The 55935-nt window shown below is 32.2% G+C and overlaps 4 protein-coding genes and 1 long non-coding RNA gene across 6 annotated transcripts; 3 read left to right on the top strand and 2 right to left on the bottom strand.

Moving 5' to 3' along the window:
• The first annotated feature begins 1872 nt into the window (after positions 1–1872).
• Positions 1873–2529, top strand: LOC136981201 (general transcription factor II-I repeat domain-containing protein 2B-like). Its single transcript, XM_067277482.1, has one exon. It carries the CDS (start codon positions 1873–1875, stop codon positions 2527–2529), a length of 657 nt encoding a protein of 218 aa, XP_067133583.1.
• Positions 2530–7583: 5054 nt separating this feature from the next.
• Positions 7584–12779, bottom strand: LOC136981175 (pancreatic lipase-related protein 2-like). Of its 2 annotated transcripts, XM_067277458.1 has the most exons (8): positions 12571–12779; positions 12430–12497; positions 10834–11117; positions 10615–10764; positions 10441–10549; positions 10258–10374; positions 8465–8578; positions 7584–7901 (listed from the first exon to the last, which is right to left on the bottom strand). In XM_067277458.1, coding segments are annotated over exons 1-8 (1152 nt in total). In that variant the 5' UTR covers positions 12573–12779; the 3' UTR covers positions 7584–7593. The 2 variants fall into 2 exon arrangements, with proteins under 2 accessions (XP_067133559.1, XP_067133558.1); XM_067277457.1 differs by having other exon boundaries at positions 12430–12778.
• Positions 12780–19718: 6939 nt separating this feature from the next.
• On the top strand, positions 19719–21500 carry LOC136981200 (uncharacterized). The gene has a single exon (XM_067277481.1). The coding sequence runs from the start codon at positions 19719–19721 to the stop codon at positions 21498–21500; it is 1782 nt and encodes a 593-aa protein (XP_067133582.1).
• Positions 21501–25432: 3932 nt separating this feature from the next.
• LOC136981151 (uncharacterized) lies at positions 25433–31242 on the bottom strand. Its single transcript, XR_010881656.1, has 4 exons — positions 31105–31242; positions 29706–29794; positions 25788–25868; positions 25433–25716 (listed from the first exon to the last, which is right to left on the bottom strand). It is a non-coding gene; the product is annotated as an uncharacterized lncRNA (long non-coding RNA).
• Positions 31243–32504: 1262 nt separating this feature from the next.
• On the top strand, positions 32505–51424 carry LOC136981177 (uncharacterized). Its single transcript, XM_067277460.1, has 5 exons — positions 32505–32794; positions 33806–34186; positions 34680–34982; positions 48408–48611; positions 49971–51424. Exons 1-5 carry the CDS (start codon positions 32728–32730, stop codon positions 50045–50047), a joined length of 1032 nt encoding a protein of 343 aa, XP_067133561.1. The 5' UTR covers positions 32505–32727; the 3' UTR covers positions 50048–51424.
• Positions 51425–55935: the final 4511 nt, after the last annotated feature.

Below are 55935 nucleotides of genomic sequence, written 5' to 3'. Positions count from 1 at the left end.
GTCAAAATGTCGAAATTTTTTGTTGACATATTTATATTTAATTCAGGCATTGGTCTTTCTCTTTTAATAATGTTTTCTTTTTCATTATATGGTCTCGAGCCGAAACTTTTTTAAAATTAATTTTTGAATCACTAGCCACGATATAAGGGCTAAAATTAAAATTATCAAAAAAAACTTACTTGGTAAAACAAAATGTGTGACGAATATACATACCTAGTACAAAAAATTCTTCAATTGTACGAATATACTTTTAAAGAAACTTATAATTAAATATAACTTTGTGAAGAAACGTACATAAAAATAACAAAATATTCTTTACTTTTTAAATCTTAAAACAATTTACTTAGTCGAATAGCTCCCTACCAGTAGCTAATGAATGGAATCAGAGACGTCCTGGTAGGTGTGCGGCGCGTGCATGCACGCAGGCTGCCAAATCCCGAGGGTGCCGATACCGGTCAATGTCAAATGCCTCTTTTGTCGCATCACTAGTATATCTCAAAGGACGCCACAGAGCTGTTGTAAATTTTAAACGTTTCTCACCATAGATGTAAATATTTTAAACTTAATAGTCATTTGTTTTCTAACTACTGTAATTCGCTTTAGTACCAGGTGTACACGGAAATCAGTTCCTCACTGTACCGAGCTAGTAATTGGTTCGGTTAAGCTTTTGTTTAAGTAAAATTCTGGCTCTTTCAGCGGGGTTTTATTTATGTCCCCATTCCCTAATCTCTTAATTATTTAACTACTTCTTAGTAGAAATAAGTCAAAATCAGTTACTTTGTACCTGAATATCTGTAGTCTTGGGTACCGATCAATGTCAAATGCCATTGGAATGACAAATTTTTATGACAACGGATATATAAATCGTAAATTTAAGGAAAATAAATTCTAGAGCTTTTTTTTCGTACCATTGTACGTCTCATTCATTAAATTTGGTTGTAAATGATGCTGCCAAAGTAACAGTTAATTTTTTAACACTACTAGAATTGTACACGTTTTTTCTCCATCCCCTTACAGATGGGACATACTAAATCGTAATATCACCGATTTAACATTGAAATCCGTAAGTAATATAAGATGGGAGAGCGGAATAAACGCAGAATAAATATATCAAAATACAGTAGAGAGTCGAAAATCGGAATCAATTGGGGACTGGGGTTGTTCCGATTAGTTTTGGTTTCATTTCGCCATGAGTGATGCGTCGTGGATTTGTTTGTAAAGCGAAGATATAAATCGTAAAAGAAGACGATAAGCTTTAGATTTAATACAAAAAATAGATATATTTCGTTAGATTTAAGATGGAGAATATCAAGATTAAGTCGGTAAAGAAATGTCTCCGAATAAATAGACAACTTCAGACATTTCGATAGCGAGAGAAAAATAACAGACCTTTCTTAAATATGACAGTTCTACTAAAACTATAAAGTCTTTTACTTTGTCTGATATAATTTAGGCTGCGTAATAGGGTAAAATTTTAAATTAAGAAAAGTACAGCAGTAGTAGCCGTTTTTACTCTTCGTTTTTCGCTTTAATCTAACAATATTTTTTTTATGTAGACAATTTTGATACAGGTGGTAATTAGTCTAAAGTTGAAAATCAATTTAATCAAGATCCCGTTCTAACGTGATTCTACTATATAATAATATACTGTTTGATATAACGGACGAGTCCGTAGTAATGAGTTATCGCGATAAAATGGACTTTCATTGTGACGAACCAATATCCTGCGATTTGTTTTGTGTGATTTTTGCGTGCGGTATATGAATTTCAATCAAATTGGTATACTGCACAAAACACATTGAACATATAAAAAAATCGCACAAAAACAGGTTTGAGTGTAGATGTCAACAAGAAAGAAAAGAAAAATTGAAGATGAAAATCGAATTTATAATGAGTCGTGGAAATATGAAAAAAAATCTTGTTTGTTTAATTTGTTCGGAAAGTATTGCAGTTTTTAAGGAATATAACGTTAAAAGGCATTACACCACTAAACATTCCAATAAATACGACCAGTTTACTGGAGACTTAAGAAAACAGAAAGTGGAAAAACTGATGAAAGCCGTGACCTCCCAGCAAGCATTCTTAATGAAAACAAATGATGAATCTGAATCCGTTACAAAAGCCAGTTATGAAATTTGTAATCTATTGGCAAAAACTCTTCATTGTTATTCCGATGGAATGTTTATAAAGCAATGTATTGAAAAAGCAGTTGAAATTATATGTCCCGGTCAGAAGAAGATTTTTGCTAATATTAGTTTATCTCGACGAACAGTTGCGAGAAGAATCGATGAAATAGCAGATAATGTTGACGAATCATTAAAAAAACGAGTAAAAGCCTTTGAATATTTTTTCATTTGTTCGGATGAATCCACCGACATAACAGATACGGTTCAACTTGCAATTTTCATTCGAGGCGTTGATTCAGAATTAAACATTACTGAAGACTTTTTACATTTAGTTGGGCTAAAAGGAAATACTACGGGAGAAATTATGTACGGGGCTTTTGAAAAAAATCTTAGAAAAAAATGAACTCTCACTATTAAAACTGATTTGAATTACAACTGATGGCGCCCAGTCTTTCAGAGGAGAGCGACCCTGTTTAATTGGTATTCTCTCGAATAAATTAGCACAAAATCCAAATGATTTATTTATTTGCCATTGTGTTTTGCACGTGGAGAATTTATGCGCTAAGAAAATTAATATGGAACATGTTATGGATATAGTAGTATCCACAGTGAACTTTCTGAGAGGTCGTGCATTGAACCATCGTCAGTTTAAAGAATTTTTGTCTGATATTGATGCTGAAAATAATGACGTTGTTTATTTTACTGACGTCGGATGGTTAAGCAAATCTTCAGTTTTACAAAGATTTTACAATCTCTTACCAGAAATAAAATTATTTATGGAAATGAAAGGAAATTCTGTCCTTATTTTGTACAACTTACGTATGCAAACAGTTTTTTTTCCGCAATGAATTTAGTAAAAAGTAAAACAAGAAATCGGCTAACAGACTCTCATCTAAAAAATAATTTAAAATTAGCGATGACAAACATTCAGCCAAACATATCTGATAAGTTACATTCGCATCAATTCCAGCAGTCACATTAAGTACATTATACCTATGTTAATTTATGAATAAATATTTGTAATTTACCCGTACTTTTTCTTTTTTTCTTATGTGCGGCCCGCGTCAATTCGGAAGTTTCAAATGTGGCCCTTACATAGAAAAAGGTTGCCCATCCCTGCTGTAAAGGATCGGTTTTAACAGAGTAGGGACAAAAGTGGACCGGCCTTGTAAATTGGTCCCACCTGGTGTTGTATTTGTAAACAGTCGGGGAAAGAAAGGGAGTATCGTCTTTGTTTATGGGACTTATGTGTGGGCGGGCAATGTGTTTGTCACATGTTAGCTTACTAGAAAAAATGTAAACAAGTGACGGACGTTACGGTAAGCTGTTTTAGAAATCTTCCAAGGAAAGGAAGAATCCTGATTGGTCGGAAGTTGTCGTCCAAAAACTCTTTAAATAGTAAGAGTGGCGAGAGAAACGGGGAGAAGGGCAAGAGACTGATAATACGCTAGTCTCAGGCACTTGGGCAGTCCGCTGAGCGTAGAGAAAGTGTTCTCCTCTGACAACGATCTCAGGGACCGGTAGTGCGGAGACTGGACGGACCGTATAGTTGAGCCAACCCCACAAACTGACTGAAGCTTCCCCAGAGTCTAATAGTTCCCGAAGGCCAAGCTGATACGTCAGACACCACACTTTGTTGTCAAACTTGTACATTCTACGTATTTTGTTTTGTAAATAAACTGTAAATATTCTCTGAGGTGTGCTTTCATCGAACCTGAATTAACTATTGGATCGTGATACACACGGAACCCAACTCAACAAGACGGAGTTTGGAAAACAGCATTACTAGATCTTCCCGAGATCTTCACTGACTCATTAACCTGAAGAAGCAAACCACTTCTCTTGCTCATATTCCATGTTCATGTCACTGTGCCTTATATATTGTAGATGTTAAACTCTAATTTTAATAATAACATATTTAAATGCGTTTTTATTCTTCCTCCGGTAAATTTCTTATTATTTAGAGGTAGGACATTCAAATTTAAATTCATTATTGTTTCTATCAGTTCGCTCGCCAGTTACTCTCTTTACTTCACCTCTTAATTGCGTGCACATATAATAAAATAGCCTTAAGTTTACTTAATAATTTTAAATATTTAACTAATGTGACACACGTTACTATTTGTAAACTAATATTAAATAAATTAGTAAAATAAACAACTAATTACGAGCTTCTCTTGAGAATAACCGTTGAACATACGAGTACACACAACAATAAAATCCCCACTCTAAATTAAGCATCTTAATTATATACCTTTATAATCACATTATATTTTAATTACTTTAGTACGTATAGAATTAAAATAGAGAAATAAGGTGCCAAGTATTATTATTTGTAACTGTAAAACCTCAATTATAGAACAATAAAAAATACAATAGAATAATCTAAAAATTTTATAGTTATTTAAACTATTTTAACTTATATTTAAACATTTTAAATGTTTTTTTAAAAAGTAAGTGATAAATAATAAACTTACTGGTAACTTGAAATCCTAGTGTTCCTCCGGAGTAAGACCATTTAACAATAAGCACACAGAATAAAATCCTAGCGAAGATTTTCATCTTACATTAATCACTTTTACGATTATTCTACGAATTTAACGTCTAGAATGACACACATTTTTCGCTTATTTTTATTCCATGATTGATTTATTAGTATTTATTTTATTTTATGTTTTTTCACGGAAAGAAACACTTGATCTTTTCCTCTTTCAAACATGACGATGACGATTCGAAACTTCGTGTATAATGATCCAAATAATTTCACGTTTATATCTAAAAACTTATTGGTTTTATATTCATTGAAGCTTGATAAAAGTATATCGTACTTGGCTACATCGTAAAATATTTATTAATTCTGTTATTAATTAATATAAAATGCTATTGTCTAAATTTTATAATTATTGTTTGCTAACTTTCGATCAAATGAGGATCTTCAGATCGTGTCGATATAACAGACTTTAAATGCCAATGTCCAGTTATATGTATAATTATCCATCATTAAACTTAATTTATACAGTTTATTATACACTGTTATCATGTAGTTTCAACAGTCTAATCCAAAAAAGTAACTATTGCTTTTGTTATTAATACCGATATTCTAGAAACACCAACTCCAATTTGAACCTGATCGATCAGGATCAATTTGCTCCTGACACAAAATATCGTATTTAATAATCCAATCTTCTAATCTTTTATTTAATAAAGACGTAAATAGTTTACCAATTACAGGAACCAAAGAATTGCCCAATGAACTTTTACCTTTAAAACTATTAATTATTTGCCGAAATGTTTTAGAGACATTGCACGTCACCAACCTACTATTTTAACTTTTAATTGTAAGACTGTTTTTTCTTTTGACATAATAATAACATTTTTTTGACATAAACATAACATTCATTTGTATTTAATTTTTTCACATTCTTTAATTTCCATAGATATTTTCTCATGGAATAACACCGTGTATTTGTTCTATGCCTTTTAGAAGTTACAGGTTTAACGTCATAGATTAAATCTAGAAAGTTTGCCACGTTAGCCACCTCGCATTCCAGATAGTTTAATGCCAGGTTTCCTCCATATTCATCTAACAAAACTTTATCCAATTTAACAGCAATTGAAGATTTAAATTCATCCTTCCATATTGCACGTTTACCTACATATCGTCTATCAGGAACTACTAGTCTATCACTAGAAGAAATGATCAGGGCTTATCTCTGATAAAACACAGATCATTTACAATATATGAATATATTTCTTGTGACACTATGAACAAAATCAATTACACTGCCTCCCTTAGTTGCATGGTAAGTAAAATCACTTTCTTTACCTCTTGGCAGTAAACCATTTAGACAAACAAGAGTAGAATTCCTTCTTCAAGATTAATCTCCGTTAATCCTTATATAAGTCAAGATCAAGGCTCACCTGAGACATTTTCCTCGTTTTCGAGGCCCACCTGTAGAGAAAACCGTTGAACCTCACCATCCAGCTTGCCACGTGGAGTTTCTGTGTTTTCTTTACTCGTGTAACACCTAAATAACTGCCGCTTTCCTCATAGAAATTCCTTCAGAATGACAGCCTTGGCAGATCACCCATATGAAGCGTTGCTGTATACAAAGGTAGAAGTGACCTTTTAACTCGGGCCTAGACACAAAGGGTCTCAAAATATATCCTTTTATTGAATTAAAAAATATAATTATGATTCTAAAACATAAAACATATACCATTTTCTCATCTGTGGTTATCATGCAAATTTCAGCTAGCTTTGGACCAACAACTGATCCCATTGGTATACCATTTTTCTGTTAGATCTAGATTTAGAGGTGGGTAGTTCCGACAGCAAGTTGCATCTTGTCTGCATTTGTAACTGCGAATTTACGCTAACGTTCGTTTAATTATAGTTTCAAAAACTATACCGCATTCATAATTTCGATGAACACTTGTAACAAGTTCTTGGAACACTAATGTTTCGAGGAACACGGGTTAAGAACCATTCAGGTCTTGACGTTGGTGATCTTCTAGTATATCTCGTATCAACTCTTGTCTTATATTGTAGAAATGACTACAGTCGTCTGATCTGTGGGTGACACTGTCGAGTTTTTGTGGGAAGACTTCACATTTACCCGTCATTATTAATCGGCGGAAATATAAAAACTGATTGCTTAGTAGGCTGTTAGTCCGGACTCTATTTCACTGTTTGAATTTTTATGTCAACGCCACCTGTCGGTGATTTTTGGAACCATTTTTTCGGCTAACAGAAATCCCCCCCCCAGATTTTCGATTAAAGTCACCAGTAAAAAGAATTTTATTCTCATTTAGCGTTCAAATCATAAGTTTTGCTCTTCTTTGGCACACTTACTTTGCCTATAACTGAAATTCTTTAGAGTGATTTCTAAAATAACAGCATACATAAGACGTTTAACACATACAGCATAGCGCTATCAACCCATAGCGACAGTTAAAAGATGCGAAATTTATATTTCTATGCAAATTATAAGTGTTTATAGCATTAAAACCTATATTATCCGCCATCGACTTGTTCGCCTTGCATGAGGACTAGAAGACTTCCAGTATGGATCAGACACGCGTACGATGTGGCATTATGGGGCTGTCCTCGTATTTCACGATAACAAAGTAACTCATACTAATATACTTGATTATTTATGTACAGCATGACATTTAATGTATTTATTAAATTGATTTGGGATACAATTTAAGATAAATTTACAACAGGAGGCAAGAGTAAATTTTACATAAATATATTTATCGATAATTTACAATACATTTTCTCATTCTGTATTTACCTTTAAAACAGAAATTCTTCCATTATACAGTTATGTATGAAAATATCTGATATTTTTAAATTAATATTTTATCAATAATATACCCTTAAAACAGGGTTAATTAAACATAATTAATATAGAGACGAGATAATTTCATACCATCTTTCTGTGATAGTGAAATTCCAGTATTAATAGTTTCTTAGTAATCGATTTTCCGTTCTATAATTGAAAACAGGTCTATTTTTAGCACAGTAAGGATAATCACTGCTAGTACTTAAATAAAATATCCCAGACGTATTCCTTATGAGATGTTCGAATTGATCGGCATGAAAACCCATGAAAGCACAAGGTGTTTCGTCGGAGCAACTGCATTTTCCTGCTGAAAAATCCAAATAACTGCGGCACGAAACTGCAATAAAGCATTCCGGATATCTAATGGACGCAATGAAGAACTCTATGGCACGTCTATGATCGCATTCTTTTTGAGGTCTAATGACTGAAAATATAACAAAAATAAAATTCTGATAATTAATATACTTAAAAGAAATATATTACAAAATGATAAATGGCACAGCGAAGTACTTGGAATATCGAATTGCAACATGATCGGTTTCATTGGATAAGGCAATGAAATACCGTGATCCTTCGGGTTCCGGATTTAGGAACTTCACTATAATACGCAAAGATGCCTACGTAATACGAAATATTTTGGTTTATAATTAAGATTAAAATGTATATTCTCTGAACGACAGTACAATGTTCTTCTATTATAACAAAGAATCAAAGTTCGATTCTTATTTGAATGTCCACGATCAAATTATTCTTCGTTATATAATGATTTGAATCACTGTTTGTTTGTACACATTACATTCATAAAAGATTAATTTTAGTCCTGATTACAGATGGACATGATACAAACTCCATTCAGATGTACTTGTAATCCACATTCTGATAAATAGTACGTGGATCGAGTAACCTATTTGAGATAAAATTCTAGCCCTGTAGCCACTTGTACTCAGTAGATACAATGAAAACCCCATCAAGAACCTTTCAACTTACATTCTAAGAAGGTCTTAGATTTTTTCTTTTCGCGCAGAGTTCTACATCCGGGATTATTGTGACCTCCATTAGGAAAGAAGTCGACATCACCAATCATTTCATTCGTTCCAAGACCTGAAAAACATTTCAAATAGCCATAAAATATCGAAGTTACGTCGTGCATCACTCATAATACTAGTTATTTATAAAGATAAATTATCCTTAAGATATGATTTAACGATAAATCATAGCATAACTACGTAGCATCACTCTACTGTGCTGATCAGGATGAAGGAAATCAATAACAACTATTAATACTAGTAGCAATTTCACCAGTTTTCACATTCTTGAACATGGAAGCTGATTACGCTGTTACCAATATAGTTTTCTTTTTTACTCTTTTCGCTCTGTGGACACTAAGAAGACCGTATTTAGCAAGTCCATTATGGGTTCGGCCAGGCCCACAATGGGACGGCTGGGAGGTGAGGGACGGAGGCCGACATATCTGATCAGACCACCCCCGGAAAATATCCTGGGGTTTATTCGACTTGTTCAGATTCGATTCCGGGTCCGTCAGAGCAGTAGGCTGCCACCTTGACTGCTCGGCCATCCGGCAGTCTAATTCAATGGGTAGTACAGTATTCTTGTGAGAAATTTCGGGGACTAATTTTTATATTTATAGTGTCGTGTTCCAAAATTGTTCTGGTTCAGTCGTATGTCGGGCCCTCTAGCAATGGGGTAGAGGAAAAAAATATGTCTGAGACATCAGGAACTGTTTGTTCTTTTCTTAAGTTTGAATATGTGAGAGAACCATTTTACAGTCCAGTAACAATAAGAGCGTCGACCATTTTTCAGCAACGTAAGATGACAAACTTAATAATCATTAATATAGATATCATGCCATCTTTAGTGGAAAACTGTTCAAACGTAGTGGAAACTGGAGTGTAGGGAAGCTTGTCAAGAAGTGAATAACTCGTAATACCCGAGAGACGACCAGTGTCGAATTACTGGACATGCCGAACTATCGAACGGTCGGATTATCGAAATTGTACTACATACGAAAAGCTTTCACACACATACAAATTAGTATATGTCTACAAAAAGTTCATTAAATATCCAGAACTTGTCTACGAAATAAGGTTTGTGACGAATTAATAGAACACTTACTGTACTGTAGGCCTACCTATAGTCTTCTCTCGCACAGGCGTTATATCAAATAGGCCAGACCAAAGTGTTCTTAGGATTTAATAACCTGACGTACTGTACCTCAAATACAGAAAATAGCTATCCTAAAAACATATCGACGAGGCAGATAAAGCACCAGCCTACTTCTTCAGAAGATTCGGGATTCAATCCGAATAGATCGACACTTCCCAAGAATTTTTTCGAAAGTAGTGTGCCCAGCATATGCATCCTACATCCCACAGAAGTAGGCTGGCCTGTGTACTGTATATCAGCAATTACATCTATGATTAAGAAAGCATGTCATGTGAAGTTGTATCATCTTCTCGTGATATGCTTCTGTGATCACACGTTATCAAGTAACCGGAAAAAAAAACAGTTAATTATAATCGTTCTGTACTTCATGCTTGATCTACGAAGTTGCAAATATCCCTTCAGTTATTGAGCCACATAAACGTCATTGCCAACATCTTTTGTAGTGTGAAATCCAGATTTTTTGAATAAATATGTCACATTTATTCTAAAATAATGTGCACGACACGAACTTTACTCGGCAAGATTCTAAAATATGCCCATATTTTAAATTTTCCTTAAAAATGTATGCAGGAAATACTTCTATGTAAAACACTTACCTCTAAATATTGATTCTGCTGAATCCGTATGAATAATATCGACAAAAGTTGCATCCTCAGCATCCAATCGAACCTTGCTTGAAACATTACGAAAATAAAGACCTACAGGATCCAAACCTAAAAATATAAAACCAATTGTTAATATTTTATGGAAAATTTGGCTAAGATTAACCCTCAAATTACCCGTTATCCTTCCGAGATTGCTCAGTCGTTTCCCCGCATATCCACAAACGTGTGCTCCTAAACTGTGACAGATCAGATGAAAATCCTTTAATTTAGCCCCCTTCACGAGCTGCAAGACAAAAAACATTCTTAATAAAGCAAATTTTCTTTATAACGGGTGTTTCAAGATATTACCTGAAGACGTTCCATGAGAAATGCAATTTCTGCTCCTACTACTCTTGCATTAGCCACTGCTTGGATGTACGATGAGAAAGTGCTTCCTATAAACCAATCCACAATAATCACGTTATAATCTCCGACAGAAAATAGTACGCGTGTCAACCTCTAAAAGAACGTCGCCTGTTAAATTCAACGGAAAAATCGCATATTCAATATTACTAGAAACTAATTTACCTTCATCCAAGTGGTTAGAAGGGTGCCATCCAAATACCCATGAACTATAACTTTAGTTGGCAATTCGGAATTAAATTTCGAACCCTCCATGGTTTCCATTTGATCGGGAATCAAAATCTCGTTAAACCAAGGATCTCGATGAGTATAGAGAAGGAATTTTGTTCCGATAAACTCTCTGCTGTTGGGTAAGTAGCTGATCGGACGTCCTCTAGGTTGGGCGAAAGGAGGACCCATTCCAAAGCATCCCAAGTTCTTCAGACAGTGAACTCTCTTCCCAATGGAAACTATAAAAATATTTCAATTTTTGTTTATTTTTAAAAATCATTCCTTTTTTACACCGTTATTCTTTATATATTGAGTGAAAAATCATAATGTGTGTGAATGATTTTAATACATTTTTTTTAAAATGCTTTGATTGGTTACGTTTAACGAGAATTAGTGTAGGCTACATCCCCATCGCATAGGCTACATCACTACAGTGCATTACATTTTAAAGTGGGGATGTAAAACATTATTAAAATTAACTGTGATCGTCCTCAAAATTTTAGAGACTTTTAGCTTGATTAGGACTGGATGAAATTTGAGAACGATGAAAAGTAAATTAAATAAAGCGTTTTAAAAAAATCAATTTTTCTCTTTGAAAGTCGCATCAGGCCAATAAAAGACACAATTATTTAATAGTAAATTAATATGAGTTCTCGTTTTCTATTAACAACAGCCAGTAGCAGGCTAATCTGCCAATTAATTGTTACCCGACAATCAATACATTCTTACCTCAATACTGAGAGTCTTTACAAGGGTTTCATACAATTTAACAATTTAATTCTTTCTACAGATCTACTTTTGAATTGATTCTACGCTTCAAATTGAAACATTGATCCAAATATGTTATAAATAATCAATAATTCATGCTTCGACTCATTAACCTTAAGAAGCAAACCGCTTCCCTTGCTCATATTCCGTGTTCAACTTTATGTCACTGTGCCTTATATATTGTAGATGTTAAACTCCATTTTTAATAATAACACATTTAGATATGCTTTTATTCTTCCTCCGATAAATTTCTTATTATTTTGAGGTAGGACATTCAAATTTAAATTCACTATTGTTTCTACCAGTTCGCTCGTCAGTTACTCTCTTTACTTCACCTCTTAATTGCGTGCACATATAATAAAATAGCCTCAAGTTTACTTAATAATTTTAAATATTTAACTAACGTGACACACGTTAGTATTTGTAAACTAATATTAAATAAAATAGTAAAATGAACAACTAATTACGAGCTTCTCTTGAGAATAACCATTGGACATACGAGTATACACAACCCAATAAAATCCCCACTCTAAATTAAGCATTTTAATTATTTACCTTTATAATCACATTATATTTTAATTACTTTAGTACGTATAGAATTAAAACAGAGAAATAAGGTGCCAAGTATTATTATTTGTAACTGTAAAACCTGAATTATAGAACAATAAAAAATACAATAGAATAATCCAAATATTTTATAGTTATTTAAACTATTTTAACTTATATTTAACTAAACATTTTAAATGTTTTTTTTAAAAAGTAAGTGATAAATAATAAACTTACTGGTAACTTGAAATCCTAGTGTTCCTCCGGAGTAAGACCATTTAACAATAAGCACACAGAATAAAATCCTAGCGAAGATTTTCATCTTACATTAATCACTTTTACGATTATTCTACGACTTTAACGTCTAGAATGACACACATTCTTCGCTTATTTTTTTCATGATTGATCCTTTCTAATCCGTCAAATCAAAATACAACTTGTAGATGATATTTTCCTCTTTCAAACATACTAAAATTGATGACGATGATGATTCGAAACTTCGTGTATAATGATCCAAATAATTTCAAGAAAATTGACGTTTATATCTAAAAACTTAATGGTTGTATATTCGTTGAAGCGTGATAAAAGTACACCGAACTTGGCCGCATGGTAGAACACTTTATCTCTTATTTATTAATTTAAAATAACCTCGACTAAATTCATCATCTATAGGATGATTAAAGGGTAATTAAAGAAAGATAAAAGATAATTCACTAACTATCTGTGATGAAAGAAAGAGTTAACAAATAAAAAATATAACGTCGAGGTAGAACAATCTTATCTTTGTTTATTTTCCTCCAATTAGAAAATAAATACATAAATTTAAGGTTATTCTACAAATCAAATTGGTCGAGGAAAAGGTAAAATAATAAATAAAATAGAATTTAAAGATATATTAATCTGCTTTATTGTATGCATGTCAATAAACTATGTACTAAAATTCTAAAATTCAAGAATTTTTAGATGTAACCTTTAAAACAAGAATTTCTATAAGGAATCTCTATGGAGAAATTACCACTTTCCCCATAGAAATTCCTCCGAGGTGACATTCTCCCCTTGGCAAATCGTCCTCTTGACGTGTTGTCGCATACAAATATCTAGGTTGGAGGACCTAGATACAGAGATGTCCCCAAAAACATATTCTTTTACGTAATAACACGACTCGAAATGTTCATTTGAAACAGCCTCGTCAATTTATATGGAAAATCAATTTTACAATTGCGTTGTTAAATGAGTACCGTTAAAAGTGTCCATCATGTGTCCATGAATAATGTCATTTTAACAAAGCAGTACTTTTAACTCCATTAAACAGACCTACATTTATAAATTTCCTGAATGGTTCTTCAGATAATTATGTGGTTTAAATCTAAAAAGTAGGAAAAATCATTGTAATATATTAGAAAGAATCATTTATTCTTCACAAGATCAATTAAGTTTTTAATGTGTTTCGGCATTTGTGTCATTTCGGATCCATTGACAATTGTAGTGTAAAAAAAAAATTGTTTTATTTACTTAAGAGCATGAAATTTTCAAGCAATCAGCTGAAATTTCACTACGTCTATTGAATTTTTGATAAAAATTGGTTCGGTTTGCAAGGTACCAGAGCCCTAAGCTATATACCCACAACCTCTACTATTACAAAAGGGCATGACCCAAAATGGAGTCAACTAATACCTGTAAAAGATGGGAAACGAACCCTTTACTGATGGTATCAAAACACATTTAATTGCTCATTTAAAATTCATTGCAAGAGCCATTCATTGCTTGAAGGCTCGTTGCAATGAATGGCTCTTGAAGTCTCTGATGAACATTTCTTAAAATGGTGGACAGCACTGTTGAATTATTTTATAAAGTCAAATTAACCACATGGCAGAGTTTATTTTTAGATTATTCAATGCTGTAATTTGCTTCGAATCGTATTTATTTAACTAGGAAAACCCAGTTTTTAGATAAGATTTACCTATTCTAGATCATTTGAGGATGACAGAAATTGTAGACAATATCAAGTTTCTCTTTCATATTCAAGAAAAAAAACACATGATCTATTTTATAATTCACTTATTTTTTCTTTCATTGAAACTTAAGTAGATCAAGCAGATTGTATCGTGAAATTCAAAGGTATTTGGCCAAATTCAATGGAATGAAAATATCCATGAAGCATAAAATATAGAAAGAAAAAAAAAACTTCAAACAAACACTCTTTCATACATTATATATAAAAAATTTATAAATTTCTTCAACCGCATCCAGTAATAAATTTGCATAAATTGGTGTTAAATGTGAAAAGTCCAGCTTCCTCTTCAGGATCTATTGACTGCATGAAAGAGCAATAAGGAATTGTATGGCAAGTGAATTCGGTGAAAAAGGCCAATAGTGGATCCAAAAGTCTTTACAGAAAATGGCAAAAAGAAGACAAATTGCCTTACAAATGTTTTTATTACCTGAGGTACCCAGTTTTACTCGGGAAAAACCTCCAAAATTGGATCGCAATACCCCTAGCAACTGATTAGTTTCGGATGATCACCATTTTGGGTTCTAAGACCGAATGTAGGCTGTGACTATTAGATTTCAACGTGTGCTGAGATCTCAGGACTTCAAATGTGGATGCTGCAACTACCACCACTGAATTCTGTCGCTGATGCAGTTGGAGAAACTCAGATTGATCTTGTGGATTTTCGGATGGGAGGGATGCAAGTTAAATAGCGTTGCTTCATCACAACAAGTCTTTAGTATCTTCATTAGGACTTCAGATTATTAAGATTTATTTAAGAGATTCAAATAAATCTGAAGCTCAAAGCAGATCCCATTAAGACAACGATGCTTAATGGATTATTTGCCTTGACTTTAATAAGTAGAACAATGGGTTAACACATCGATGAAGTCCCATTGTCGAGCAGTTTAAAAAGATTATTTCTAGCCGTATATAATAATAATTCACCAAGTAAATTCCGAGTAACGAAAGAATGGAGACGGGGTCATCGATACAGATTTAAATAGATCTTCGTCATGTACACCGTTACGCTGTAGTAAAAACTATGCGACAGTAGTCTAACATTGACATTTAAAAAAATGTTGAACATTATACGGTTGAAGTGCGTAATCCATTTTCGGTTTATTGGAACTGTGCATCGAACAATAAAATTGTTTCATTTCCCCTTCCTGAGCACCATTTTTGACTGGAAGATAAAATATTTTCACGCTATTAATTTATCAAAATGGCAGCTTAATAATGATTGTATTTGCTATGTTACAACATTAATTAAATAAAAGGATCCAACACTTTCACAGTTGTTTACCTTCTACTAGTTGCTTGGCCTTTGACCTATTAATTTTCAGTTTAACAATCTAATATGTCATCATCATCTTTAAAGCCTTGTTTAAAATGATGATGATGATGATGATTTCACACCAGCAAAATTTATGATGATAACACATGATTCTATAGTATAAAATACAAGGTGATTCTAAACATCTTAAAGAAACTTTAAGATGTTGATACCATATACAAAGAAATATATACTTTTAAACATCCTGTATGTTAGATAATGATAAATAATTCATTATAGTTAGGTTTAAAATCAAAATTGCTATGTTGAGAGCAGTGCCGTAACTAGGGCGGTGCTCTCAACCTGGCGTAGACCCTGGGAGGGGGCACAGAAATGACCTGGACCAAGTTTTGGGGCATAGTTACAGATGCTTGCACTGGGCACATAAAAGGCTAGTTACGGTGCTGGTTGAGAGAATGAATGAGAAGGAATTACTGGAGAGTATACTTAGAAAGAATGGAAGGAAAGTAAAATGGGGCAACCAAGAAAATCTTAGTCCAGTGTAAATGGATGAGCATTTGAAAGAATAAAAGATTATCCAGATCAGAGATGTGAGAAAGTGTGTAGGAGAGATGAAGATGGCCGAGAAAAAACAGGAATGTCTTGAGGAATCTGACAAATGGACAACTGTATATGTTAATCCCTCTTGCCTTCTGCCTCTTCTGAGAAATGGGAGTGAATTATATGCAAGTACTGTACAAAACAAAGCATATAGAAATTGCAAAACAATTTCTATATGCTTAAAACTTTGTATTTATGTACTGTACAGTACAGTACATAAATACAAAGTTTTAAGCATATAGAAAGCAGTAGAATTGTTTATTATTTAGTTTTGCTTTTATTTTTCAAAAAATATAGTAGTATAGTTTTTTCTTCTTATTTTGTACACATTTTTCCTGTAGTTCTGATTGTTACATAATGAACAATAACCTCATGGAGTTCAAAATTGTTTCCAATAATGGAAAAGTTTCAACTGGGCTAACAACATGAAATGAAATTGTAGCATATTAAGTAACCTAAAATGAATTTTTGACTAGCCGATTCTCATTTAATTAATTGTTAAATAACTGTTAGATATTAAATCATTCATCTATTAGAAAATATTAAAACAGTAATGATATTTCTAAATACTTTTAGTCAAAAGCTCTTCCACTTATGGCCCATTCTCAAACAGATAAAAGCGGAAAATTTCACTTGTATCTACGCCTGATGACGACCCATTAATCGGGTGAAAAACATTAGTTTCTCCAACCTTACCCATTATTAAAGATGCATTACTTACTACTTACTCCATTATAATGGCTTGTTCAATTCTACAATGCTAAATGATGTAGAAATACAGGCAAACCTATAAAAATGAATGTGAAATGTAGTCCATATTTTATACGCACAACAATAAACGGCACTCTTTCCGCTCTCATCTTTATATATATTTTTTTAATTCTAAGAAAAATAATGAGACTGTACATGCTGTTTTCATACAGATTATTAAAAGAATTATTTGAAGTTAAAAAATGTTCGAAAAGGTTTAAATCATCTTCATATTATGCATTTGAAATAATAAAGAATGTTTCTAGATGAGTAATTTTCAATTGATAGTATAGTCAAAAAGAAAAATTGTTTTTACTGAAGTTTTTTTCTAGAAATCAAGGCCATAATGTTTCTTTTTATGAAGCATGTCTTCTGTTGTAGCCTATTCATGTGGAAATTACTCGTATATAAAAAAATAACCTCTACTTATCAGTAACTTGGGTGATTCTTCTTATGTGGGTATTTTTATCCTCTCATTTAATTAACTGTTAAATAAACTGCAACTATTAGAAATATATTAAAGTAATAATTATATTTTAAAATATTTTTAGTTAGAAGTCTTCTTTTCTAACTTGCTTAATTTGTTATAATATAAAAACATTAATACTAACAATAACGTGATTAAAAAGTATTTTCTAAACTTCAGATTGCGATAATTTGCCCCAACAATCAGTTTAGTAACCCCAAAGGGGGCCATTAAACTGAATGTCGATAACAATAAAATTTTGAACTACGTATTTTGTACTGTTTTTGACATTGACAATTATAAAATCAAAATGTCTGTTGACTATAAAAAATATTGTAGACACCCTGCATCCCGCAGTATCAAATATTCAGCTAAGATTTAATCCTTTATATAAAAAATAAACAAGCACATCCATCTCATTAGTTTGCAAATTTGTTTTTGTCTTTACTAAATGGAAATAAATGGTAAAATAATATGTACGGTATATACGAACAAAATCAAGTAATCTGCTATAATCCGACGTCCACCGATCCAATTTATGTCAAATTACAAATATTCTACTGTATATGATTTATTTTCAAACTGTCAGTTAAGTTGCACATGTGATATAATCAAAAATTACGCAGAAGAAACCTCTTGTTTGTTTGTTAAGTTATGGCAACGCAACATCGATGATGCCTTCCGGGAGGTCTTTTAAGTGAAACTGGCCCCATTTAGGCGTTACAGATGTGGAGAAAACCTGAAAAACTCCACGTCCGAGCGAGGCGCAAACCCATGACCGAACTCCCAGTGTTCGGGGAACGAAGACTGCTTGGCCACTGGTGGGCCAAGAAACCTTTAGAAATTTAGAAAAATGATTCAAAGGAACATAAAGCAGCTAGTAGATTAAAATTAAAAACTTAGCCGGCAGTATTATAAGACTTTTACTTAATTGTATTATATTAAGAGTTTGGTGAAATGACCAGAGGAAGATGTTTCCCTATTTTATTGCAGAATTGGAACCTTCAAATTCTGCAATAAAATGCAAAAACTGTCTCTTGGCATTACTGATAACTGTAATGCCACTAGATAGTTTCTTAGACTTATCTTTTATTATGTACTTTTATAACTTTTGCAAATTTTCCTACCGCTAATAAATATCTGTCTACTGAATTGTTTTATATCACCCTTATAATAGGTCTTTCCCTTTATGAAAACAATTTTAAATATTTAAATAATACTATTATAATTAATGCAATAAACAAAAATAGCTACTGGAAAATAACTATTAAAAACAAAAAACCTTGATAATTCCAGCAAAAAATATTTAATAAAAACGTTTTCGACTGTTTTAAACAGCCTTCATCAGTTAAAACGAACTTAAAAACAAAAGAATGCAGAAAAAGAACTCAAGCAAATATTTAAAATTCAAATTAATTCTGAAGTAAAAATGCCGTTCTGAATAAGAAATTAACAAATTGCGCATGCGCAATATATCGCAGTGAGAATAAAAATAAAAAATAAAACAAATAACAAAATATTGCCGCAAAAATTTGTCTATTACAAGAAAAAACGTTATGTACTGCGGTAAAACGATCTCCAAGCCGTGGACAAAGCATCAGCGTCTCTATGGTTAATACAACCGGTGTTAACGTGGGCTTTGTAGATTTCTAGTTTTTCTAAATATTTCAGCATTTGTTTGTTGGTCGTGGCCTTAATGATAGACGCTTTATCCCAATAAATGTCAACATCTTGATGTTTAGCGAAAGCTGCTAGCACAGTAGTATCCAAGCTTTTATTAATGGAGTATCTATGCTCCTTAAGCCTCTGTTTTAAATGCCTCATGGTTGCGCCAACGTATACCAGATCCGAATTAAACCGACGATCCTTTAAAGGTATAGAATATACCCCTGTTTTATAACTGTGGTTTTCTTTTTTCTTGTCATTTCTTAATAATCGATATATTGTAGGATTACGTCGATACAACAATCTTAAGTTGTTATTTTTGGCCACTTTCTTAATCATCGTGTGTAAGAAAGGAAAATAATTGAGAATCACTTTTCTCCCTTGATTCATAGGAGGAAGCTGCCATCAGGTCTTCTAGAAGACGGTATTATGCCTTATTGCGTGAGCTTATTCAGTTGGAGGATCGCATTTACGAGCAAGACCCGTTGCTTCTAAAGGATGTCAACAGCAGGGTGGTCAACTTAACGTATTCCGTCGAAAGAAACTTAAAATGTGGCTATGTCAAAAAACTTAAATGGTTATTACGTGGGCAGAACATCAAACCTCGCTTGATAAAAAACACATTTATAACGCCTTGGGATAATATTACTCCTCCGAAGTGTCTTTTTGAAGCTCTGAAGTATGGCCCACTGTTTGCTCCTGCTACTGTACCGAGACCAGAGAAAGTTATTCCAAATATTGAATTAATTATTAAGGACATGAATCCTACCAGACAAGATTACATCAGATGGAAAACAAGGTTTAGATCCGCAAATGAAAGAAATTCTAACTTGGAAGCAAGACGATTCCACAACTGCATTGAAAGGTCAAGGCAATGGCTACAAATGAATGATGTAGTACTTATTAAAGCGGATAAGTCTAAAGGTGTGGTCCTTATTAAGCGTGATTCCTACAACCATAAATTACTTGATTACATCAGAACCACCGAATGTCAACATGCTCCCGACAAATACATGGAATCGCTGCAACAAAGAGTCAAGAAATTCTCGTTAACCCCATTGGCTCGTATTTTGCGGTTGCATAACTCAGTGTTACAGGCTCCAAAAACGCCTAGAATTTTCGCTTTTGGTAAGACGCACAAGCCTAATTGCCAAATACGCCCGGTAATAGAGAAATGCGGGTCCCCTACATTTGCCCTTGAGAAGCAGCTTGTCAAGTTTATCCAGCCGAAGATTCAAGAATACCCCTTTGCTATACAAAACGCAGTACAACTAGTTGAAAAGCTCAACAGCATTACACTCAAGAATAACGAATATATGACAGTGATGGATTTTAAGTCCTTGTTTCCATCTATAAGACTACCACCGTGTTTTTGTGAACTGAGGGACTTTCTTTTTGCTAATATAGATAATGCAGCGAAATACCATACCAGCATTTTGGAACTTGCAGATTTAATATGTTACACGTCGTTTTTCGAATTTGAAGATGATACATATTTGCAAGAAAGAGGGGTGCCTATGGGGAGCCCTATGTCCTCTATTTTATGTGAACTTGTATTACGGCGTTTGGAAAGCAAGGTCATACCCATCTTTCAACATCAGATTGTTTTATATACAAGATATGTAGATGATGTTTTCATCCTTTGGAAAAATGATTGTAGCGCTCCGCATTTCCTGCACGAAATCAACAAAAACCCATATGGTTTGACCTTAGCGCTAGACCAAGAGAGTGCTTTTAACGTAAATTTCCTTGATCTTTCAATCACATGCAAGGAGGGTCAAATATGGACTGACATTTATAGAAAACCCACCTATCAGCCCATTATTATACCAAAAAATTCTGTCGATCCGATGAATTTTAAATACGCAGCGTTCCATGCCTGGATCAAGCGTGCTTACACGCATTGCACCAGTGTTATTGACACCTATAAGGAACTAAGTTACATTCGTGCTACAGCATTACAACATGGGTATCGGAGTAAGGAGATTGATGGACTTATCGACAGGTTTCAGAGGACAAAAAATCGGCAGCTTCCTCCTATGAATCAAGGGAGAAAAGTGATTCTCAATTATTTTCCTTTCTTACACACGATGATTAAGAAAGTGGCCAAAAATAACAACTTAAGATTGTTGTATCGACGTAATCCTACAATATATCGATTATTAAGAAATGACAAGAAAAAAGAAAACCACAGTTATAAAACAGGGGTATATTCTATACCTTTAAAGGATCGTCGGTTTAATTCGGATCTGGTATACGTTGGCGCAACCATGAGGCATTTAAAACAGAGGCTTAAGGAGCATAGATACTCCATTAATAAAAGCTTGGATACTACTGTGCTAGCAGCTTTCGCTAAACATCAAGATGTTGACATTTATTGGGATAAAGCGTCTATCATTAAGGCCACGACCAACAAACAAATGCTGAAATATTTAGAAAAACTAGAAATCTACAAAGCCCACGTTAACACCGGTTGTATTAACCATAGAGACGCTGATGCTTTGTCCACGGCTTGGAGATCGTTTTACCGCAGTACATAACGTTTTTTCTTGTAATAGACAAGTTTTTGCGGCAATATTTTGTTATTTGTTTTATTTTTTATTTTTATTCTCACTGCGATATATTGCGCATGCGCAATTTGTTAATTTCTTATTCAGAACGGCATTTTTACTTTAGAATTAATTTGAATTTTAAATATTTGCTTGAGTTCTTTTTCTGCATTCTTTTGTTTTTAAGTTCGTTTTAACTGATGAAGGCTGTTTAAAACAGTCGAAAACGTTTTTATTAAATATTTTTTGCTGGAATTATCAAGGTTTTTTGTTTTTAATTATAATTAATATATGTATGTTTCAATTGTAACTACAATTGTAATTGTTGTTGGTTACTTTGTAATAGTAATGATTTGTATGAATAAAAAAACAACCATTATAAATGCTATTTCTTTAAAAATCTTGAAAAAATAAGTCTGTGAATATAAACTCTCTCTCTCTCTCTCTGTGTGCCATATCAGAAATCCTGACATCAGTGAGTACCTGGCACAGGTTAATAAGTGGTTAGTTAAGGCACCAAGGTATATCCTGGGGAAGTTACAACCAGAGTGGTTCCCCATTGCCTTCTCTGGTGCGCGATGTTACATGAGGGGAAATGCCTTCCGAGAGGTCTTGTAAGGGAAACTGGCCCCTATTCAGGTGTTACAAACGTGGAGAAAACCCAGAAAACTCCACGTGGCCAGCCCATCCAAGTGCGGCGCAAACCCGTGACCGAACTCCCAGTGTTTAACGACAGAACCGCTCGGCCACTGGTGGGCGCGAATATAAACTGTATGAATATATTTACATATCTGAAAATAAAAATTAAATAACTGTAATGATATTACTAAATTAATATAATGCATCAGTTCTCATCATATCAGAAGTTAAGTAGTGATAAGCTTAAACAGTACTCTGGTCATAGTCGACACAGAATTGTCAGATGATGTATTATTTTATCCACAGACAATAGCTGTGAATATACCAGTAATTTGCTTGTAAAAGTTTGTTTGATTTTAATTTGTCTGATTTGTTCTGCATTATGTATACCTAAATATGTCTGTTATAAACAGATGAATACATTAGGTAAAAATGTGGTAATCTGAGGTATTCTGATACCAGGTGTACTGGTATCAGAATACCTCATAATAATGTGAATTTTTTTAATCAAAGAAAACATGATAATTTCAAAAGAAACATCAAAAATGCTTTATTCAAAGTAATGTCCATTGCTAGCTACACATTTCTGCCATCTTTCAAATAATTTGTGGATACCGTCCCAATAGAACTGTTTTGTTTTGAGGCAAACCATTCAGAGAGACATTTTTCCACTTCTCGTATGTTTTGAACTGCTGCTCAGAAAGTGCATGTGCCATCAATTGGAACAAGTGGATATCAGAAGGAGCAATGTGAGTACAGCAGGTGGGTTAATATTACCAGGCAAGATCTTTTAATGTGTCTTTAACTGGTTTTGAAGTGTGTGATGGTGCATTATCGTGAAGCAAAATTACTTTTCCGTATTTTCTGGCCCATTCTGGTCATTTTATGATCAAAGCACGGTTCAAATTAATTATTTTTTGTCGGTAGCAATCGGTATTAATGGTTTTACCTGGTTTTAGAAGCTCATAATACACCACACCTTTCCGATCCCACCAAATGCAAAGCATTGTCTTCTTTTTGAGGCAATTTGGCCTTGCAGTTGACGATGATGGTTGACCTGGATCAACCCACGATTTTGTGCATTTGGGATTCTCAAAATAAATCTACTTCTCGTCCAGTCACAATTCAATGCAAAAAAGACTTTCTTTTGTGCCATTGAAGCAACATTTTACTGACGACTTTTAGGTCTTCCATTTGTCTTTCGTTCAGTCGACGTGGCACCCATTTTTCTTCTTTTAAATCTGTTTCATCGTTTGTAAGCAATCGGAAATTGCTGAGCAACGTTTAATCTTTCTGCAAGTCGTTTTTGAACTTGACACATATCTTCATCCAATAATGCTTGTAACTGTTGGTCTTCAAACTTTTTCAGTTGACCTGGACATTCTTTGTCCTTCACATTGAAATAATTATGTTTAAAACGTTTAAACCAATGTTCTTGAGATTGGGCATGCTTACCATAAGCTTCCCAAAGTGTACGATAACTTTTAGCAGCACTTTTCTTCAAAATAAAGTAATGAATTAAAAATTTCCACAAATGCTCTTTTCTCGGGATGAAATTTGACATAGTTAAGCATAAAAATAGCATCTATGATGTTAACACCTTCAGAAAATTTGACATACAAAGTTTTAAAGTTGTCAATTCAACAAAATGGCATACATATCAAATTAGATATATATCAACATATGTGTAATGCCATCTATTGAACAAAATCTGCATTATTAACCAGTACACCTGGTATAGGTGTTTTTGTTTGTGTTTAAATTACATATAATATAATTCATGTACAACAAATTTCAATTTATGACTGATCTCTTTCAAATTCCCTGCTTTCATGAATGGTATATGTTAGTACGACTGTAATGAAATTCCATATTTGATACTATATTTTGATTTTTGCTGGCCTTTTTGAAATGGTATTATACAGATCAGAATTCATTCTCAGGAACACGACTTAAGTTTATACATTGAATCTGTAGAAAATTCAACTTCAAATTATGATGATTTGCTTAAAGTTAGATTCACATTAGCTTACAAACTGCTAAAAGTAAATATAAGCTTTCAGTTTGTCCTCTTTTGGTGACTGTTTGATCAGTTAGGAGTCGAAAATATCTCAACGCTTTATCAAGCTTCAATTTATTTGACCAATCAACTTTTCACAATTAGCATTCAAAATTTAGAGCATATATAAATAAAAAAACACTCAAAAGAAAATTTAGTTAATATTTTAGAAGGTATTTTAATTGATTCTCAATGGTATAAATTAGTAGAAGGCACCTCCACGCATTGAATCTTGTAATAAAAAATGCAGTCTAAGATTGTTGTATGAGATTGTTTATATTAAACACTTATACAGTACTCTGTTTGGATAAACTAATACCCACCCACTTTAAATGTAAAAAATGAAATTAAAACATAATTACTGGATATATGTAAAGAATATCTTAAATGAGTGTGTTTTATACTCTTAAAATATATAAAGTTATTAAGAAACTAGCAGGTAGGCCCGGCGTTGCTCCGGCAAAAGTAACAATAGCGAAGATTAAGATTATTACGTTATAGTCAAACTTACCCGTTTTCACAGAATGCAAGAATTGGGTCCTCCCTGTTTCCAGACTAATTAGGGAATTTTTAAATGGGTCTAAAAATATGTTCGATTTGCCACAAAAACGAAAAAAAAACTGCATCTGCGTCTTGCACGTTGCTTTCTCTTAACAATTCCACTGTTACGTGACACTTCCATTGTTACTTAACGATTCCATTGTTGATGGAAGTGTTACGCCTTAATCCTGTTCCTCTCCCCCGTGGGGATGAATTTCAAAAAATCCCTTCTTAGTGTGAGTTCTCGTGACGTACCCTAACTGTGTACCAAATTTCAACTTTCGACTCCTGACGTTTGGGCTCTGTGATGATTATTATTATTATCAACTCGTCTTGATTATATATACAGATGCTTTAAACAATAATAATTTATATTTTTATAATATAGTGGATTGTTATATATACCTATGGAAGATAAAGATAAAAATATGTGCCCTTATATAATATGTAATTGTTTGTATTGTAGAAATCTTTTCACGTGATATTTAAATAATGTTGTGTCCTTAATTATAATTTGTATATAAATTTTTTTGAACAGCACTGAAGAGCGGTTGAAAACTTAAACTAATCGAAAATGCATTTGTAGTTCAATTTTTTAAATAAAGCCATAGTTTTCTGACAGGAAAGCTGTGAGATTGTCTACAAAGAAAAATTTTTGGATTAAAAGGATGTCATACATAGGAAAAAAAATAAGTAAACCATTTTAATATTTTTACGTTAACTGTAAATAGTTGCATACGTGTCTACACAATCATGAGATTACTTGGCATGTTTTACAAATTTGCATAGATTTTTATTTTACGCAGTATACATGATGACAAACAGCCAGCTTCCAAGTAAAGCATGACCATACTATATTTATTTATTTACAGTTCTGCCTATTGTATTTTTATCTTTATACATCCCATTATCATGAAGTTTAGATTTCATTTTAAAGATCCTTAATTTGGTACTGAAGTAGCCTTTATTCTGTTATACCAAAAAAATCATATTAATCAGTCTACCGAAATTTAAACAGCTCTTTGATATGTTAAACTTACTTGATAAAATTATCCATAAATATCCTTCTTTATAATAATTTCTTGTCTCATATTTATAATGAATTCTCAATTGTCATAAACCTAGAAGAATGAAATGAATTTCAGTGAATTAATAATTCTGAATCTATTTAAAATTCATTTAGAAGCAAGCTGTATAAATGATGAGAATAATTAAATAATATTCTATAAAACTATATATTAGTTTAAAGGTAGAGGAGCTATCGGCCAGTGCCGACTTTGCCACATTAGAAAGTGAGGAGAGGAAAAGTAAAGAAAAGTAAAAGAGGTGAAGGGTTTGGGAAGTAGGGGGATAGGAAAGATGAAGAGTAGTGAGGACCTTAGGGCACCTTATCGGCACTATTAGAGCCAATCTATTACAATACAATTACATAGTACAATCAGTAGATATTTACATATTGACCATTACAATGATTGGTCCAAGATGTATAACATATAACAGTACATGAAGGTATACAATATACAACAACAACAACGACCACTAAGGGTACCAACAATATTACATTATAAAGGAGCAGTTAACACAGATTACTATTTATGATCGTAGAAAATGGTTGACAAAAGGTTTGATACAGTTAAGTAATTTCCGCATGTTGAGTTAACCTATAATTAAAGAGTACACTAGCTATATACAATACAAAACAGATCTTCAGTTTACAACAATTGTGAACCGAGGGTTATTAATACTTTACATTTAAATTTGTAAATATTGTAATGAATTAGTACAATTCACAAATGGTATATGCTTGTGCAAACAAAATTGACAACCATAACCAGACAACTAAACAGTTATTTCTGCAAGTTGGTCCAAACAGAGTTATTCTTCCATGTGCTAGCCAATAAGTAAGTAAACCAATGGGTGACACCAGAGAAAAGTTATATATAGATAACACAGTTAAGAACTCTGATATACAATACTTAACCTGGGATGACAGACAAGTTTAATCACTGGCACTATCTTCTATCATTGTATCACTGATTTCATCATTTTCATGTATGATGCTGTCTCTTGGTGTTATGTTAGTCTTATAACTGTCCGGGAGAAGAGCTTTGGTGCTAGCAATAAAAGTCTCAAAGCTATTCCAAAGATCCCTCTTGATAAAAATGTCTTCTAGATTCGGTGGCCAGCTCAGTCCTTCCTGGATGCAATCACGGTAGAAAGGGTAACAATGTTCATCATGCAAGAACAGTGAAAAATGAAGTGGAGAGCGTCTCCCTCACTAGCACATCACAGTGACATTTGCTGGTGTTCCTTTTTCCAAAGCAGAAGAGGTAGGCCATGAAGTTGCCCTGGCCTGTCATGCATTGAGTGGTATCAGATCTAGGCTTATAGTGCTTATTCATATTCCTGTTCTTTATAGAAGGGACGAAGCAGTAGCAGAATCTGCTTTTAGTAGTCATTCCAGTAATTCTACCATTGATCCAATGCCCAGTCATAAAGGAGTTTATTTAGAGCTGACTTTGGCAACCTTGTATAAGTTGGACTTGTGTTTAGAGTGTAGGCATTCTTAGCCAGATGGTCAGCTAACTCATTTTCTTCATAATCCAACTAAATTGGATCTTATGTAATTTTCCAAGGTGTTGTGCATTTGCAATGACTTGTCTACCTAGAAATGTGATGATGTCCCATTTTATCAAAGTATGAAGGACTACTTTACTATCAATTAAAAACTGTATGTTGCCTCTATACTAGTTGATGTTCTTTTTTATTTTAGTGATGGCTTTGTATGTGGCCCAGAGCTCTGCCTGAGTTATGCTACAGTGTTCCACAAACTTCAGATGAGCTTGCCTTTTCGGAACCGTCCATATATACTTTCCATTGGAAGTAGTTAGTAGTATCAGTATTGTGATCAACAGTCACTTCATAATTGTGGCTGTCAGCAGGGTGGAGTTCTAGGCTTGTACTGTTTAATGTTTTATCGATTTCATAATTTTTAATTCTATCAGGCATATTAGGAAAGTCATGAGGGATCATTTTGTTTTTAATGCTTTTGCTGATGTTGTTCTCGGTGTAGTTTGGCAAACCATTGTTGGTGAAGAACCAACTCCAGGCTGTTTTCTTTGTGAACCCCTTGGTGTTCACAAAGAAAGAAGTTGGTGTTGCACTGTACCCCTTTCCAATTTTCAGTCTGAAAATTGGAAAGGGGTACAGTACAACACTAACTGATGCATTACTTGTGCTCACCAGGCTTATCCCCCATAGCAAGTATACAGAAATATCCTGTATTTTCCTGCTAAGTTTCCTGAAGTTAGGATATGTAAGAGTGAATCAATAAGTAACTGGCAAAAACAACAGCCCAGCTTGTTATTTATTGATCCACTCTTATATTAATATATGGAAATGTGAATCCCAATACATAAGTGGACTAGATTTTATATCTATCACAGCCTGATTCAAGTAATGTTTGATCTCAATAATGAGAGTATCATTATTGGATTGAATTTTTAGAGATTCTGCTACCAGCTTAGAATGGAAACTCCAAATTAAAACTGCATCATCACTACCTTTCTCGAAATGTCAAAATGATTTTGTTTTACAATTTTCTGAAACAGTCTTATTCACAGTCTTATTAATACATTAATTGCACAGGCACATGCAGCCAGAACAGAGAAGTGTAGTCATATAAAGCTAGTTGTAGGAATGGCAAGCAAATGGCAGTATTCAATATTTTGACTGAGCTAACAACTAATGGCTTTATGTAATTCACCTTTGAGTTTTTCTCCATTTCCTGTTTCATTTATTTTTGATCTAAACCCAACCTCATGCAGCTGATCATTGGGATCACTGAACTGCTTGTTACGTGCTTCTGATTGGAAATTTCAGTTGTTATTTGATAAAAGAAAGTAGATATTTTATTTATTTTACAATAGGTTAACGAAATTTCTCCCTTTAACACAGAAAAAAACTAAAATCCACTTGGTAACAATGCTTCATTGATATCAATTTTAGCAAAACTTGGACTAAATATTGATGTTTTACGATATGACAGTGATATATTTGTTTAGAATATATCAATACCTTATCCCATCACTAATCTATGTTTCCTGCCATTCCAGATTCTGCATAAATTTTCCAAGTTGGCAATTAAGGCATTAAAGCAGTCCCTGAGAGCTGTTTAATTTACATGAATGGCTGAAAGATGAAACTGAGAAATTTTTTATTTCACAATCTCTCAAAGCTAATTATCACATACTGCTGAATCTCAATTTCAATTATTAAATTAATATTTCAATAATTAATTTAGAAGGTTCTGGAAGAAAAGAATTGGCCTGAAGCAGGACTCAAACCGACAACTTCAGCTTATCGTACGGTCGCATTGCCAATAATGCTATTAAGATCTTTACTTTCAGAACTTATTAATTTGGATATAACCATAATCAGTTATTTACAACACCAGCTGGAGACAACTCACCTACTATTGTCTATAACTCCACTATCACTCCATTTTTCAGGGGTAAATCTGTCTGGATACATTAGGGTCTGTCCATCACCCTGGTGCCCTATTGTGGACATGACCAAGCTTGCCGTAAAGGTCCTCTCAGTGCTCACAGGGTGAAAAAAGTTAAAACAAACTCAGTAAACATGATAAATTATAGCAGACAGCTGAACCTTAACCTTAGTCATTTGGCTTAGCAGTTAAGATTCAGCAGGTATGACATACAGGGAGAAATTTCTGAGGTTTTTCATCATGAGGCTACCCACATTCCACTAGTATCAAATTAAATATGATTAATATAAAATAAATAATGTCATTATTACTCATGCTACAGACTATTTAGAACCATTCAAGTTTGTAATGAATACAATGGAAGAAAAATTTTATCTGAAATAATAATAATGATAATCAATCATATATTGTTAAAATACTCATTTACAAGGATAATTATCATTAAACTGACCTAATTCAGAACCCTCCAGAGCCCATTTTGCTTATCAGATTCTGATGAAACTAGGTATATACATTACATAGACCAAAAGGGAGAGATTTCTGCAATAAAAAAATAATTCAAAATTCAATTACCAGGTGAAAATGTGATGACTAAAGAAGGACAAAAACAAGTTAGAAGCATTAAAGTTTATTCAATCACAGAATGTCTTCAATGCATGCTCCATTGACATTAATAACAGTTCAAAGTGCATTACAGCTTGTTCAATGGTTGCACAAAGAGTCTCCAGGAATTTCAACAACATGTGAGTAATCCCATCCCCATAATACTCCATAATGCTGGTGCACATACCTACCTCTAACATCACATAATGCATATCCTCAATCAACTTCCTTAAATGTACTTAGGAATGATACACAGAATAGGATATCAAACAATTGTATTATTTTATTAATTACATTATAATGTACAAAGCAGTGACATAAAGAGTATAGTTCACTAAGAGATACTTTGAAAATAAAAATAAATCATTCTGTTATACAAGAATAGAGACCCTAGCATTATTTGATGTTTTTGTAAATACCCCATTCCCTTGTAACGCATTGTAACAACTACCTCAGTGGTGTAGCGACGGGGGGTGCAAGGGGGTGTATTATGCACCGGGCACCACTCACAGAGGGGCACCCAAATGGTCACCAAGACAAACTATATGTGTTTCTGGAGGGGGGGCGCCAATAAAGTGTCGTGCCCCGGGTGCCAGTTATGTTCACTACGCCACTGAACTACCTTCATACCCATCCATTTCTGTGTTATGTAATTTATGGACAGTCCCAAAATGTAATAAGAATGAAACAAATATTTCAAGTTTTAATTGGAATTTTACAAGCGTTGACTACGTCGGTTTTTAAAATAAACAGAAACACAGCATTAGATTAAGACATTACTATTAAAATAATATCTATATATATAATAAATACTAGTAAAACTTTCGATATTTTTCACTTATATTTCACTTTCTAGAATGCTAACTCATCACTTATTTTTAAAAATTTGGCTGAGATAATCTATTTTCAACCACACAATCAGACTTTTATTTTCATGTCAGCCGGATAATACAAAATTAATAATTTTCAAGAAATGACCTTGTAAATGATAAACTACATTTAACAACATATAATTTCTCTCTCCTAAAGAGAAATTACAAGCTATCATAGTTAATAAATTCTCTTCTGAAGCACCTTGACTGTTTACTCAAAGTGAAGAATTCTTAATAGTAACATTAATCAAATAAATGCTATTCATTCCTTATATTTGCATAGAATAGTAATCAAACTTAAGCAGTTTAAGTTATAATGGCCTAAGTCATTACAATTTAAATTACTTGTATATATTTTAAGATAAAAATTCTTACATTCTCTACCGTTCGTGTAAAAATAACACTGTATCTCGAACAAATATAGGATGCTATCTTCACATTACATCAGCAATTTGGAATGTGACAATCTTTCTGCTTAAATTTGCTATCCTCCAGCATCTTTAAAAAGAAATAACCTGTAAAAATAAATAATGTAAATATGCAAATTAATTCACATTAATTTCAGATATGAACAGAGCAAAAAACACGTGTCGTGTTTGATATTATTCAAAAAACAGCACAGATGAGTGCGATTTTCAAAAAAAAATGAGGCCAGTTCGCACGATATAACGTAGCAATCTGCTGTTTATTTGGTTTTTTAATTACAATTAAATTAATTCCTTGACAATCAGTTCATTCAAACTGACAAATTTGATACAAATAAGCAACATGGCTGCAATTTTATCTGTTCTAATTTACAATTAGTTAAAATCGAGTAACATAAACCGAATCATTTTCTACATTCTGTTCATTTAATTAATTTGTGTTTATAAACAAATACCCACGTTTTCTCACGTGTTTTCTCCACATGACACGTGTATAATCTTTTATCAGCGACCCCTGGAGATAAAAATCAAACTTCCTGGCAAATTAAATTTATTTTTATTCTTAAATTTAAAAGTTTGAGATTGATATTTTTAAATTCTAAAAATAATTTATGACGTAAATATTTATTTAATATAATAATTTTGTATAATAGCCGTGTTTCCTCCCGTTTAGAATTAAATCTTGTCCATTGATATCTCGCCGACTGCTATGTTTTCGTATAATAATTAATGATAATAATAATAAGGTGCACGTACGTTACGTGTTTGTGACGAAAACAGGAAGAGTTATGATGTAATCCCTTGGAAGAAATTCAAATTTTTTGGCTTTTACAACCGCCCACGCGGCTTTTCTTTTATGTTCATCAATATGCACTTCGCGTTATACAATGGGAAATATGCCAAGAAGGAACATAAATCGCGGCACCTTACTTAAAATTTTAAGAAAAAATTCGGCATTTTCTTCCTCGAATAAAACTCATTTAATATCGAAAAAGGAAAATACGGGCATAAATTTGAAAAATCGCACGTTTTTCATTCAAATACAGTGCATTTTTCAGGATTATAGCGGCATAAAAAACGGTATTCTAGTATCGAAAAGTAGGCTTAAAAACTCGATTAAACGCTCTAATTTTACTCTGGTACGAGTTTAAACGCTTAATAACATCATATTCAACGATTATGTTTAATTATAATTAAGAAAAATGCGAATTTTTAGCGCCTCTACTTATACTTCTTTTACAACACGGGGTAGTGTAGTAGTGTTTTTTTTCCTTCTGCTAGCGATTCTAAAAAAGAATAAACTAATAATAACACGTAACTTGTTCCTCCTCGAAGAGGTGTAGCACCTCCAAAAATAGGACTACTCGATGTGACGTTGGTAAGCTGGCATAAATAACGCTTTAAGGAAATCTTTCGCCTTTTCGTGTACTCAACATAACGTATCGATCAGCGCGTAATGAATGAAAGCCTCGAAACTGTGAAGCTGCCTACCATACTATTGGTTGCGCTGCTTTAGGTAACGCCCAGTGCTATCCAAGCTTTCAGTTACGCTACACAAAATAAGTAAATATACATGGTAATGGATAGAAAAAGGTCGCTCTATTTCGCATCTCTGATCCTGTTACTCGTTACGTACCGAGGTAAGTGACGTTTATCGATTTACTTTTTGCATTGTTACACTTCATCACAGAGCGTGCAATTCGATAAACACCGAAATTACCCTAAGACCCCTTTGTGTTTAGGATAGATTTCGGCCAGAGTAAATTCATTATGTTAATAATTTTCTAACGTAACTAAACCGTTATATATCCATTGGCGATTGCACTGCAGTGCAGTTTTGACGTCAAGATAATCGATACCCGTGACGTGACTTCCTAAACATGGATTCTAATCGTTATTATTCGTATAAAATTAGAGTTTTTTTTAACAATTCGGAGGTTAAAAGTTACGTTTCACACGAAAATAAGCCATCACTCGAGTCGTCAGGAATTCGGGGTGGAAGGGTGCAAAGGGGTGGTGGTGGTGGTGGCACCGCGTAAATTAACAAAGGACGGTTCAAAATGCTTAATCAGAGTAAATAATATATTAAAATGAGGTTAATAATATTTAGCGTTTACGTCAAAGGAATGAGTTGTTAGGATGATTTGACAGGAAGCAATTGTCCAGTGACCTTGGAGATCGCTTAAGTCTAATTCCTGCAAGGAAAACACCCTTTATCTTCCACTTAAACATGGTTGACCGTGATAACTGTCTATTACGTTATCATGCTGATTGATATTTTAGTAAATATTAAGATATTTTATACATATTTTAGGTGTTAAAAGCGATTTTATCCACCTATCAAAGGGGGGAAAAAAATTCCATTCGTCGATGGGACTTCTTCAACAGGAAAGTTTCATCTCGTGCTATCTGATCTTTAAACCACTCTACTGCCTTTTTAATAATTTATTTTCATAGAAAGTTACGTTCCTCCAGATCTTTTATAGATTACACAAGCTAAAATATCAAATTTCAATAAAGAAAACTCTACCTTTTTTTACCTCTAGGGAAATTATCTTACCTGCTGAATACATAAAAAAATTTGAGAACCGTAACGTATTTTTATAGGATATATATACAAAAAGATGAGGAAGTTTTTTCTTCTTTTAAAGGTATTCATGGAGAGGAAGATGAAGAAGAAGAGGAAGAAGAGAAAGAAGAGGTAGTAGATTACAAGTCGGATGTTGATACAGGAAAATACGTCTTTCATGGTCAAGGTGTTACGCTCTACTGTAACGTACGTAACAAAAATCCTGACGAAGTTAAGAAATTATATTGGGATTTTAACGGCGAGAGAATATATACTAAGAGGAGGTACATAAATGTAGAAAAAAATACCATTTTCTCTGGAGAAATTGATGATCAGAACAAGAATCCTTTCGCTATACACATTAAAAGAGCGAGTATTAAGATGGCTGGAAAATATAAGTGCTCTGTAACTTATCTCAATGAAAAGTCAGAAACATCTGAGTTTTACCTTCCCGTAATAATGGGTAAGAAGATAATTTAATTATTTTTTTGGGAGTAGCTTTATATAATTCCTTTTTACTGCATTAGACTAATATTTTTTACTTAAATTTTCTATTTTAAAATTAGTTTCCTGTATAAATTAAATGGTAAAATATAATATGCACAATCAGCTTGTATTTTACTTAGAACGGACTCAATTTATGTTGATTAGAGCATAAAAAAATGCATTTGTTTCATACTAAAATTTACACTGAAATATTATCATTTTATGTGTAAAATTTAATTAAATATTCTATCCTGGAAGTGTTTCTTTCTTTTATCTAAACTTTTGTTATCCTACTGAGTAAGTTTCATCTGTATCTTTCACTCTCCTGCATCCTTCTTCCTCACTCATCTTGCTGTCTCTCTGAATCCACTGCTTCATTTTCCTCTTCATCTTTATCTTTTAAAGAAAACTTAGCTCTTTCTCGCTTTTTCTCTATGAGATTTTAATTAATTCTCTTCCATTTTATTCAGATGCTTGCAAAGATTCTGATTGGAAATTCATTCTGAATCGAGAATCATGCGAAGAGACCATTGAAATGAAGTGCGTTGGGGTGTTTCCAAGGCCACTCCCTCAATGCATATTCGAAGGACTTCAAGAAAAGCAAAGTATCAGCTTGCATATCGAATCACTTGTTAACAAAACCTATAAAATCTCCATACACGCTATATATAAGAAGAAAGATTTCGAGAATGTCACAGATCTTACACTCAGCTGTAAGTTTGTTTTGGATGGAACCAACTACGAATTTGGTTTTGAAAGACACATGTTTGGAGGTGAGTCCCTTTACCTAATAACTCGATTATTTTCTTGTGTGAAAGGGTTAATTTCCTGTTAAACAGGGTGGGCCAAAAGTCTAACTTGGCCCACCTTCTGTAAAGTTAAAGGCTTCTAGACAGGTAGAAGTCAGTCAGTATGTGTTTGTCCGTTTATACTTTCTCGTATAGTATTCAGGCAGTAAGTATACAAAGGTACAAGTACAAGGTAAAGGTAATAGTCATTGTTTATATATCTCAATCACGCATGTCCTTCGTCAACATTTCCTCCCCTACTTTAGGCCACCCTGTATAAAATTCTGAGTAACAAACTCTTTTGTAACCAATGAAACCACCTGCAACCAATATTTAAAGAGTTGTTGGAGCACAAAGTTGAGCTTTCTTATTTCTTCATAATTAAATATAGAACCAAATACTCCTACAGTTTAACACCCATATCATAGGTTACACCCATTATTTTCAGCCTACACGTAGTGAGAGATGACGAAAGTAGATAAAATTATCAATCTCTACGTTAAACTAGAGTTGATTTAAGTGTAAATTTGACGTACAGGTCTACAGACTCACTACAATTCTTGCTGGAAATAGAGCACGAACAGCATAGAAGTTACTGAGATAACTTCAGAAAATGCTTAATTTTTTTTAAAATGTTTTTAAAAAATTAAACGAATAGAAACATGGGAGGAGGGTTTAAACTCTCCTGTAATGTGTGCAATAAGAGAATCTCTACAGGACGAACATCATGGTGTCGGTAGGTCTTCAATGGTGAGGCACGAAACCCATCGTGGGTTTAGTGAGGATCTTAATGATGAGGGAAGAACCAGATTACTGATAAAAATTGAGTTAAGACGTAACTACTGTTCTGAAGGACAGGGCTCAAGTATTGGATGATCCTCCAGAGCAATAGTCACGTCTTAACTCACTCAATAATCCTAAGATTCTGGAGTTTTTCACATATAAACTAGTGTTTAAACGTATTGTAAGAGTCTAATTCTATTCAGAAACTGTTTCTTTTTTGTTAATTTAGTGGGCTAGAAAATGGTTAGAACGGTATTTTAGAATGGAAGTTTGTTGCAATCGCTGCACTACAGGAAACTATTATTAAACTGTAGTTTCACGAAAATCTTATTGATCTGGTGCCAAAAACTAATTAACTCTTGCTCAGAGTGTCGCAGCACTTATTAGGGCCTAAAGGTTGGGTGATTGATTACTAATTCACTTTGTACCTACAAGAATTTACCCTGTATGAAGTCCCCTTTTCTGTAAGCAATTGTTAACTCTTCAGCGAAATTCTTTGGATAAAAAATTTGTTTAACGCACAGAATACCTCTGCTCTTTTATAATTATTAATAAAAATAACGCACTTATTCCTTACACAATACTCTTTTTTAATATGGAAACATAATTCACGTGAATTTGTTTCAAAACACAAAGCCATGTGTCAGAAATCAGGTCTTAAACACGAGTAAGTTGCAGAAGGGGGATTCGCCCATTGTTTTGTGACTATACTGTTCTATTGATTCTAAATCATTGCCTGTATTTCTCTTCATACACCAACCACCCACTAGTGTCCAAATGGATTAAACTTCTGAACACTAGTCGCGGGTTTGCGCCTGGCCACGTGAAGTTTTCCGGGTTTTACATGTGTGTAAAAAACTAAATAGGGGCCCTATAAAGTCCTTCCGGGTGGCATCTTCTTTGGCAGATCGTCCACGTGTTGAGTTGTCGCAATCAAACACTTATATATAATATCCGGTTTGAAGTAGACTTAAAGACGAAAAATTCATAAATAAAAGCGCATAGAAGAAAAATATATTAAAAATATGTTAATTTGGTTAATAAATCATTATTTTTATTTTTTAATTAAGTAAAATAAATAACGTTCATTCATCTGTTCTTCAATGCCATGTACAGGATGGGTGGAAAGTAACTAGGCATCGAAAAATCTCTATAATTTCTATATTTCTAAAGCAAAAATGATGAAAATTATTAAACGTGTACTTTGTGAAATTAAAATACGGATGCATACGTTAATATTCAATGTAGGCGTCGGAGTCATCCACCAACGACACGTTTTCATCAGATTGTCATGTGGATGGACGACCACTTCTCTGACGGTCTTCACTTCTTTCTCGTCCACAATCGAAACTGTGGTCCTTTAGCTTCGAATGACAAATCTCGATTGTTTTCGGACGGATTGTATCATGACGACTCTTCATGTGTGCCACCATCTCTGCTCTACAACTGATTTCTACTCTCCATAACGTGTAGCAATCTGCACTCGCTTTTGAACAAACAAGTGGTCGGCCATCTTTATTGCCACTGCGCGTGTAGCCTCTCCCACAACACTGATGCAAGGAAAATAAAATTTCATTGATTGATATATATGCAAGCATAAATTTTATTACAATTGCTTTAACATTACAAAAATTATAGCCATTTTTAAATGCCTAGTTAATTTCCACCCATATTGTTTTTTAGCCTGCTTGTAGTACTATAATAGATTGCTGTACAGAAAAATACACGTTAATCATTAAAATATATTAATTTCATGGTTTAATGAAGATATTATTAAGTAATTAATCAAACAAGTGATCCTTAGGCACACTTTTATAGAAAATTGCTGACTTATGTTCATCTTCTCATTACGTTTCACACGCAAAAATGAGCTTTGAAAGTATTGATTATACAATTAAATTTATCCAATTGTTACATTTTAAAGAACAGAATATCTGTCGATATTTTCAAATTTCCATTGCAACACACGGGCTTATCATCATTATCATCAGCCGAAGCAATTTTCTAAAATATTGATTAAAAGCGCACATTTTTAAGAGATAAAACTTTGTTGAAAAGATCTGCAGGTTACATTTTCTAATGATGGCGGCTGCAAGTACTATCAGGGCAAGTAAATGCTAATTATCAGAGAAATAAATCGATTCCGAATACACTAGAACCTCCGAACAACGACCACCGACAAAGACACTCAAAAAACTGGCCGCTACTCGCAGGTTATTTTGTAAGCATCTCAAAAGAAGAAAAACCTTCCGTTCGAGGTGTCCGTTTCTGGAGGCTATTTAACTTAGTTAAATTGTTTGTAGTCCTTTTTTGAAAGGTTTAGAAAAGGCATTTATTCATCTAAAATCGATAAAAACCCTTAAAAACATACTTTCTAATGATAGTTGCAAACGTGATCAGAGGTGGACTGGATGGCAATAAATCGATTCTGAATACAGCCAAACCTCCAAACAACAGCCAATGACGAGAACGTTAAAAAGTGGCCGTTGTTCGAAGGTTATTCGTTTCACTGTTTGGGGGTGACCTTTATTGGAGGTATTGTTTCCAGCCCTTCTGTAAAAGGCACCTATTCATCTACAATCGATAAAAACCTCTTAAATAAGGAATTATTGTCAAGAAAATTGATTTTATTTATTTATTATCTCGACAATTTATTTAGTAATCTAACATTTCCTCCATTTTCTACAACAATAAACTCCACTTCCTCACTCTCAAACCGTGTTTTCTATCTCTTATATTTATTTACTGTTCTCCTATTGTTCTCTTGCCTTTTGACACGGTTCAACATCCCTTTTTTCTCTATTCTTTTCTACTTTTTCATGTCCCTTTGTGGCGAAAAAAATCATCTATTGATTCGCCCAATTATAAGCCACACGATCGACTGGAAGAGCCACGAAACGGGGGTGAGAGGTGAAGTTAATGATGATGTCCGCCGCCATTTTCACTCAAATTTATACATAAATAAGCAAGATAATAATTAGCTGATGCTGATTAACATTCGCACTTAATCCCAAGATGATGAACACAACGTGAAGATGCCCCCTCCCCAAAGATGCCGGACTGTCAAAAGTATGGCGCTTAGTTAAGCGTTACTCACCACTTAATGCAGTTTTAATAATGTATAATTAACTAATACCTCATTAAAAATTCATGATTTAGCTACAGATAAGCGTCATCGACTTCATTAATTTTAATTGAACGTTTTTCCCCCTTTATAACACTCTTCGTCGACTTCCTATAGTAAACTAATGCAGCGTAGCACTCTCACGAGGTTTTACCCCGTTTTAATGAATGTTTTAGTGTTTTAATAATGGCGCCATATTTAACACTCACCTTCCGGCTTTATAATGGCGTTAAATAAGAAACGGAAACACGTCAGACCTTGGGGGAAGGTCATTGAGAAATTTAACCCTTCGTGAGTCGAACGGGTCTGACATACCCGGCGCGAACTTTAGTTAAAATTTTTTAATATTGAATATTTTCCAAAAAATCTGAAAAAATTAATATTCTTCTAACTTTCTATCCCGATTAACATGCTGTTAAATATTTTTGAATAACAACGCTCATTTTTGAGAAAAAAAATACTTTGGGTCTGTCAGACCCATGCGACTCATGATGGGGGTAAAAAAAAAACGTTTAATTTGTCGCCGTTGCCGATAGCGAGTGTCTCAATAACTTTATCGCATTTAAGTTGTCGCGCGGTGTTTATTAAATCCTATCATATCGTTATTTATTTGTATATTTAAATTTTTGTTTTTTTTGTTATAATATTGTTTTTAAAAGTAATGTCTAATTACTTTTTAATTAATTTAATTATTTTTTATTCTTATCATATAATTTTTATTTATCACTTTTATAATTAATTTATGATTATTCCTCGTATATTGGGCGATGCAAGTTGGCTTTTTTCACTTTTACTAAGTAATCAGAAACTTGTGAAAACAGTCTAGCTATAAAATTTCAAAAAATGTCCTGCCCCCTCGGAAATGATCTTGGTAATCGAATTTACACAATCGCTATAAATTCTTTTGTTTTAATCGCGTTATAAGCTATAAATTGCTAATTAAATGTTCGACAGTGTTCAGATGAGTAAACATGTTTTTAAAATTGTTTAGCAATGAATATTTCCTGGAAACTCCATTTTCCTATAGTAAGTCTATGGAATATCTAGTTGTGAATTTTAGTATTATTTTAAATTTGTATTAAAAAAAAATTAAACACCGTAAACTGTAATATATTTACTGTACTGTAGTAATAAACCGGCCTTTATATCTGAATCGGTATCAATTTTCTTTTTTGATTATTTTTCACAATACAGTGTAATCTAAATAACACATGATTTGTTTACATTTGTTTATTCCTTTTTTTTTTATTTGTCGGGACGCTTTTCAGTACTTTGCCCTTTTTCTGTCAAGTTTATTTTGTTTAATGTATATTCTCATATACTTTAAACAAAATAAAGCCGTCAGAAGAGATCGGTGTGTCATTAAATCACTTTTATGGCGTTTTTAGTTCATTTCTGCTTCTGAGTTAGACTAGTACATTCAAGAAGACCTGTCGAGTAGTGAGAGGAGAATTCTGGTTTTAGTCGTTAGAACTCGTTTTCTGAAAATATCGGATAGCCTCAGTTCTAGACATGTTGAGACAGATATGCCAACTGAAACAGATTTGCAGGAGAGCAACCGAGTTAGCTCCTGATTGGTCGGCCAACAGATCTAAAAACTGTATATAAGGCAATGCCACCGTTGAAACTAGGAGAAACAAGCCTGGCCTAATAGACTATATTTGAGTGCCTTGTCTATAGTAAAGTAAAAATGTACGGAGATTTTATGATCGATTCAGAGATCGAGAATATAGTATATGAAGATGCTTCTTCGGAAGAAGAATGTGATTTTGTAGAAGTTAGATCTGAGAATACAGACACCGAGCAAGAGGAAAACGAAGATATATCAGAAGTAGGCTCACCTGCAGTTGCCTCATCATCACAAGTAGCAGCCTCGTCATCACAAACAGGTGAGCATTGTTTTTTCCTAGCTCGCGATGGAACCAGATGGAGTATGTGGGAATATCCTGCAACGAAGACAAGAAGAGAGAACTTGATTTATCTTATACCTGGTCCCATTGGAGAGGCTACAAACGCAAGGTCTATTTTTGAATGTTGGAATCTGTTCGTAACAGATGATATTTTAGATATCATAGTCATACACACAAATCAACAAATACAAAAAGTACAACCGCATTACGAAAGAGAACGTGATGCAAATACAACAGATCTGCAGGAAATAAAAGCACTAATCGGATTATTTTACCTTGCTGCGTATAAAAAGGTAAATCGCTGTCACGTTAACGAAATGTGGACAACGGACGGTACAGGATTCGAAATCGCAAGAACGGCCATGTCGGAGAGACGTTTTCGTTTTTTGTTAGCAAATCTCCGATTTGATGATAAACAGACGCGAGGTGAAAGACTAAAGTTTGATAAATTAGCAGCAGTCCGAACTTTTTTAGATGTATTTACGAATAATTGTATAAAGAATTACAATGTATCGGAATACTGTACCGTAGATGAGAAACTGGAAGGATTCAGAGGGCGGTGCGGATTCCGCCAGTATATACCAAGTAAACCAAATAAATACGGTATAAAAATATTCTTGCTAGTAGACAGTAAAACATTTTATACGCACAATTTAGAGGTTTACTGCGGAAAACAGCCCGATGGACCCTTCTCAGTATCGAATTCTGCGGACAGTGTAGTGAAAAGATTAACTAGGCCTATTGTTAACAGCGGCCGTAATATAACTACCGATAACTGGTTCACCAGTTTCAGTTTGGCTACAGATTTATTGCAAGACAAATTAACGCTAGTTGGTACCATCAGAAAAAATAGAAAAGAAATTCCTGCAGAATTTTTAAATATAAAAAATAGAAAAGTAAACAGTAGTAAGTTTGCATTTACTAAAGCGATCACTTTGGTCTCCTATGTGCCGAAAAAAAGTAAAAATGTATTGCTTTTGTCGTCATTACATCATAGTGAAGAAATTGATCGGGAAAATTTTCTAAAGAAAATCGATTTTCTTTAAAAATTAGACTGAAATCGATTTGTTTTGAGATTTTATCAGAAACATATTACAGTTTACGACTGGTCAATTTAAATTAAAATACAAATTTAAAATAAAAATTAAATTTTAATTCGGCGATTGCAGTGGCGTAGCGTAGTGAGAGCGGCAAAATTTCACAATAAATAATATCATCTTGTAAAAATACCTAAATAAGAGGGCAGGGAAATTTTCCTCCGCCCCAGGCGGCTGACACCCACGCTACGTCACTGGGCGATTGTCTAACGTTTGTTTACATTATAACCTTGATTTACGTGGAGGGTAGTTCTAATCTCAGTCAATTCCCACCAGACAATTTTGAAACGATGCTTACACGTTCATACGAAATATAACAACTAGAAGTTAGCTAATTAGACCCTAAACATTAAGGAATTAGATATAAGAAAAATAATTACAACTACGCGACAATCATATCGCATAGCTATAATTATTCTATAATCTAATAATTCAGATTAATCTGATAAAAATACTTTTAATTATAATCTGCTTTTATTATTTATTCATTTTTCATCGCGGCACAACAAAACAAACCTGAAAAGTTAGCCCGATCTACATAAGTAATTATGAATGAAATCGCTGCGTTTGATCGCGTTGCGACTGTTTTGTCGCGCGATACACAAAGCGCGACAAAAAACTTTAAAACTAAATTAAGATAATACAAATTGTGAAAATTATAAAATTTTTGATAATTGCATTTTGATAACATTCAGATATTGATATGCATGCCTTTTTACAGTTTTATTGTGTGAATATTTTATATTATAAAAAAAACAAATTACAGAATCGACAACATGTCATTAATTGCCGAATTTTTGATGGGCCCCTCATTATTTTTTCGATCGATTCATTTCGTGCAGAGAAAACATTTATATCTAAACTATCAACAAAGAATTTTGATAAATTGAATAATATTTTGACCGATGTCAATTTTTGAATTAGGTGATCGAGTTAAGCCTAACACACGACTATATCACATTAAAAATTAAAAATAAAATTCATGTGTGAAAATCTAACAAAACTATCTGTTAAATCTTAAAGATGACATTCTAATGAGTAAAACAAAATAAAACAGTTGTCAATTAGTCGATTTTAAACCCAAAAATAAGCATTTTTTAATAGAGCCATAAAACAATTAACGTTTATTGACTCTCGCGAAAGGGGGTAACGCGAAATCTATTTAAAAAATTTTTAGCAGTAGTACTGAATTTCTACTGACTTCACACGAATGAGTGAACTTTCTTCCCCATTTGAAAACAAACCCGATGATTATCGGTGAAACGTCAGATAACTTACAGCGAGTTGAAATTTGATATGTTTATTATTTTGTGATTTTTTCATCAAATTACGTAAAAATAAATATTAAAAAGACAATTTCGTCAATACAGAAGTAATTTATACTACTAGATAGAAAACAAAGCGTAGAATTTAACGAAAAAATTGTAGTTCCTCTACGCGATAGAAAAAATTTATTAATTTCAAAATAAAAATGACGGGTCTGACAGACCCATGCGACCTAAGTAAGAGAACGATTCCTAGCGACTCACGGAGGGTTAACTGATTATGTCGTATTTTACAACATGTCTAAACAAGTCGTTTGTAATTGATTTATTCATAAAATTGTATTCTTCTGTTTGGTTGAAATCGATACTACGTAACAAAGGAACGTTATACGTCATATATGAGTGATTTTTAAGATTTTTTAAAATGTTTCTGGGCTTTTTTCGATAGTTTTTGATTAATATATTCGTATATTTTGCGTAAAATCGCTTCAATCTTGTATTTAATATAAAAAATGATGAATATTGATAGCATGAATACATTATATATTGAATTCTTAGAAGGATGCAATACGTTGGATCCATCTTCTGAATTTGCCGACATTTTTCCCCATTGTATTCAGATAAAATACGCTTAAGGTTGTTATTTATTCAGTGTTTTTCCTCTTTGATTCGTGTCTCGGCTTATAATGAATATTTTGCCACACGCTGATACCTGATAACAGCCTAATTTGGAAATATACAGATGGCCCCACGAATGTTTTTGCAAGCGATTCAACGTCTTGTGTGTGTATATCGAATAAGAAGAGTTTGAATGGAGTACTAATGGTTAATTGGGTCCCTCCATATATCGATAATACACCGGAATTTTCCTTAATTAACACGTAAAAGAGCTTTTACATTTGTACAACAAGCGTGAAAATCTTAATAGAAGTGAACGTTATACGATACATCAAACACAGCATTTGCTGTTTTACTAAGAGATTTGTACATAATTTTGATAATTATATGATTGTAATTGATAATAATATCTATATATATATATAATCGTTGTCATTGTTTACACAGCGTATAATCCATTTAAATTAACATAATATAGTGTGATGTGTACATCCAGTTTAAACAAGAATGAATGATGATTAAAACCTCTTTAAGCTGGACACTACAGCATTCTGCAGTAAGGAGTCCGAGTTAGACAGGTGTCCCCGAGACTTCTAATTGGAATCCTTTATCAGTGTTGACATATGAAAGTGTCCGTCTTACAGTAAAAGGTTGTTTAACTTAAAAGGGTGTCCAAGCTGAGGGGTTTTTTTCTACATTGAACTAGGTCATAACCTCCCATAAATAAGATAAAATTCTCTTCAAAAACGGTTCATTAACAGTATTTAAAATCAGATTAAATTAATCACAACTAGTATTTAGCATCACGCAGCTTACAGCGCGACGTCCAGCAGCGATTTATACGCGTGTGTGTGACATTTTAATAAACGTCACCCCTCCCATTAATCGACATCCCATAATTAGAAAGCGAAACAAATTTAAAACAACATTTAAAAAATGATGATAATAATAATAATAATAATAATAAAATAATTCCCGGTAAATTGGCACGCGACGAATAATTCCGGATAATCGAGAGAGATTTTTATCCGGATAAGTCATAAATAAATTACAAGGTGCAGATGCTATTTGCTAGACTTAACAATGCTTACAATTTAATATGATTAAAGTATGGGAAGAGCGAAGGAGGGTAAAAGAGGGGGTAGAAAGAGGGGGTGGAGGATAAAGAAGAGGAGGTGGAGGAGAGAGGGGATAGAGGAGAGTGAGAGGGGGGAGAAATATTTTTAGGAAATTGAAAGATGATTCTGCTGCAAGATAATGACTGAATCTATAGATTAGAAACAAAAATTGAGAGAAAAATTGGAGTGGATGCTATCACGACAGCTTCAGCATCCCGATAACTTTCGATCTCTAAAATTAGTTTGAATGATAAAGTATTAGAGATTGGGAGGATGTTTTTCCCTGATTCTATCTTCGTTTATTAAAATAAATGCGGTTTAAGATTAAATATTCTTTGTTTTTATATATATACAAATGTATTTTTTTAGTCGCCATTTTTTATTTTTCTTGTTAGAAAAATTTCTTTCTATTCAGATATGTCCCGGAGCTGATTTATCTAAAAAATATCTAAGATAGCTCGGAATTTTATATTATATTTTTAACTTGAGATATTACTTTTATGCTGATTTATTCAGAGATTTTCTTAATTATCCTCTGAATGGTGTTTTTACTGCAAGCTTATCAGCATTGTTCGTTGCTTCTGTTACGTTTCTTAAAATTAATTTCTGTATAATTTATCTTTAAAGTAGTTTAAATATCGAATATTTATTTATAAAACAATAAAAACAAATTATTTTCATAACGACAGTTTTAATATAAAGCTCCGAACTTAATTAGAAATTCCTCAAATTTTGATTCTCTTCTCTAGAGAACCTCTAACTTTACTGCTGAGTTATTAGCATAATTTACCTTATAATCGACCTTAAAATAAGGTTAGATAAATAAATAAATAAATTTTAAACTCATTTAGCTTAAAATTTAACAGTAAATCCACCGTTTCCATCATTTTTCTGGATACACCCCCCCTTCAAAGTCGACTTATTTGCATTAATTTACACAAAAACTATTATTTTAAACACCAAAAACTTAATTTGAATATCAAGAAAACACACGAAATATTCTAAAATACATTATTATTCATTAATTTTTTTTATTATTTTTCTCGAGATTTCAACAGAATCTTGAATACGTAACAACTGTCGAGTGCTTCATCTAAGCATCACTCTCATACCCAGAACCAATTGAAAGTATGTGTTTAGAGTTCTACGAACATTTCAACCTTTAAAAATAAAAAAACAGAGGGGTTGGAAAATTGCATCCATTTCTAATTAAACTCCTGCAACTAGTCAATTCTTTTTTATTTTATTTTATTTTTTCAGTTGTGTTTAACGGAAGCTCGCCATCTGCTTTCGTGTGTTACTTATCATTTCTCATTAAACTTTCTAAGCATGATGTAGGGGAAGGGGTGGGCTAAAATTTTTCCACAACGTCACGGAAATGTGCGTGTAAACAAATATTGCCATGCCTTATAAAGAAATTCGATAAATTTTAACAAAGTTTCGCTTAACTAGAAATTGATAAACACAAGTTAAAACGGGAGGAGGGGGAGAGAAAAAGCGAGCTTCAATCAGTAAATTCATTCATTTATTATTAAAGATTCTGCTGCTCCTGCTGCTGATGTTACTTCTCTACCTCATCACGTAAAACGTAGAGTCCAGTCACGTGACTAACCGCAGTATGGGGGGTGTGAAGATCGATGTAACCGACTCGATATGCTATTAGCGTAACAATTTCTACTACTAATATCCCTATTGTTGCTGCGTAACAATTCGGTGAGGTCTTTATCAGTTTTAGTTACAAAAGTATACAAGAAAAAAAAAGCACTGTGCTCTTTAAAGTATAAGTCATTAGTAGCGTAAACTGTTTGTGTGATTAAATTGGAAGATCGATACGTTGTGAGAGTAACAGTTTCTACTATTAATATCGCTACTGTTGCCTTGCTGCAGCAGCAGTAACGGTAGTAGTAACCGTACTGCTGCTGCTTCTACTATTAATACTAGTGTAACAATTGTTACTACAGTATAATATTACTGCTACTGCTCTATTGTTGTCTCTGAAAGTGCAATAGCGTTTTCGCTAATTTCACCGTTAAGAAGAGCATCACTGTTTCTGCTAGTAATAATAATAATGATGTTACTGCCAACAGTAACACTGCTAGCAGTAGCAATGATAGCAGAACATTGCTACTACAAGCACTAACGATGCTGCTGCTAATACACATAGAAAATAATCCGTTATTACTGCTACTATTAATAACTGTAACGGTATTAGCAGTAGCAATGTATTAGAAGTGTTGCTACTGCTAGTACTAGTCAAAAACAGTGCATACACTTAAAAATATCTATCATTACTAGCAGTAGTAACATTACTAGCATTAGCGACACTACTGTTTTTACTTACAACAAAATGGCTTCCGTGTAAGTTTCACCTTCAAAATCGGTAGCACGTTTTGAAAAAAAAAAAAATCCATAATATGATTCATTAAATTTGAATTACTCATTATTAATTCAGGAAAACGTTACCTGCTGCTTTATACATTAGTCACCGCATCTAGTGGCACATGACTAAACCGTTATGGATTGAAAATTACAAGTGAACTGTATTCGTTCTGTCAAGTTTCAATTTAATATTACGTCAAATTGACGTCATTCAGACATTTTTAAAATAAGAAATTTTCAAAATGACGTCAAATTGACGTCAAATTATACATACATATCGAAAAAGCGAACGAGTCTGGGGGGGTTGCTCCTCAAAAATGGTAGTTTTAACACGTAAAATAACAGAAAAAATATAAAAAATTACTGTAATGAGCTATTTGTAAATAAATAAAAAATGTCAATATTTATTTATATATCAATTAAATTAATTAAAAAAATCATGTAGTCGCTTTCCACGTCATTCAAGAGGGTGCTTCTAGCATCATGCCTCGTGAAATATTTAAATTATTTTTTTCCATTAATTTCGACAGTAAAATTAATTCAAATTATTACAAAAATTATACATATAAATTTTATTAACAATAAAATCAAGCTTTTAATTAGCTGATAACTATAAATTAAATTTTAAATGTTTTTTTAACATAATTATTTAAGTAGCTTTACTGCAGATGGCGACACTGAAAATTAAATCGTAATAATGAAAAAATAATCTTTAAATAATAGTTCAAATAATACCCGTTAGATGGCAGTAATGTGTTTTTTTAATTTAAATATAATAACTAAATTATTCTTAAAATTTTCTAAATTATTTTTTTTATTATTAATTTTTAAATAAAACAATTGTATATGTAATTATTAATTAAAATGTTTAAATTTAATATTTTTTTAATTATTTTTTTAAAAAAATACTGTTTTAATGAGGTTACAATAAATTTATAAAATTATCTGAATGAAAGTAGAGAAAATTTCTTCATTTTATTTAATTTTTGAGGGGATTTTAACGCATTTTTCTGGTAGATTTTCCACTTTTATGCTCTTTTAACAATCGATTATTCGTTAAATCGATTATTTTACTGCTACATGTTGAATAAAAACGCCATTTATCTTGACTTTCAGAGCGAGGATGCCCAATAGATTATCCGGATGCCGGAGAAGGATACGTTAACACCACTAATATCGAGAATTCGTGTTGGGATCAGCCTGCAAATGGTTCCATTCTCATATATAATTGCAACGATGAGAAAACCAAAAATCTCGTCTGCATTAATGATACTTGGCAAGACGAATCGGGATATATTGTTAGCGATCGACCTTATTGCGGTAAGTTTCAAAATAAAATTTTTATAAAATTTTATCCTAATTTTCGGATAAAAATATGTCTAGACGGCTATATTTTTTGTGTATTTTCAGCTCTTTGTGTTGATTAATAACTAATTAATTAGCTTAACAAGTTGCTAATTGGTATTGAAAATGCTATTTGAATTGGAATTGTAATTTTAAAAAATCTGCCAAAAATTAAATAATCCTTTCTAAAATTTTTGGCATTTCGAACAAGAATTCGGCTCGAAAACTATGTCTACGTCATTTCTCAATGTCATGATCTTCCTATACTCGATAGAGTTCAATAAATGCCTTCCTGTTTTCGTTATTGATAGCGGGCAAGCGTTGTACATAATTATGCATAATCTGTACAATAATTTCCATGTTTTCATAGAAAATGTCATTAAACGATCATCATATCAATTGGTACGAAGAGAATTGCAAGAGATTCCATTCAAGAATCTTCTTAATAATCTTTATGAAAATAATTGTCGTTAACTAATCTCCGTAACAGTTGAAGCGAAGATGGGCTAATCTTTCTTATAAAGATTAAAAAAGAAAAGTACTCTTAAACTGCTGTATCTTCATACCAACCTGTTAGTATGAAGATAATTTAATGGCAATTCTTTTCGTAAAGATTGGTGAGAAGATTGATTAATGGTATTTTCCAAAAAGCTAAAGCAAATTATAATCATTAACTGCAAGCAAGATGGAGATGTTTACGTATTTAAATATGATTCTTTCATATATTTAGCGTCGTTACAATTCACTCCACCAATCACCAAATAGCCGAGTCGATACTGAAGTTTGTAGTTAGTCACGAATTATCACTGAACACTGATAGTTGGTCACGGGTTTGCACCTGACCAAAGGGATGGTTACATGGAATTTTCTGGAATTTTTTTACGTGTCTAACACCTAAATGGGCGCCAATTTTTCATTAGAAAGTTCTCCTGGGAGGCATTCCTCTTGTCCATGGTTATGTTGCCAATCTAATCCACTTAAATTCATAAATTTCGTCATCATCCTTCTTATGTTAGCATGGAAATTGCATTTTAATAAGTAATTGTAAGAGTTCAAAAGTTATAAAGAAAAATTGTATTGATTATAATTAAAAATTAACTGAAATTCATTAGCTTTCAATTCGTGCCAACGCATTAAATATGCAATTAAACGGGTATTACAATTTAATTAGCCTCAAAAACTCCGAATTTAGACAATTGTTTCTATTGTCATTTAACAGGGATGATCCAAAAGTCAGCTAACAAAGCGCGCGTAACAAAACACGTTCAACTGATTTTGGGCCACCCTGTGTACTTAAGACTGTATTTAACTAAAATTTCTATTATTTACTTGCAGGTGACGGTGGGAAGATGAATGGAATTTCGTCGTTTACCATATTAATAGCTATCCTAATGTTATATTATTATTATTAAAGGTATATATATTTATGTATATATTTCCATCATGTGTTCAAACGAGGCCTTCAGCATTCATTTTCAACAGTCCATCAAGTTCATCACCAAGTAAAATAGAATTTAATATTGTTAAATCATAAAAAAAATATAATAATTATCTATCAAAATATTTGTTAATACTTTCAAATTATAATCTTGATGCACATATAAATATATAAATAAATAAATATAAATATATATATATATATATATCACACAAAGATATATATTAATGTTATGTTTTTATTTTTGCACACATTCCTATGTTAATTGCAATATTTTAAAAAAGAAAATCAAATTAATTAATAAGAGAATTATATGCAGAAAAATGTGTAATTTTGTAAAATTTCAAAAAATAAGCTTTTAAAAGTACAAAAAGAAATAAAATAAAATCAAAATAAAATCTTGGTATGTGTACAGGGTGGTCCAAAATCGGTTAACCGTAGTAAAGGTCAATTTTCTGCTTTAGTTAAATACTTTATTACTTGAAAAAATTTGTTTAAATATGAAATTGCATGTTCAATACGAGATCTCTTCAATGCGGGAACTGTTTAATACAAGAATACATCTGTTCAATACGAGAACTTTCCTCTTCAATACGAGAACCAATCTACACAACAAGAAAAATTACCTCTTCAATACGAGAACCTATCTATACAACACAAGAAATTTCCTCTTTAATACATGAACGCATCTGTTCCATTTGATAACTTTCCTGTTCAACTTGAAACACTTCAATACAAAAACCGTCCTATTTAATACAAGAACCTTCCTGTTCGATACGAAAACGCTTCAATACGAAAACCCTTCTGTTCAATATGCGATAGAAAGTCCCTTCTGTTCAATACACAAATTACGACGTATTGGGACACTAGCAAAGTGCTAACTTTTTTTATAAAAATTTCTGAATGAATTGCAAAGAAAATGCGCGGTTAACTGACTTGGGCCACTCTTTAATTATAAATAATAATAAAATTATTATTATTATTATTATTATTTTACTAACAATTAAGTTACAATACATTGTCTTCGTGTTAATCTATATACTGCCATGTTCAGCTGTCTGTCAATGTGTTCGATGTTTGTGCCAAAATATTGTGAACAAAACTGCTTTTAATCTTTCAAGGAATTTTAAATTTTAAATAATAATAATAATAATAAATATATCAAAAAATTGCGATGTACTTGAGCTTGAACCTTTCAACAAAATAAACTGGGAATTATATAAATGTGTTCATGTATATCCTATAAATGCTAAGAGTGTACTTATCTTTGTTAACTGTAAAGAAAGATAATTAAAAAAATTGTATGAAAGATATTTGTTTCTGAAATAAATATTCTTCTATAATTATATAACTGTTCATTCTTTAATTAACGCGATCGTGATTCTAGAAACGTGCACCTTACATCGAGACAATGCACACGTTACGTCATTTTAACATTTCCTCATTACTTAAGTGAGGAAATGACGTTAAATTCGTGTAAATGAACACTATTAAACACCTAAACTGCATTCGTATTGTCCTGATAGTACGAATGCAGTTTAGGTGTCTAATAGTATTCATTGTATCTTTCGCTGCGTAATTGTTTAATCAAGTGTACATTTGATAATTATTTGCCTCGGTGCCAGGTGTATACATAAACTAAACAAGTTACAACTTAGAGCCTCTTAGCTTAGGGCACTTTAAATCCGGCCGTAATATTCCAGTTCATTAAGACACACCATAATATAAAAACATATTTAATTTAAAGAATTAACTTCTATATTCACTTAGTGAACTTTCGATTAAATGAACAATTCTGTTTGTTCTGGCTATTGTTTATGTATAAAATGTATTCAAACTAATATCTAAACTAATCAAGTGTAATTTCTTACCTATTGTCAGGTTTACACGCAAACTAAACAAGCTACAACATAGGCCCTTTCGGGTTTTAATTGAAAGGCCCTAAATATACCTTAAATTAAATATATTTGACGTTAAATTTTTATAATTCTGATGTTTGTTATACTTCTGTATACCTGTTAAAAGAACCTATATCTTACATTAACGTCTAGTACGTTTGTTTGCGTTCTTTAAAAATTTATATGTTTGTTACCTGTGTGTTTGTTACGCCTGTGCTCAATAAAATATTCAAATGCTCGTGTTATATTGGTGTTCATTACACTTCTATGTTCATTAAAGTAGATGTACCATTTCCACGTTATTAAATTACATTCACCTTTATTATAATTCTATGTTATTAGTTACATATTCATCTATAACATTTACATATTCATTAACACATTTATATATTTGCTAGCCGTGTTATAACATTAATCTGCACTTAAATGAGTTATAACGAGATTAATTATATTTGTTCTTCTATATTTATACGTTCAACGAATAATTCCTGCGGTTTTACTTGGTAATTGCAATCATGTTTACCATATTTTCTTCTTTATTCCAACATATTTATGAACATTATATTCATTTAAAATATTCATATATTTATTCGGTGTTTATACAGATATTTATTAAATTATATTCGCATTTGTTATACTGATGTTCATTTTTAATCACCAAAAAAGCATATTTATGAGCCAGATATTTATTTAAGTAGATGTCTACGTTTATAACATACAGATTAGTTATAATACAGTTTTAATGGGAATATATTAGTTACAATACTACTTCAATACGTATATTTAGACGCTGTACTAGTTTAGTGCTCATATAACACCAATTTAATGGGCATTTTTTAAGTTAAAACATGCTCTAATGTACGTGTACTAATTTAATAGAGTATATATCAGTTACAACACTACTTTAATGGCATACATTTTTTTACAACAGTACATTGTAAACAGTACAAATAGGGGACAAAAGCCTAAAGCATCTCGACCTAAAAGATCCATTGTGCACCTACAAGAGGGTCTGATCTGCTTAAAAAAAGATAACAGACTTCTAAGAGGAAATATGGCAGACTATGCTGGGGAAAAAAACACAGATGAACAAGTCTGCCCGAATAAAAAAAAAGTGCACACTTTGAAATGTAATGCGGAGGAATCTTCTCAATAGTCTTCAAAAGCGGTAGGAAGCTGAAGAAGAATACTGTGACACTAGTTTAACGGGCATATAACACTAGTTATATATACTTGCAGTATACACTTATGTACTGTACTTAATACTACTTTATATACGATGCTCAACCAGTAACATACTGGTTGAGCATCGTATATTACATCACCTCTTACACTGATTAGAACGTAACATTCGCATTTTATTGATTAAATTTTCAAAATTCTGGCTTAACGGAAGCGTAATTAAGGAACTCACCTTTTTCTCGGCATATTTTAACATTTATTAATATGAGCATATGTTTACTAATTTATTACTAACGAGCATATGTTTCATCGCTATTAGTGTCACACTTTTGTGTTTATTAAAGTAGGCATAGCCTATATTATTAATGTTTACTGTAGCAGAATTCATTCTATGTTCGCAGTGTTGATTAAAGCATGTATTTCATTAATGTTTATTACAATTCTCGATTTCATTAAAGTGTTCATTAAAGTTTCGCCTCTAAGTACACCTCCCACATACTTCATAATACAAATATAAAGTTAACAATAATATTAGAAAATTTTAATATAATTTTAAATTATATATTTAATATATTATTAAATATGTATTAATTCGTTAAAAGTTTTACAAAAAAAAACAATCTACTTAATAAAAATATTTATTTTAAGAAGAAAAAAGTAAAATATTTATTTTTTCCAGGGGACGTGAAATTTTTAAGTGTTGCCAAATAAAATTTTAAAACATCGAGAAATTTTGAATTAAATTATTTAATTATTCTTTATATAATTTTTATATTTTATCGTGTAATAAATATGAATAAATATAGATTTATTTAATTATTTATTTTCGCCAATTCCATTAAATTAAAACGAAAATAATTCTTTAATTTTACTAATTTAAAAATTTAAAAGTTTTATCTTCAAAATTCGCTACTCTAGAATGATTCAGAGAATTAATTATTAACGCAATAGCGGATTAATCGAGACGTACTATATTATTCAATTAAATCGTTACCACTGGAGTATTGATCAATATATTTAAGATGTACTGTACAACAGAAATTTGAAAAATTAATATATTAACTACCATACTAACTTCAAAATCATATAAAAATAAGCTTTTATATAATTTTAATTTTTGAAATTTAAGTTAATTTTTATTTTAGTAAAATTTTTAAAATCAAAATTTTGAAAAATAAATTAATTAATTAAAATATTTATGTATAAATTTTTATTTCCTCTAGAGGGCGAGAATATTTTTAATAATGTTGCCAGTTTAAAAATTTTTATAAATACTTAAAATTTTTGTAATTTTATTTTATTTTTATCTTAAAAATATTTATTAAAACGAATCTAGTTTAAATACAGAAGATTAATAAAATAGGATTTAATAATTATACCTTTCATTATATGCATAAAAGATGTATAATTATATCATTCCTCGATGTAATTACGTAAACAAATTTCTAATTTTGGTACCAAAAAAAAAAAAAAAAGATAAATTTTTAAGTATATTTTTTTAATACTTTCCAAGCAGTAATATAATTTTAGATTAAATTTTATAAAAAGAATTTGATAGAACGATCATTTAATTCATAGAGATCCACATCCTTTATTATATTCATAGACATCATTCGTGAATATAATTAAATAAAATTCTTCAACTATTTAGGAAATTTTAGTATCGAAAATAAATAAATAAATAAAATAATAATAATGATGATTAAATACAGTTTGTATTGTAATTTTTAATAATTTTGAGTGTGTTCAAAATTATTATTTTTTTAAAGTTCTTATAAGAGTAATTAATATAATGGAAAGTCGGGAATTGAAGTGAATCAAGATGGATACAATTCATGAAGATTAACATTCCTCATTATATGTGAAAGTAATCACATAAACAAACAAAAACCCGATACACTTTAGTAACCAAACGAACAGCCAGATCCATATTGCACTATATTAAGGCTATTTAGAAAGTAAACGAAAAGCCGGATTCATATTATGCAGTATTGAAGTTATTTAGTAACCAAGCAAACAGCAGGATTCATATAAAGATATATTAAGGCTATTCAATAAGTAAACGAACAGCCGAATTCATACTGGACTATATCAAGACTATTTAGTAACCAAGCAAACAGCCAGATTCATATAGAGCTAGATTAAGGCTGTTTAGTAACCAAATGAACAGCCAGATTCATACTTGACTAAATTAATGCTATTTAGTAATCAAACATGCGGATTCGTGTCAATTCGGCTGTTCGTTTAATTACTAAATAGCCCAATATTAATATAGCCCAATATTTATCCAACTGTTCGTTTGGTTAGTAATTACACAAATAATTTTTTTACTTTTATGAAAATTATGGCATTTTATGTTATATTTTAAGAAAGTATTTTATTTTTAGAAGAGAAATTAATGGAACGAACAATTAAGATGGATGCAGTTCAGGTATAACAGCGTCATTACCGGATAATACATAAACAATTTCGACATACAACAGTGAGTTTTATGTTTCTAACAATTTTTAAGCTAAAATAATGGTTTAACTTTAAAAAAAAAATTATAATACAAGAAAAATTAATAGAATTTGATACAGCTTATGAAGATTTACATTCTTTTATTATACTGTATTTCATATGAAAGATGCAATTATGCATCCTTCATGGATATGATAAAAGATGTAAACAACTTTTCAATCTTTTATGAAATTTTCTATAGGAGAGGAAGAAGAAAAAAGAGATTTTATTTAAAATTTTATGTTGTATATTTTTAAAACTTTCAAGACAGCAATATAAGATA

Source organism: Centruroides vittatus, unplaced genomic scaffold, assembly GCF_030686945.1.
Source record: "Centruroides vittatus isolate TY-2023 unplaced genomic scaffold, ASM3068694v2 contig_747, whole genome shotgun sequence".
Lineage (NCBI taxonomy): Eukaryota > Metazoa > Arthropoda > Arachnida > Scorpiones > Buthidae > Centruroides > Centruroides vittatus.
Note: the sequence above shows the minus strand (reverse complement) of the source record. Positions and strands in the feature narration are given on the sequence as shown.

Coding starts and splice junctions, on each gene's coding strand:
- LOC136981201 (XM_067277482.1), top strand. CDS start 1,873: ATGAAAATCGAATTTATAATGAGTCGTGGAAATATGAAAAAAAATCTT.
- LOC136981175 (XM_067277457.1), bottom strand. CDS start 12,514: ATGAAAATCTTCGCTAGGATTTTATTCTGTGTGCTTATTGTTAAATGG. Junction 11,118..12,429: donor ACTAGGATTTCAAGTTACCA/GTAAGTTTATTA, acceptor ATATTTTTATAG/TTTCCATTGGGAAGAGAGTT. Junction 10,765..10,833: donor TTCTAACCACTTGGATGAAG/GTAAATTAGTTT, acceptor ACGTTCTTTTAG/AGGTTGACACGCGTACTATT.
- LOC136981177 (XM_067277460.1), top strand. CDS start 32,728: ATGGTAATGGATAGAAAAAGGTCGCTCTATTTCGCATCTCTGATCCTG. Junction 34,983..48,407: donor TGAAAGACACATGTTTGGAG/GTGAGTCCCTTT, acceptor CTTGACTTTCAG/AGCGAGGATGCCCAATAGAT. Junction 48,612..49,970: donor TAGCGATCGACCTTATTGCG/GTAAGTTTCAAA, acceptor ATTTACTTGCAG/GTGACGGTGGGAAGATGAAT.
- LOC136981200 (XM_067277481.1), top strand. CDS start 19,719: ATGAATCCTACCAGACAAGATTACATCAGATGGAAAACAAGGTTTAGA.